Genomic DNA, 68855 nt, shown 5'->3' on the forward strand with positions numbered 1-68855 from the left:
GCCCAAAGGCAACGAACCATATTAAGCCAATGAGGAACAGAGGAGCAGCCGTAAAACCTACAGACTGAAATCAAAAGCAAATTTTAGCGGTGTTGAGGTAGTATATTAACCAAAACAACTGAAATACAGACCAACCAACGCAGAAACCTTTTATCAGCTCGTTAAAATTATGCGAAACATCCATCAGGGAATTCATTGAGAAAAAGAATTGAAAATTTACATCCCAGAAAAAATAAGCCAAAAAAAAAACCAAATAAGAGAATTGCTTCATCATTCCAGAAGCTAATAGTCCAGTAGAAACAAGCAAGCACAAAACATAGTTAATTTCTTGATTGTAGAAATTAAGAACCCATTCAGGAAACAGCTGGAAAATTCAGAAAAGATAATCGATTCGGGAGTCGAGAAACTCACAGCCCAGTAATGTGTATTACTGATATTCCATCCTCCAGTATAACGCTTGTACCCATTGAGAGGGTCTCTCCTATATGTTCTCTGCTCAGCTAGTATAAGCACAGATGAGTTGGCCGTACCATTTTCCTCAATAACAGACCTCCTCGTCCCCCAAGGAATCAACCCAACTGATACCTCCTCATCAATCAACCCTGCAAAAAAAGATCGTGGAAGGCAAAAAAAAAGAAGGAAATGTGCCCATTTCAGAACTAAACCATTTCCCTTGAAATAACAACAATGCGCTATTTCGACCCAAAAACAACAACAACAACAATGCGCTACAGTGAAAACCAACTCCCCCATACCAAACAGCTACCAAAAGAGATAAAAGAACAAACGAAAGAGCACCTGAAACAGTTCTTTTCCGAAGAAGGTGATGGTGAGAAACTCCATCAGGAGAGAATGAGAAGGAGGTTGTGGAAATGAAGATTAAGGTAAGTAGAAAAATAAGAGCCTGAAATCTTAAACATGAAATCATGCTTCTTCCTCTGTCACGTTCTTCCTGGTTCTTTTCTGGTCCAACTCTTCACCGCTTCTGTAACTTCCGTTGTTGGAGAAGATTTCAGCCGTCGAGAACCTTCAGTTTCTTAGACAAATTTGAGAAAGAGAGTGATTTCGGTTTATATCAAAAAAAAAAAGAGAGTGATTTCGGCGGTTTGATCCGGTGGGGGGAGGGGGGTTGGGAGTTGGTATGTGGTGAAGTGAAGATTGGCATTTTGAAATTGAGGGCCCCTATGGAATTTTGAAATTTATATTTCGAAAGTACCCTCTGGAAATAGAGTCGGCAATCGGCATAGGCTTTTCAATTTTGACCAGTCGAAATGACCGAAATACCCTTCGTAGTTCTGTCCTGTTAGAGCAAAATATCTAACCTTAAGTGGGGCCTTTAAAAGCCCTTCTCAGATATCTCCGACAAGAATAATTATATGACGTCTGACCATCTGATGCCATATGACCTCCACTGATTCTACACTGAGTGGACACGATGGATTAATACCAAACTACATATAGGATCTTGGTATTAAGTTACTGCACCCTTGGATCTAGAATTAAATTGGTGTAGTACGAGATCTGACGGTGAGAAAATCATCCTTGGATCAGCCTTTTCAACGTGAGAGAGGATGTAGGGACTAGGGATGTTGGATTAAGGGTAGTTTTGTCAAACTGAGCCCTACTCCTATGAGTTCGGCTGCCCCGTGACCGTGAAAGGACGAATGGGTAAAAATGGTAAGACATGTGTGGGTCCCAAAAATCTACCAGGGTCCAGGGATGGAAAGATGGAAAGAATTGTTGGTAAAGATGGTTGTGGTGGGGCCCACAATGAGTTGGTCGAAACTGGGGGGAAATGAGAAAGGCGTGGTTGGTGGGTTACCAGTTACTAAACTACGCTTAGGAACAGCCGCGTCTCGTGTCGTGTTGTGTGGGCCCCACTTTAACAAATGTGTCAGATTTCTGAGTATCTCTAATTCATTAGTGAGTCCCATCTATTTATTAATGATTAATCCACATCTTTTTGTTGCGTTCTGTATCGCCGAACGGCCAAAGATAATATAAAAAAAAAAGAGGAAGAGGGATTGCGAGTTGCGACAGTTGGCGGTCTTTGCATTCTTTTACGATGAGACGAGAGGGACACGTGTGTGGTGTGTATAGTGCGGCAAAGGCTTTCTTTTAAATTTCAAAATGCTTGATTTACTATGTCTCTTCTCTTCGGAGACATCCGATAAAATGCTTTTCCTTATTCCCATTAGATTCTGAAATTTGTTTGGACACTGAGCTTAGCTGGAACTGGCCCGGACTGAGTTTGATATCCCAGAATCGTCTTTAATAGGTGGGGTTGGGTTGTCGGACTTATTTTGACAGAGCCCTGTCTAAAAATAACTGGTGTCGATCTTTCTTTCAACCATTTTGGGCTGTGTCATGTCACATGTGTGAGGAATGAGGACCAACACATGATAAGGTATGGGATAATCGTGGAAAGCTTCTTTAGTGCCATATTTATAAGAGAGAAAGATTCACCACTGGTTTGCCACTTTGTGGAAAGAGTTTTTTGATGCCATGTTTAAAGAAAATTTTTTTTTGATAAGAAGTTTGAAGAAAGATTCTTCACATAATAATTTGCCTATTTTAATCACGCAGAGAGGTTTTAAATTATGAATGGATGGATTTGTATTTTCTTCGTTAAATTATTGGCCATCTTTAATAATTCAAAGGGGGGCGGCGGGGTTGTTTCCGGGCCAACTGGTGTCAATCGGTCGGTTCGGGTTAGGCCATTTTCAGTCGGATTTAATTGAGTTTGATCATTTTGAAGCCCTGCATTTTACCTAGCTGTTTATTTAATCGGGTTTATATTGGACAGGCATGTATGGTTTATATTTTGTCGATTGGACCCAAGCTTTAATCAAACTTTAACCGGATTAAATGCATGTTTAACTACAAACAGATTATGACTAAAAACATGTCTTAAAATATTTTTATGTAACAAATCGTCTAACCCCCAACCATTTGGCCGAAGACAAGGTTCGATTAACCACATGATACTTCAGTAATGCCCAATTTCAATGGACATGTTATATTATTCATATCAGCACTCATCACTCATCACATAATTATGTATTATATTTTTTATTTTATTTTTTTGCAATTATAATGTTATGAAATTTGTATGAAAAAAAAAAAAAATAGAACATTTTGAATGACGTATACTATTAAAAAATAAAGATTAAAACTCCTTGATGATGGATCATACAATTCATATTTAGCACCACATTTGGCATGTAGCACATACATTTGCTCCCAACCCATCCAATAGTTGGAGTACCAAATGATCTTGTACACATCCTCTCCACCCTAGAAATAAGCATATTGGAAAAATTATTAAAAATAACATGTAGGATTAATTGTAGGAATGGTTTTCCTATTTCAAAGAGGACTGTCAAATTATCAATAAATTTTATTAATATGGACAAAAGCTTCCTGCATGGACAATGTAAAATTTTCTCACTGAGAATTTGTTATGCAAGACTGGCAAGTGAGTTATTTTGATTATTAGATAAATGGATTAGGGGGTCAAAATCTAGTCCAAACTAGTAAAAATGGTCCACATCGAATCGATAGTTATAATATTATGAAGCGATGTCCAAGAATTCAGAAAAGGTATAATTACTATATGTATACGAGTTGTGGCTAATACTCTATACACCGAATCAAATCGATAGTTATAATATTATGAAGCGAGGTCCAAGAATCCATAAAAAGCTAGAATTATTGTATGTATACAAGTTGTGGCTAATATTCTATAGACTGAATCGAATTTTTTCGAACCAATCCTTATTGAATCGGCCTTGGGTTGGGGTATTGCACACCTGAAACCAAACTAAAACTGACTTTATCCAAAATAAAGATGTAATTAGATCGAATTCAGTCAAATAGTGGTATTATCATATTCGTATTCAATTATATTCAGACGAATTCAAATAGTTTTTGGATAGTAATTTTTTTCATACAAATTCTCTTAAAATATATATGAATGTGGATCAAATACGAATTTTCGACTATTCGTTGACATCTTTATTGTTTTGTTGATGAGGGTTAAGGTTGTGACTTGAGAGACCAGCAACTACTTTTTCTTCTACTCTTCTTAGTTTTTGATTTTTTTATGTTTTTTACTTCAAATTTTATCTTGTATTTATTTTAATAGATATGCGATTCCATGTATTACAGTGCATAAACAATATATATAAATCAATAGAAAATCTAGAAAAATAATTACATTATCTTAACTTATAAAATTATATATGATAAACCCAGAATCACACCGGCCAATCGAGAGCCGCCACGTGTCCCAGCCCAAGGGGGTGGGCCGTCCCAGGCCCGGTGGAGAACCAGCTCAAACATGAACCGCAAGCGCGACCATGGGCGTAGATCAGATAGGCGCAGCCATGGGCATGGACCGACCACAGGCGCTGCCTCAAGCAAGACCACGGGCGCGGTCCTCGGGCACAAACCGGACCTCGGGCGTAGACCAGGCCTGGAGACATGACCGCTACCAAGATCCAAGTACGAGTACTACAAGTTACTACCACCGCCATCAATAAGACATACACCACCTCAAGGACAGTAGGCCACCGCCTACCAGCCACATAGTCCCAGAAGGACTCAAACACCAGGGACCTTATCCAACACGTATAAGTGTCTATCTATTAAGAACATCAACCCTACTGGGACACTATCCCCCGTAGGGAGACAACCAACCAAGGAAGAACCCTGCTACCCAGGGACTCTATCAACTACGATGACTACTCGTCATCGACTGGGAATCTCCACACCGCCACACTCCACTATAAATGCGAATGTATTCTATCCCATCAACCCATCTTGAATTCTATCATTTATCTGTTTGCTCAGAGAGATCTAAATTATGCATCGGAAAGTCCTAGGCTGGAACCACACCGGTTTTCCTTTGTCACCCAGGTCCTTTTGCAAGTTACTGCACTCGAAGGGGCCACCGGACGATTTCTTGACGCAACAATACAAAATAAGAAAACCAAATCCAATAAGGTAACTTAATTGGATAAACAGACACAAAGATATGTTTCAGACATTTTTATTACTGTTGAATTGCTAAATGAATCGAATAATAATCGGTTGGATAGGGGGATTATCATATTCGTATCCGATTAGTTTTCAAAATGATTCAAATCTCCTAAACGGATACAAATGAGGATCGAATACGGATTTTCGAATATCTGTTGGCATCCTTAATCCGAAAACAAAATTGAATGAAAAAATCAGACTGAAATCGAAACCAAAACCAAACTAATACAACCTAATACTCGGAAGAAAAAAAAAAACATAATAAGATTATGAATTTAAGATGCTCAATGGGAATTGGATCTTATGCAGCCGTGGCGGGAGCTGCACCTGTGCAGCACCGCTAAACGACAGAAAAATTAGGGGTAAGGTAGTCATTTCACAGGTGGGTCCCACCTGGGCCCCACATGTGAAATGACCACCCTCCCCCTGTATTTAGAGTGGTTTTTGGTGCTGCACAGTGCAGCTCCCGCCACAGCTGCACAAGATCCAAGTCCTGCTCAATGTAGGTAGTATCAACTGAAATTTGCCTGCACTCCTGTGTATGGTTCTTTACATCTATCGAATATCCTTTCTTGTCAAAGCTTAACAGAATGTTTTTTTTAAAACTATTCTATCTATTTGTCTCTCAGGTGGGAGAGAGCATAGAGGACACTGAAGGTGGAGATACTGTTCAAAAATCTCTGAAGGTGATTGTAGATCATTGAAACCCACTTGCAATAGTTTTCTGCTCGTAGCCATGAGTGAGTGCACAATTAAGGCCTTGAACTTTGGTGTCTCACTTAGCTTCTTTTTTTCGGTTACAAAATCCGGTAAAACGTGACCGATCCGGATCGGTATCAGATCGGTGTCGGCTTACTGACAACGATACCGATTACTAAAACCCTGCTTCTGCCACAAAACAGGTTTACTGAATCTAAGGTTTCTGCTATACAGATTTCAACTTAATTCATGGAGACTTCTCTACGGTTTCAGCAGGAAAAAGATGGGGAAGATCACAAGTCCTGCAGTTACAAGCTGGTTCCATGGTTAAGTTGGGATGAATGGAACTTCGTCAGAGAATCTCTATTATCGTCTTCTCCAGACTCGATTGCCGCGGCTCTTAGAAGAGTAATGCACAAAACCCTAAATTAAGAAAAGACATAATTTTGAATTTGAATTCTGAACACTAATTTGTGTGTGGTTTCAGATATACACGTGGCGAAGCAGAGGTTGTCTTCCCGTTGTGATTGATGTGACGGCCTCTATACTTGAAATTCAGCAGAAAGATCCTTTTTTTGGGTGCCCATCTTCTATTATATCTAATTCTCTGTTCTTCTAATTTTCATGGTAACTATAATGTTGGTTTGTTACTCTTTTTCTATGTATCTTTATGCTCTCTTTTATTATCGTGAAAACAGCACGAATGAAAAGTTTGGATAGTCATTGTGGATACAATTGGCATTATCAACATTTGTTTGAATTTTCTGGCGTTCTTTCTTACAACAAATATGGGTTTTTTTTTTAATAATCTTCTAGATATGTCTTTGGGTGATGATGGGAGTGTTTAATGCTTTTATAAAGAAAAAATAATTCTTTACCTAACGTGATGATGATAGTCCTAATTGGTTGCTGCCTGATTGCTTTTTTTCATCTGTGTCTGGTTGGTTGCAGGGAGGGTCACACTAATGATGCTTTAGAATCAGAGGAAATGCTTGCTATGCTATATTGCATGGCTATCATGAGGTTAGATATTTCTGGTGAAAATCATTCCTGAATACCTTTATGGGTGTTTTGTTACTTACATATGTACAATATTTTGTCTCTGAATTATTATCCTTACATGTCCTGATAAGGATGACATTGTCTATATTAATGATGAACAAGTGATGAAATTGAAAAGTTTTATGACTTGAATAAAAATGTTAGAGCCTTACCAACAAGATACAGTTCAAAGCTGAATTTCGTACAATTTTTTGATTTACTTGACTTTCACAATATGTTTGACGCTAATATGGTATTACTAGAATGACTGTTTTCCTATATATAGAGGTCACATTGACTATAATTGCCAGTTTGCTTGTATTAAGTATGCCTATGGGGATGGCCATATGTTATGATAATGAAGAACTTGAATACTCGATAGAAAGATTACACTTAGGCATATGCCCTCTTACGTGTCTTCCCCCCCCCCCCCCCCAAGGCTTGTGAATGGTGTCATTGAGAAAACACGTAAAAGAACAGAGGTTTCAATTGCTGAAGCAGCTGATGCACTTGGTATACCAAGTATGCTTATCGACATTCGCCATGGTCAGTAGATGTACTTATGTACTTTTTCTTATACTTTCTCACTCCAAGTGTGTGTGTGTGTGTGTTTTGGGTTTTCGATGATTTTTCATTACCTTGGCCTGAGTGCTACTACTATTGATATATTCTTTGATTTCATTTGAATTTTTGTAGAGGGTTCTCATCGTGATCTCCCCTCACTTCAGCTGGTTCGTCTTGCCTCTATGAAGGTTAACCATGTTATTTGGTGTTCAGTTCTATTTGCTTGAGTTTTTTCTACTTCTTTATATTTGTGCCTACTACGAAGAAGTAAGTTGCAAACCACTGAACATCTCTGTGATGCACTATCACAGACATACTTAAAGTCCAAAAGCAGTGTTTTTAAAATTAAGTCAGAGGCTCCTTAAACTTCAGTCTCTCTCTAGTCCTTGTTTGAACTTTTGAGAGGCTTATTAGCAAGGACAGAGTTCTGCTTTGCATCTACTTAGTTTGTGTCAGAGTGTGAGAGTGAGTAGGAGTTATTTTATGAGTCCGTTAAGGAAACATGGTGACTTGTGATGGCTCCCTTCCTAGGTGATTGTTTTTCTCTTCTATTTCTTCTTCTAGTCTGGTTCCTCCATAGCTTGGTGATATCTTTCCACGAATTTTGTTCTTATTCCTCTTCTCTTGATGTTATGATATTATTTTTCTTCTTCTCTGGCCCAAAATCGATACTATAGTTCTGGTATTTCTTGCTGTTTATTATATCTAAACTGCAAATCTGAGTTTCTAAGGTCTGCTAGAATTAGGGCTGCAACAGGGTCGGGTTGGGCCGGGCTTTATAGAACCCTAGCCCAACCCTAAGTCCCCTTAGCTGGGCCCAGGCCCGACCCGACCCTGACTCAGGGCCAGAAAAATTCAACCCTGACCCGCCCTCAGGGTCGGGTCGGGCCGACCCTAATTGGCCCTGATCATGGGGAGGGGGAAAGAAATGCATGGGTTGGAATGGGCTGGGAAAAACATTATTAATTTTACATAAAATAGCAATATAATAAATTATATTATAACACTTATTGTCTTCATATATAATATATTATATAAAGAAATGTGAGTGAAATTTAAAGTTTATAATGTATAAATTTTGTCAATATATATTTTATAGTATAACTTAAATTAGGGTTGGGCCGGGCCGGGCCGGGCCGGGCCAAGCTTAGCTCGAGGCCTCAACCCTAACCCGACCCGACCCTAACTCAGGGCCAGAAATTTCTAGCCCTGACCCGCCCTCAGGGCCAAATATCTCAGCCCAAACCCTGTTCGGGCTCAGGGCGGGCCAGGGCGGGTTCGGGCCAACAGGGCCAAACTTGCACCCCTAGCTAGAATCATTCTAGATCAGAATCTGAGGTATGATCATCTATATGTCTTATTTTCTTAGATCTTGAATCTAGCTTGAAAACCCTATTGATGGAGTCTTGGTACGTATCGTGATTGGCCATGTTGATACAATACAGTACAGATCCATTAAAAAATTTATGTATGAACCTGTGTCGAACTGATACGGACTGATTCACTCAATACACAGGCTGCCAAAACACAAAAATCCTAGTTTTTGAAAGAAAATTTCTTCCTAATCTGATTTTTTGGTTAAAACCTAAGTGGATTCCATATACACAAAAACTACCTAGGAAGAGTGATTAAACAAGCAAAAATTTGCACTAACCAATGAATATTTGTGTCACATATATTTTTCTTTTTCAAATCTTCTTGCTTCATTGCTTCTTAATACTTATTAGTAGGTTTGATATTGCTCTTGCCAATGAAGATTTGAATCACATTAATGCCGCAAGCCAGCTTTCCGATATGCTGCCCAATACCAATTCTTGACATCTGGGCTTCATCTAATTTAGACCTCCATTTTCAAGACCAATATATCTTGTCATAGCTCTCAATTGTTACTACACTTAACCTGAATTTCTGGCTGATCTGACCATTGGATTGAAAGATATCTAATTTTCTCTTATTGCTATCCCTTCAGTCCCTGCTCTCTTCTACCGATTCTCTCAAAGATCCTGGTTATAATCTTTGTTCTTGCTTCTCGATTCTTTCTAGAACCCTTAACGGCATGAGCTTGGAGCTAATGAGATAAGATTTTAGGTTGGGCTGTTGATGGGGTTTATAACTTATATTGTCCAAGATACTTTTTACGATGATATAACTTGTGATCAGAAAATACTCATTAGGATTGATGTTGACGGCAACATGATTATGAGTATATATTTATAAGTCTATATTGTCCAAGATCCTTATATGATGATAGATAACATGATTATGATTATAGGTCTTGAAATCTTGCAAATTAACACAAGTACCTCCTATCATTCAAGACCTTTTTTGAATCCTTGAGAATGGCATACCTCCAAGATTGAAGTTCAGTTTCGATTAGGATTTCGACCCTGGTCGAAATCGAAATATACTGTTGAAATCTGTGAAATGGGCTCGAATTTGATCCATTTCACAATTCAACTCGAAATGGCCATTTCAGTGGCCAAAGGATGGAATTTTTTCCTGAAACTTCTTGTAATGCCAATTTAAGCATGTTTACACATGTTTGATCATTAGATTGGAAAAACCTCTCAAGTGGTAGTTTGGCTTTGTAGCCGAGGTTACTAGTGTAAGTTGTAGCTGAATGTATTCTTTCCCTTATACTGTGTTTGTTGAATCTCTAGATTAGCTTTTTACCTAAGGAAATAGGATGCCCATAGGTATGGGGCCACCTCTTTTCTTTATTATCTCAACAATTTGTCTTAAATGCTTTCATAAACTCTTTAAGTTCTCAGATTTTTCTATGTTGTGGAGTAAGGTAACTTAATATCACTATTAATGTAGATTCTTTTATCTTGACAATTTCAGGCACTTGATTGGTTGCAATCTTTTTATTGGGAACCTCAAAAAAGGGTAATTCCATTTCAAAAGGATGGGGTTGGTAATATTAGAAAAGAGATCATGTTTCGACTGCGTGACTGTATCTTTATTCGAAAGACTAGGCAGTCTCTGCATTCAATCAAGGGGAAACGTGAGTATCGAAGGTTTTCTTTATAAAGTTTAAGCTGTAAATATATACCGAGAGTTATTTTCTATATATCTTGTTATAACCATGGTATAAAATCTCGCGAAATTTCGGCGATATATCGCCACATTTCGTATATCTCGACATGTCCGAGATACGGAACACATCCGAAACCAAAAAATACAATATCTCGTCGATATATCGTGAGATATCGACGAAATATCGTGGATCTCACGATATATCGCGAGATATTGAAAAAGTGACAAATAGTGTGACACTAGGGGCCATTTTATACCATATTTCGCAGCTCTTGGTCGATATTTCGACCGAGAGCTGCTGAAACTCTATTTTTCTCTCTTTTTCTTCATTTTTTGCTCTTCTTCCTCCCTTCCAAGCCTCATCCAAGCATTGTTGAAGCTCCTTGTCGCCGGGAAGACGTCGGAGGGTCATCGAAGCTCATCATCCAAGCCTATTTTCATTATTTAAGGTAAATTCTATTTCTCTAAAACTATTTTTTTAAAAAATACTTTGTACAAATGTTGTTGGATGTTGATGATATTAATATATGTTAGACGCCGGAGGCCGATCTACAGCCTCACGGTGTCGAAATTTTTTTCCTATATGTATTTTTTTTTATTTTTTTCTGGTTTTAAAAATTCATTTTCCTACAACTAAAATAGGAAATAATTAGGGGTAATATGACTTAGATGGTAATGAATTAAATATATGTTAGACACCAATGGCCAATCTACGGCTTCACAGTGTAGGATTTATTTTTCTGCTCTTAAATAATTATTTTAATTTTCGGAAATTAAGAAAAATATATAAAAAATTAAAAAACAGAAATAAATAAGGAAAAATATGAGTTTTAAGTTTAAAAAATAATGAAAAAATATGAAAGTTATTTCTATATGTTTTGAGATGCATTACATGTATATTATGTTTACTAATTTTTGGTTTTGTTGTGTTAGGTCAATACTTATATTAACATTATATATAAAAAATTGGTTTTAATTATGTGAAAAATATAAGGGTTAGGGAAAAAATATTAAATAACTATACAAGTGTATTAGTAATCTAAAAGTGTCAATTGAAGTGCATCTACATTAAGTTTTTTAATTATTTGTGGTACTTACATTGCAGTAAACAAGTATCATTATGGCGGATCGTGATAAACAACGTGCGAAGGGCAAGCAAAAGGTGGGGGAAAGTAGTCAACAAAGGGGGCGGAGGGAACAAAGAGAACAGAGGGAACAAGAGAGACCAGCCACCCGGCCAAGCATAGGGTGACATTGCATGGTTACATGGTACTCCCATTGATGGGGATAAGAGAAAATCTATATGTAACTATTGTCACATGCAATTTATAGGAGGTGGGTCCAGTAGATTTACACAACATCTGACTAGAGGATCTAAAGATGTTGTAGGTTGTCATATGGTCCCTACTGAAGTAGCCAGGGAGATTGGTGATAGTTTGAGGGGAAGAAAGAAGAGGAAGGCTGACAAGCAAAGGATAAGAGAACAACTTGAGGATACAGTGAGGAGTTCGATGGGAGGAGGAAGACGATACAATGATGATGATGATGATGATGATGACTCCTCGATGGTGATGACATTGCGATGCACGATGACATACAAAAGCAGAGGAGGCTAGGGATTTTAGGCGGATTGTTTAGGAGTAGAGTAAGTTTTCAAGATGATCAGCAGAGACAAAGAGTAGGGGGTAGTGGAGGAGCGGGCAGTTGGAGGTCCTAGAACTTTGAATCCTTTTAAAAGATCACAAAGTGTGAGGGCAGCCCCAACACCTCTCGCGATGCAGTCACCATCAACATCGATCCTAAATTGCATAAGAAGAAAGGAAGCGTTAACCCGAATCAAAGGAGCATGGAAGGGGATGAAGGGATTGGTTAAAGAATTAATAGCTAAGTGGATGCTATACCATACCATCCCAAAGAAACACTGCACAAGGCCCCCATTATGATACCATGATAGATACCATTGCAGAGGCTGGCCCAGGATTCAAGGGTCCCACCCTATATGAGGTAATGAATGTTTATCTACCTCAACAAAAGAGTGAGATTGATGAGTACATTAGTGAGATGAGGAATATGTGGGAGACATATGGGGTGACTATAATGGCGAGATGGATGGGTGGGCCTACAAGAAAGTCCATCATCAATTTCATGGTTTATTGTAATGGGAGGGACGCAGTGTTCCTCAAATCGTGGATGCATCCAAAAAGATAAAGGATGCAAAATATATTTACAGATTGTTAAAGGAAGTAGTGGAAAAAGATGTGGGTATTGAGAATGTTGTCTAGATTGTAACGGACAATGGAAGTAACTTCAAGCTGGCCGGTGAGAAGATGATGAACAATAGTAAGTACTGGCTCTTCTGGACTCCTTGTGCAGCCCATTGCATTGACTTAATGCTAAAAGATATGGGAAAGTTAAAGTTGGTGAAGACTGTGGTTGAAAGTGCAAGACAAGTCACCAACTTTGTATACAATCACTCCTATGCACTCAATCTATTGAGGAAAAAATGTGGGGGTGACTTGGTTAGGCCTGACATCACAAGATTTGCCACCAACTACATTGCCCTCAAAAGCATTAAGACAAAGAAGGCCGGGCTAAGAAGCATGTTTGCTTCTGAGGAGTAGTTTGAATGGAAGGGTTTCAAGACTGCAAATGGGAGGGAAGCACAAGCAACGATGTCATCTGAGGACTTCTGGACCAAACTAAGCAAAGTGGTGAAAGTTTTGGAGCCAGTAGTTAAAGTTCTACATGTTGCTGACTCCGCTCTGAAGGGCCCAACCATGCCAGTCCTATATGCTGCAATAGACTTGATGAAAGATAGTGTCTATAGTGTGGCTCCTCGCGATAGCAAACACTTCTTAGATATCATAAATGCTCATTGGGAGAATTAACTTATGCATCCACTGCATAAGGTGGTGAGTAAATTTGTTTTATGTTTACTAATTCATAGTATTATTATTTACTAATTACCTATGCATTTGACAATACCTCTATTCTATGTGTCATATTTCAGCATACTACTTGAACCCTAAGTATCAATATAACAATAGGCTTGGGTTGGAAACTCAACTTATTGATCTTTGTGAAACAAGTAGAGAAGAAGTTGGAGCGGATGGTGCGCTACAAGCAATTTGCAACAATGAGGTGAGTTCATTTGGAAACTCAACTTATTGATGCTTTTAAATAAGTAGTGAAGAAGTACTTACTAATTTTTCACATGGGTATAGATCAAGGTATTTAGGGATGCATTGGGAAGTTTTGGAACCGAGGTCGCGATCTGAGGCGAGCACGTGGTGATCTTGGTAATTCTTTTAAGTTTTAAATTACATATGTATTGAAATTTGAAAGTTGAAAGTTGAAACAACATTTGACACATGTCTTTTTGTTGTAAACTTGTAATGCAATTGAATGGTGGGTGTTGTATGGGAATCGTGAAAACTTAAGAAGAATAGCAATTAAAATCCTTGCCCAAACATGTTACGCATCTGGTTGTGAGAAGAACTGAGTACCTTTGCACTCATCCACTCCAAGAGGCGCAAGCAGATTGGGGTCTCAACGTTTATCCGACATGGTGTATGTGCTACAACTTGAGGTGAAACTCGCAACACATACGCATGGGCATGAGGGACAGAGGGGCACCATTGATCTAGCCGACATCTTTCAAGTTGACTCGGGCGATGAGGACCCTATTGTGGATTGGGTGAGGGATAGAGGTGAGCCGGTGTTGGATGAGGAGGGAGGTAGGCCCGACCCCATGATACCGAGATTGGTCGATGTGGGCGAGTATATGGGCGACGAGGGTCGGATACATGCGAGGAAGCCTCACCCATACTATTCCAGCCCATTGGTGGCAATGTTGCTAATGATGAAGACTGGTCTAAGTCCTCAAATGATGATGATGGTGATGATGATGATGCTGGTGGTGGTGATGGTGATGCTGGTGGTGGTAATGCTGGTGGTGGTGATGTTGGTGGTGGTGATGCTGGTGAAGAATTTGATGGCATGCGAGAGCGTTATGTCGTAGGCCAGGAGGCCCAGGATACGGCACCTGTAGAGCCACTCCGATTCACTGGAGAGACACAGTTTGATCATGCCACACAAGATACGGACCACGGAGCACATGCCCCGCACCCCCACCCTCAAGAGGCCCCCTACATACATACAACAGGAAGCGTAGGGGTCGACAAACACAGTTGCAACCTGATCACATGGACATTGATAACCTATCTAGCTCTGTTGGTGGTTTGAGTATGGGTGATAGGGAGGGAGGACCGACTGGACATTGGCGTGCCCCATTTTTTGACGCATATACCACTCCATTGGCATCGGATTATGGTGCATCACAACCTTACGGTGGATATGGATATGGATCATCATTATATGGGCAGTTTAGTGGGGTAGGGGACTATGACTACGACCCTCCAGGACACATCTTGGATCATCTTTCGTAGATAACATCTTTGCATACCCTAGCGGACCTAGCTACCAACCTCACCACCATACATGCGGCCAATGCCATCGCCTCTTGCGCGGCGCCAACATCATATCACGGTGGATCATCTTCTTCACGGACTGGATCGATTGGTAACCCTAGTTTATATCCTAGGATAGGTTACCTACAGTATGTTGATGATTCCATTTACGTGACACTTGTGGATGACTACACTCGTTTCTTCTCTGATTCTATACCGTGGTCCACATATGTCCTTCAAACAGAGAGCAATGGACGTCGACTCTAGCGAGGCATAAGTGGGATTGATCCAAGGAGGCACAACAACTACTATTAGCAGTTTAGCACTTATAATTTGTAACTTAAGTTGTGATTTCATTGATCTATGAACTTGTGAGTTGTGACTTGTGAGTTGCGAGTCTTGTGACTTACTAACTTTGACACTTAGTGTATCGCCTTTAAGGCTTTAAGCGAGTTATTGAATATTATGGAGTTTATGAGAATCATGGTACTCATCAATGTGTATTGGTTTTAACTTGATATGTGATGAAGTTAAATACTATTATTAAATATTAGAGTAAATTACTCCCCCCTCCCCTCGATTATGCTCTAATGACAAACCCCTCCCCTGGGTTTTGAGTAATGACTCTCCCCTCCCCGCATTCCCAAGATTCTATCAACCGTACCCATTCCGTTAAAAGGAGTATTAAGTGATGACATCATCTTAAATATATTCAATAAAACCCCAAAATGCCCATATATTTGTGATATTCCAATAATTCCCTCTAACCATATCAAAACCCTAAAAACATCTCTAGGAAACGCCGCCGCCACCACGGCGTATCCACCACCACTTTCACTTCCGTAGCCACCGCCACCATGAAAGAACCTTGCATAGGGTTAGGAAACGTCGGGCGTTGTTAATGAGAATGCCAACATCCGGACCTTCAATGGCTTCCCGACCGACGTATCTCCTCGGAAGGTCACCGGAGAAATAAACCACCACATTCTTGATCCGGTGTTCCTAACGAAGAAGAATTATGGTGAATTTGGACAAACAGAAGAGACCCAGAAAAGATAAGAAAGAAGAAACGATTAAGATCGTCCGAGTGGAGGTGAAGTGAAGTGAGGAAGATGGGTTTCATTTTTGGGAGTCTTGGAAAGGGAGTGGGTCACGGTGATGAGGTGAACGAGGAAGATAGTTTAAGTCACTCCAATCACAATCTGGAAGCTAAGCCCTACTTTATGTTACTCCAATATCATAACTCTCTCTCTCTCTTCCTTCGCAACCAGCGATTGAATTGCCTCTTTAATTAAGGATTCCGTTTCAGTATAATCTTGGTTTCGTTTGATATTCCACTAGTCTACTTCAAGGCTACTTCTTCAATTCTGATTTTTCTGAATCTGGTTTCAGTCATTGCTTTAATTGCACATATTATTGTTTAATCACTAGATCATTGTTTTGAGCCCTTAAATCACTGCTACCAATTTCTGTTTTCCATCCGGGTTTTCAAGTTTCCTAACTCCAACAGGAAACCTCAATATGTCTCAAATCAGCCACTGCATTGTAATCAAATTTTACTCTCCATATTATCCCCGGCATAGACCGTATCGACCAGGTTCAGCCCCAACCAGAGTTGTTCCGACTATCAACTTTCTCTAATCTGGTTCTAATTCCTAACCCGTGGTTCCGGAATTCTTCTATGCTGCCCTATGAAAGAGAATTCCATCTATAAAGACTACAGAGTGATCTCGCAATTGAGGAATAAATAAGAAAAAAAAGACCCTATAAAGAATCTAACGGGTTTGTTCGAATTAGATAGGATTTGTTGAGATTAGTAAAGATTTGACAAGAAACAGAGACGATAACATAAAATCCTCAATGGACATCGAAAGTAGGAAGAGGAGAGACGATGAGTTATGGATCGGTAGTGTTCCTTTTAAATGGGTAGGGATGATCAATTTATAATGAAAATTGATTTTATATCTTCTATTTTTGAATCAACCGATTGGGGGCAAAGTTGCGAGACGAGTTGCAGGAGGAAGAAGAAGAAGGGGTCGAGGGTAATATAGTCTTTCTATAACACTTAACAGCCCTTTTAACGGAATGGGTACAGTTGATAGAATCTAAGGAAGAGGGAGGGAGAGTCATTACCCAAAACCCGGGGAGGGGTTTGTCATTAGAGCATAATCGAGGGGAGGGGGAGTAATTTACTCTAAATATTAACTGCCTAATCTATGTGTATTTAACTATTTATACATTAGGGTCGGCGACCGTATGTCAATCAAGGGTGCAAGCCCAAAACACCAATTTGAATTCACATTTTTACAATTTTATGGTTTAAATGTGTTTATTAAGCTTAAATAAGGCTGACCATGAAGTTTTAGGCTTAGATATGGCCAAATACCCCCCGAGATGGACCCTCGAAATATTGCAGAAAAAATGCAATATTTCGGTCATATTTTGCGATATTTCGGGTATCTCGGATATCTCGGTAGGCCCGAGATACCGAAATATTAAACCTTGGTTATAACTATATGATAATATCCTTACTTTATGGCTAATGTGTCTTTCTTCCTCTCCCTCTTGTGCATGCATATAATTGTGTTACTCTTGATCGAGTATGGTGAAAAACAGTGAAGTAATGAGATGAAAAACCGAAGAGGGGTGTAAAAGAATTCAAATATTATGGAACTTCAGCTTCATTTTTTATAGGAGATTATTGCTGCTTGGAAAAGTAGATTCGATTATTTTTTGATAAGCAAATAGATTTGTTTATCTTATGCTTTGCTTTGTATTACCCAAATTTGGCATGCAAAGATATTTTATTATACCTTGTACATATTTCTTAACTATTGTTTGTTGAAAATTGCCATCTTGCTACAACTGGCACCAGTATATTAGATTTGAGTTAGTGTTACCCATGTTGACTACATAAGAAATCTTATATATACTTTTATTATATGATTTTAAAACGTATACCACCATTATCAAAACAAATAAACAATACAAAGTTGAAAGTGAAACATGCAAGCTCTTATATTTTCTCTCATTTTTGGTTATTAAACTAAGGTACAAACTGTAAGTGCATCAAATTTGAATTCCTTGGGGAAGTTTTGGGTGGATTAGGGTTTTTTTCCCTGAGGATATAGCTGAGCTGATGTGGCTTTGGCAGTGTGCTCCATTTAGCCCTAGTTTCTTTGTACCGCTACTTGCTTAGCAGTATCAATGGTGCTTATGGGAGGAGAGGAATGCAAGATCTCTAGAAGTTCAGAATCTCAAGTTCAGGTGGTCCCTCAAAACACTATGATAAGGGTGGCTTAGTAAGCAGTAGTGCACAGATATGTTTGGGATCCAATAGCCAGATCCACAACTAGACTAGGGAGTTTTGCTCTGTCCCCCACCCTGGGTGGGTGCTTCCCCTCCCCCCCCCCCTGGTGGGTGCTGTGAAGTTGAACTTGGGTGGGTGCTCTCTTCGTAACCGAGGTCCATCTGGATTGAAGGGGTGATAAAATTCTACATGGCAGAAATCCTTGGTGTGTATTGGGTCTTATATCATTGGAATTGGGGCTTCTTTCCTTGAGAGTCACTGTGTCTTATACGATCAGTGAAGGGTATCAGTAGGTCATGGTGGAGGTGTTTGCCTGTGGAAGTTTATACACACTGTGAAGTGTGAAGCACATAATTCATTTGGTCTTCACCTATATTCATGTGGATGATTGTCAATCCTTCGAGTTTGATACAACGTAGGGTTCTAAAACCCTGTTTTTGGGTCGCTATGGGCTCACCTGAGTGGTAGAAACTCAAATCTTAAGTGTTAACTGCAAAATATGTCAGCAATCCAAGGGCTGGATGAAGTGATAATACCACTTTACCATTGCAGCCAAAGGACATCAAAACAGGGGAACCACACATCTGTTAATCCTCACTTGATAACAATAAAAACCCTTTAATAATCAGAGAACAGCAACCAAAATCATCTGAAAACAAAGAGACCCACTGGTTTTGCAGGAAATAATGGAGGAGGAAGAAGATATAAGGGTAGGGATATGAGTCATATGACTTGACCTTCTCATTCAAGCCTGGATCAGCATCTCACCGACCATGCAGAACTGCATCACACATTCATAAAAATCTGAATCTCATAGATGTAGTAGGCCAAATCTGTGGTTATAAACTTCATCAAATCGTAGGGTAGTTCTCCTCCTTCCTTCTTATTTATAGCTTTAGGAAAAGAACAATGTCGGAGCCTTCCTTACATGGCCTAGAAGATCCTTTACAACCATGGACTATTAGGAAATAGAAACTCTTCCAAAATAGAAACTAGTAAGGCTTACTAAAGTCCAGCCTTTTAAAACAAACCATAAACACCAAAATAGAAACTAACTTGACAACTTAGAACAAGTAGTAATTTAGTAACAAAAAATAGAAACTAACTACTACCAATAACCCCCCACGCAAGGACGGATATGGACTGACTGAAACCTGGTCTAATACTTGGACCACAAAACAGAAACCGCAAGGCCCGACTAGGCTTCCATTGTAGGCTAACTTGATAGGCTTATTGTTGAAGTCCTTCTCTTCCTTTATGATGAGATCTGCATCACTACAGTCTCCTACGTTTCCTATATCCATAATATAATAAGATTAACCCCTGTTAACCCCTATTGGACCAGAATCCAAGTTTGGACTTGGTTCGTCTTGGTTTGGGTTTCCAGGTCAGGTCATGTCGGTCCAGCCACGCACATGCAACTGCATCAGAGTTGTTATGGGAACTCCATTGCATTGTGAGGTTTCAGTTTCTATTCTATTGTAGGCTTTGGCCATTTCTTAGTTTTCTTGCCTTTGTTTTTTTGTGAGGGCTCTCGCTCTTCCCTCTAGGGGGCTGTTGTTTCATTCTTTGAGCATCTCTCTCATTTCAATAAATCTTTGTTGCTTATTAAGAAAGGGAAAAAAAAAAAAAAAAAGAAAGCATAAATTTTAAGCTTCGAAATTTTGAATTTCATTAATAAATTTTGATATTTAGTTACACATATCCTAGTGGAATGGACAAATGGTATTTGCTTTTATGGAGGATTCCTACAATGAGAATAACATTTCCTTTACAGGATTTTCAGGACAGAGGAGGGAACTGGTTCTAAGATAATTATATTTTAGATAAGGCATGCTTATACTAATATGCCTCTTTAGTCTTTATACTCTGATTGGTTGAACATCTTAGTCCATATATTTCCAGCATCAGTTGGTGATTTTGCTTTTATTGATTTTGTTTTAATTTTCAGGTGTTAAACAGTCTGAACTATGGTGTGGGGGTACTAAGTTCTTCTCCCGTATGGCTGGAAAGCTCCAATCTCCAAAATCTCGAGGTTTGATCATCTAATCTGAATTCAATCTCTTTAGTTAACCCCGTCTATTGTAAACAACGTGAGACAGCTATTCCCTTACTCTCTGCTTGTGTTTCTGTGTGTGCTTGCTGTCATGATAATTATTATTTTTATACAATGAATGACAATGTCATCAGCCAACTAGAGCCAGCCAACCATCCAAGACTGGTGAGCCCGTATATGCATCCATAGATGCACTGACAAGGAGCAGTTACACAAGTTATCAACCATCCAGGTGCTCAAAGCATGCCTTGACCAATGTGTAGACTAAACCATACCAGGGGCGTCCTAGCCTGTTCCACAATCTTCAGGCACAATCTTTTGAGCCCACCAAGCTCCCTGATGTGATGATCTGTAGCTCACAATTGGGAAAAAGGCTGTCAAGTGGGCCATGAGTTGGTACCAAGTCCAAGACCTGAAATCATAGTTGTCATGGCGTTTAGGCAACCCAAGGCGTTGGCGGGGGCTTGGAAGCAAGGTGAAACCAACAAGGCGACCAAGGTGCCTGGACCTAGGGACGCTTTGACAACTATGCTGGAAATTGCCCTTTTACATGGCAAATTGCACTGCTGAATCCACTGAATGTGACATTGACTCATACACCGCCTCTTAGACAGATTCATCCATGCACCCTAGCCCTTAGGACAGCCCACTTGGTCCTTCTTGAGTCATTAGTGTTGCATAGTGCATGCTAATGTAAAGCATAGGCAATCCTCCAACATGGGCATCCCTGTGGTGCCAACCTATGGCTGATGCCTAGTACTTTCCCATGTCCCCAAGCATCCCCTTCTGGTCGGGGAAATTCTGGACACCCCTCCAAGTGACCTTAAGTCCATCCCAAGTCCATTTTAGATGATTCCCACAAATGGCGAATAGAGAGCCACATGATGGGAGGCTGGGGTCTAAACACACACACACACACCTATCCTTAGGAGGGTTTTGTGCCTTTGTTGTTTTATTTCAAATGGAAATGCTGAGGGCACCATCCCTTAAAAGCAGTCTGCAAAAGTACCTGTGCTATTTTGGAATCAAGGGCAACTAAAAGAAGCTCTAAGGCTGCCTTATATGTGTTATATTTGTCTTGATTCCAAAAAAAGTGGGTGTTCCCTTAGCTTCACTGTATTTTAAACGAAAGCAGTAACCTGCTTGGAAATTATACTAGGCTTTTTGGGGCAAAAAACACCAGATGAGCTCTCTGAACCAGTGTTCTCCTTATGATTTCAAGTTTCTACGTATGCATCCAAAACTGGCACTCAATGGAATCTCACATCTTTCTTTTCTGGCCTCACATCATCTGTGGGCGACCATGGTGATCCAGAATGGCACTTAGTATTGCAGCATGGTGCCACAGGCCACTGGATAGGTTGGACATCCATACAAGGTTGGAACATTCTCAAATTACAAGGACCGGTCATACAATATGCCCATGACTCCACACAGCCTTGACCACAGTCAATGCTGCAGCTTATGCGAAAGATCCTCATCTGTGTGTATTGAAGTGTCCAAGGTCCCAGAGTTGTTGATGTAGAACTATTCCCAACACTCCCTGTCATTTGTTGCCCCTCTTTTGGGTGGCAGTACATGTGGCACGTGTGGTCCCTCTTTTAGGTGGGCCATACACAAGTTTATTGTTATTGTGATGGGCCTGGTGGGTCTGATTCTGTTGAATTATCCAACCCAAAAGCTTATGCTATTAGGTAGAGAGGCCCAATTGGTATGTAAGTCCACTAGGGACCCAGAGCTAGTTGATGTGGGATTATTCCCTGCAATCCCGTCACTGTGTTACCACTCTTTTGGATGACGGTATACATGGGCATGTGTGGCCCCTATTTTGGGTTGCTGTACATGGATGTATCACTATCATAATGAGCCTGGTGGCTCTGATACCATATTGAAGTGTCCAAGGTCCCAGAGTTAGTTGATGTGGGACTATTCCCAATAGTGTATGTGTTTCCACATCATGTCCACCATAAACATTTCTAGCTTTTGTCGTCTAGTTTCCTTAATTGCTGATGGATGTAGAATCTGATTTCAGGTCCTAAAAGACAGATTTCCAAGATTCTGCAAAATCTTGTTCAGTTATATTCTTTGTTCCCCTCAGAAGTAGTTTCGGTGTTATTGGAGTTCCTACTGAAGGTATCAGATTCCTCTCATCATTTGCTAGCGGACTACTTTTCTGCGAATTCAAAAATCCTCACAGGCACAATTGATGACTGGAAGTACGTAATAATGCGGCTGTCAAGTAAGGAACCAGAATTGCTGCTCACCATTCTCAAGGCAGTTCTTGAAATAATCAAGACTCAGGAAGCTATGAAATCTGAAATTGGTAAATTTTCTACTCCTTACTTGGGTATTAGTGTGTTTACCTCGAGAATTATGCAGGTTTATGTGGGATTGACCTTTTATGGGGATGTCTCTAAAGTGTTGTGAGAAACAGGAGTTTTTGAGATTGTTCATTAAGGATTCTTGGACATGTTGGTCACTGTGACAATATGATTGACATCGTCTCTCCAAAGCGACGTTTTACCACTCACATATTTTTTTTGCCTGACATATCAAGTGATTGAAGTTCAAGCCAAATTCACTTCTTAATCATAAAAGATTTAAATTTCTCTCGTCTGGTTTTTAACCTTCTATTGTTCATGAATTGGTTATTGAATAATAGGAAATCATATGATGTCTGCATACAGCTTTGTCAAGTTACGTTTGCTTAAAAAAAATAAAAATAGAAATGGTTTATTTTATGGCTGGTCCATGTTTGTAGTCCAATACAAACAACTGCGTATTTTGACACTGTTTCACTTTCTCTTCCCTAGGTTTCCCATTATATTCCTCTGCTCTTTCCTTTAGGAGCTTGATTCATGAGAACAGTTGCATCTTTTTTATGTGCTATAGGTATTACGTTATCCTTAAATCAATGATAGTCCTTGTTCAAGTTGGGCATGAAATGCAGTGGCTCGGACCTGAGATCTAAATCAATCCATTTCTAATCTAACCAGGTTAAGTCAGACTTATTGTTGAAATTTGTTCTGGAGCTGGTTTGGATAATTTAGATTATGATCTTGGAAACTTGACATAAATTATTCCCCCACCCTCACCCTCCACCCCCTAAAAGATGAAATGGGGGAAAAAGAAAGAGAGATCCAATGTTTTTGGATTTTTCCCCCTAATCCATTTTGATGTGGAGTTGGATATAGATACACAGGAAGTGGATCCAAGTTGTGGATAAACTAACGCATGTTGGATCTGGATACGGGTTTGCTCAGATCTTGTAATGATATCTCTTTTGGATTCATGCTGTTGCTCAAGTAAACATTTTTATAAAACCTACATTCTGGCTCTTTTTGGTTATTTTTTTTCATGTTTCTATGGCAGGACATCACTGCATATCATCAAAGCATAAGGCTGAGATTCTTCAATTTGAACATCTTTCGTCACTTGTTCCATGGCTCCTTGTGAATCTTAACGAAGTAAAACAACATAGACACACAGGATGTTTGGCTGAAACCAATGTTTCTGTGGTAGAAACAAATGTTATATCAAGAGCAACTTTAAAAGAACTCCTACGGAAATGTCTTTTAATAATAGCTCTGGGCAACAAACGACTCACTGGTTCTACACTGCTTCTTGCCCAAATGACAGGAAACAGTTCTCTGGTAGATAGGCTCAAGAAACTGGCTGCAGTTAGCCTTCCAGATCATGATATTACCATTGACAGCTCTTCGGGTATCAGTATTGGAGACACCCTTCTCGAACAGGAGAATTACATAAAACAGGCAGCGGAAAAGTTGGAGTCTCTTAAACGGCATCTGATGAAGGGTGAAATGGTCAATATAGTGCCAACAAGATGAGGGAACAGAGAAAAACATGTGGTCTGTAGCCAAGTCATGGAACCCATGCCCAATTGGTATGTTGCCTCGTGCTCTAGGTTCTTCAGGCATTCTTCCTATTCTTGACAGAACAGTTGACCACCCAAAGGTACACCATCAAAAGGTTGAAGAATTCTCTGAGGCTAATGAGCACTGGGAGCTGAATCATTATTGTGGAAAGAGAGAAGCGACTGCGACTTCTGATATTGATGATTTTGGAGGGCTCAACTGCCACTAAGAAATGGAGGGAAACAGCAGATGGTGGTCTCTTGGACAGTTGGGATGGTTCATCACTGAAAGCCGACGAAGGTCTACTGATGATTGGTGGGATTTGGAAGAAGGTTGCAACCCAGGAATTGCTAGCCATTGGATCTGCTGTAAGGATTTTGGTATGACAACTTGCTAGGTTGTGAAGGTTACAATCAACATAATAATGTTGCAAGCTAGGCAGTTGAATCCAGTCTTACATGGATGTGAATAACAGTTATGGCAATTATGCGATTCTTCTAAGTCTTTTTTCTATACTATTTTTTTATGAGAGAAGAAAAAAAAAATCTATAGATTAAGAAAGTAGAGTAACTACAAAGTTAATGTCTTGATTAAACCTTACCTAAACTTAATATATGACTCTTAGCTTTCCTAGTTTTTTTTTTTTTTGGTAAAGTCCTAGCTTTCCTAGTTAAAACATTAATAAAAGTCATAGTACCATTATTACAGACCTTAATGTTCCATTTTTGAAACCTGAGACTACAGAAATGTATCTCAAGTGATGTTTTAAATCATCCCAATGGCCATCTCAACAATTCAAACTTCGGAAACAAAGCCTCCATTGTTGACATGGTTATCGGTTTTGCTAGTCACTGATACCGTGTTGATACCGTATCAGTAGCATGGTACAGACAAGGGGTAAAATAGTTAGAAAACTTATTTTTTAAGAAATTTCAGGGGGTAATTTTGTCCAATTCAACTGATCTAGGCCGATACCGTATCACTATTGTATCAGTTTTGCATGTCGCTGATACCCGTTCTGATATCGTGTTGTTGAAGAACTTGTTCATATCTCTACTTCTCTGTATCCCTTTGCACATCTGCTTGGATCCCCATGAGCAAGCCCCTGCTTTCGGTTTCGACCTCATCTCCTACCATTTCATAGCCAAGTCCTATAAGAATTAATCTGTGAAAATAAAAAATAACTGAAGCCCAAGTGGCTTCTTTAGAGGAAGATTTAAAATTACTAGCAAACAAGATTAGGGGGTGATTCATGGGTGGAATTTCAAATGTATTCAAAGGATCCATTGTTCAACATTACACTAAATAGCCACAAGATTGGCTGATTTCTGTGGCTAACCTAATATGTACTATCATAATAGGAGAATCCAAATCAAGAAGGGATAGGTACCCATTGGGATTCCATCCAGATTGCCACGTGTCAATCAGATATCACATTCATAATACAATATTTATCAATATGTACGCAACCGAATAAGAGTAATCAATAACTCCCAATTTAAGTAGGTAATGTATCTCATGATAGATTATAAGACATGCGTTTATTTATTATCAAAACCCCAATGTATCGAATACGATCAAACGCTATGAATCTAGTACATTGATATATAATAATGGAAACATCAATCATTAATGCAGAAAAACTCACAAGGCATAATTGTATTGATAAGAACAAGAACACCTTAGGAATTTCATTTCATATAGATTGACAGCAGTGCACATGTAGAAGACTCGTATGATCCGATTCATTATACACATTGTATGTACATTCACACGTGTCCTGAAATCTCCATTCTATAAACACACAGTGCAATGACCATCAGACCATATAAATGGGGTGTCCTATCTCATTCCTAGTCGTGTACAATTTTAGGTTAAAACCAAGGACTACCAAGACCCGTATTAAACTATTATTAGTAATTACATATATTAAATAATTGGATCTAATGTTCATACTTTCAACAAAAATCTTTTTTAGACCATGTGATTAAACTTTTAGATCATCATTATACTCCCACCCCTTATTGATGAAGTCAAAATTACCCTTTTTTTTATATAATTCGCCGATACCAACAGGAGTGGATGTGAAGATTCCTCTTCACCAATGATGCAGAGAGTTGTTCTTTTTTTTGTTTTTTTTAAAATCATAGATAGTTATCGTAGTGCTTTTGTAACAAGATAGAATTTTATCTTTTTCGTAGGTTATAAGTGTCTTTTTACTTTCTTGGCATCCAAAGTATGTTTTGTGTATTTCTATTCACTAGATCTCCTGTGACTAAAAAAAAATAAAAATAACTAGATCTCCCGGGGGGGGGGGGGGGGAGAGACAAAAAGAGGAAGATAAAAGAAAGCTAAATTTTAAAGTAATTGTTGCACCAGTTATCAGTGGTAAGCGTGGGAGAATTTTGACTGGTCAAGGATTTTAAGTTATAACCCCAATTTTAAAGTCTTCTCGAGGTATGCAGCGAGTGGAGCTGTCTCTAACAGTCAAAGTCAAAGGAAACTCCTTCTCTCTATCAAGAAATTACCTTTTAGTACGCCCATCATGAGGGTGACAAAGATTTTAGAATTTTAAATTCTACTTAAGAACCTAGGTTTTGATCTTATGTCCATTTATTTCTTAGACTTTAAGACATTATAATAAAGGGTACACGAGTGCACCTCACAAGCTTTCCACCCTTCTTCTTTATGAATTCTATTTCAAACTATGGAAAAATGTTTCCTACACGGACAGTGTAGAGTTATTCCCATTGACACTTTGTTTTGTCACATGGTCAGATGATTTGATCATTTCAATTGTTAGGTAAATTATGAACGCACATTCTTTGTTTGGGAGCACATCTGAGTGCAAGCTGCGCCGAACCACATGAGCCAAGACATGAGCTGGGTTTGGGTCATCAAGGGTCATTTTGCCCAATCCCCATGCATTTGGGCGCATCCTACACCCCCAGTGCATAGAACTTTATTCTGTAAATTGTATATCAAATTTGATGATCAATCGCAATTATATGACCCAATGAAATGTTGGCATAATTCATTCCATTAGATTTAACTTGCAACTGTCAAGTGGATTATTTTTTATTATTATTTTAAATTTCATAAAAATATTGGAAAAAAAATATTAAAATTGTTTTTAGTCGGTGATTCCAAGACAAACGGTGCATAGTGTCTAATGGCCGTTAAAATTGTAAGAGTTGTGACATGTGAGAAGCTATTGAATAGAATATACCGTCGTGGAACCCCTTGCGCCGTACAAAATAGTTTAAATCATAAATGGTCGTGACACACTTTGTCTTCTAATCCCAATACTTCCCTTAGATAATCTTAACCATCCAATTATGCTGACTCGCATTACGAATTCCATTTGATATTTAGATTATTTCTTCGAGGATTAATTTAGGTAAAACTTTTCTGTTAAAGAGTATGGGAGAAAAGAAAAAATTAAGAAAAAAGTATGTATAGCGTTAGTTATTTGTCTTTTTTCATCAAAAAAAGAAAAAAAGAAAAAATTAAGATGGTAAATTAGCCACATAAATTAACCCATACTTAACACCCATAATTAACTTTATTTCGCATTAATCTACTTTGCACAAACCTGACAATTACAAAGGGATTGCACGTGCAATTCCCTCTCCAATATGTGCAAGATGACTATAACAGTACTACTGCAGGTTCTCTATTTTTATATTGGGATAATTTCCATTCTCCATCTTTCTCTTTTGTGAATGAAATGAAGGAGCTATAGTGTCTTCACTACTTTTGGTATGATTTCTATTTCAATTTCATGGGATGATTTTAATTTCAGAAATTATTTGATTTGAGTTTTATACTTTATTTCAATGAAATATAAATTAAATTCTATTGAGATTCTGAAACAGATGAGAAACCTTTTTAATTTTGAAATTGAAATTGCATTCACTCGATCTTACTTTTTAATTCATATAAAATTTGATTAACATTCAACCATGTAACCCCAATTTTATAAAGTTGAGGTCATGCATTATGATTGCGGGTTCTTATATTGCATTATTCACTAATTACATGCCTCAAGGTACATAGTTTCGTAAATATACAAGTGGTTTGCCTGTTTTAGTATAGAAGCCATAGTAATTAATCAGATAAATAAATTTTCTTTCTTTAATTTTTGGAAATTCTTTAATAAGAAAAAAACCTCAAACAACAATTAAATTAGAAATCCTATAAAAAGATTTAGACTGCTAGAGTAAATGCTCAGGTTTGAGTCTTGAGAGTGGCTACTTTGTACAAAAAAAATATCAAAGATTAGGATCGTCTTCAATTTTGTCCCTCCCAAACCCTGCATAGGGGGACCAATAGTGGGTGTTGATCCTTTTTATATGGTCCTCACGAGAAATGACTGAAGTTTTATTCATCATCACCAAAGAAAAAGAAGATAGGTAATAGAAATAAGCTAGCACAACTTATTACTTTTTAAGAAGAGAGTTCATTGAGCTGATGCGGTGGGGGAGCCAGTCAATTACGGGAATTGTGGAATACGATTCTTCACTAGTCGAGTGTAGCAGAGAGAGAAATTTGAGATTGATCCATTTTGAAGAATCTTATTGTAGCCTAAGTAGCGAACTAAGAAATTGTAAATTTCTTGTAATTGTCTTTTATCTTATTCTTAAAAATATTTAATGTAAAAAAAAATAAATTAACTCGATCATTTGACTGATTCTTCCGGGGATTGGTTTTTTGAAACTATACATCCCGGTAGATTTCAAGGAGGATTTGAGATTCAAATAAGTATCTGATTTTTTTTTTTCTTATTAGAGAAATAAACAAAATGGTCCCAAAATAAATATATAGAAAATTCCTTCTCTAGTATCGTGGTTATGATTAATTTCCATCATTATCTAAAGCTGAAACCAGAGAGAGAGAGAGAGAGAGAGATAAATCTTGAATTTCTTAAGAACCAAAGTAAAAAATCCTTCGAAAAATGTAAAAATGATAATCTTGGAATTGGGAACCACGTGAAACCATTAAGACAAAGCCCCCCCGACCGATTGATTAACCTAATTAAATTATAACAATCTAAAACTAAAAGAGAGTGAGAGAGAGAGAGAGAGGAAACTTTGAACTTGGAACTTGGAATTGGAAGAAGAGAAACAAATTAAAGACAATTGAATTAAGTTAAGAAGAACATAATTAAAATAAATACTTCAAACTAAGAAACTAAAATTTGGGTTAACAGAGTGGAGATCTATGAGGTATCCCTTTTCTTCTACTCATCATGCTTGTAGCCATCATCATCATGTCTTGATCATCTGATGAAACTGATGATGTTGTATTAGCTAATAACCTCGCACAAACGTACACTCCACCACTACTCCTCTTCTTTCGAACAAACTCACTACAAACCATTCTCATGCTCATGCTCATGCTCTCGCCACCACACCCTAACGATCCTGAAGATGATGAGCTCATTGGTTCTTCACTGTCCACCACTGTTGAATTGGGTGTTTCATCGTTTGTGATCATCATCATCTCCTCCTCCTCCTCCTCCTCCTCTCCTGTACTCATGTCTTGAGGTATCAAAAAGTCTGGACTAAGTTGTAATGTTTTGCAATTTCTCAAGTAAGGGGACAGGTCCTTCATCTGCTTCAATACGAACTCCACCTGATGATGATGATCATATATATATAATAATCAGTAACAAAATTAATTAAGAAGAACTCATCCTTAAAAGTTAGCCGTTAAAGAGAGGGTGGCCAAGTACAAGTACATACTTATAATTCGATCAGTCGCGAAACCCCCCCCCCCCCCCCAACAATTTAATATAATATTATTAGTTAGTTACCTTGCACCCTAGAGAGCAATGAATGTAAGGTTCTTGAAGGCTTCTATCACATGAAGTGCAGTAGTTACCAGAGCCCTTAAACTGTCTACTTTGTGGTCTTTTCTTGATGAACACCACTTTAGCACTATTAATGGTGTAGGGCTGTAAGATAAAGACCGACGAAATTCAGTTGGAAATGGCAGTAATTAAATAAGAAGATCGACAATATTATAGGAACGAGGTAGGTAGAGATCGAACTGAATTAATTACTTGAACATTAGAGCAGTCTATAAGCTTGTCAAGGTCTTCCAATCGAACGACGTCGTGATATACGTAACGACGAATCTGAAGAAGACGATGAAACCTGTGTGATGGTAAACAATGAGGGCAAATACTGGTGCAACAATCTAAACAGAAAATGTTCTTTTCATTCTTCTTTGATGTCTCATGGGTTGAACATCCAACAAAGAACTTCTGTGCATAAAGTGCTTCCAACCACGCAGGCTTCTGAAATCCCTACACATACACACATCATCACATCAAACCACCTAGCTAGCAATGGAAGAGATGATCGATCATAATAATTAAACACCAAAACAATAAGAATACCCACTCTCACCATGATCACATGACACAGTGATAACTAGCTAGGATCACAGATCGAAGAGAATGAAGGTAGCAGAGAATTGAAAGATCGAGCTACCTACCTCTCTCCTATTGCCTTAGTTATTTACTAACTAAGAACAAAATAGAGATGTACCAAGAGAGAGAGAGAGAGAGAGAGAGAGGGATTAGGTATGGAGATAGAAGAGAGTATTTATGGAGTATCACAAGAGAAGTTGTGGTATATATTTATTCCTTGGTGAGATACACAACATTTTGTCAAGAGGTTAGGAGTGAAACAATTAATAAAGAATGGGGGAGTAGTGATATTATGATATGAGGAGAACGTGGGCGCTGTTTCCGTGTCTCCCATTCCCTATTACCCTTTTAATAAAAACTATTCTACTTCAAATTCATCTCTCTCTCTCTCTCTCTCTAGCTTTTTATTATAAATCCATTTGAGGCAAGGCACTTAATTAATTACTCTAGGATATGATATATATGATACCTTTTTAATTAATTCTCTCCCAAGTACTATTACCTCTAAGGTCCTGTTTGGTTGCACTTCGCGGTGAGTGTTTCTGATGTCCTTGTGTGTACTGTCGGCATGAATTGGAAATGGAATCCTGTTTGGTAAATCCGGTTTGTTCTTCTATTTCCGCAGAATAAATACCGCAAGATAGAATAGTTTTGGAACACAAATGATAGAACACACAAATTGGTGACAATGATCATCAGATCATCAAATTACTAACAGTCTACCCCGTAAGGTCCACCCCCCATTTTAGAGGCACTAAGAAATTGGGTCGGGCAAGGAACTGAGAAGATAATTTTCCATTGAGGTGGATACATTTGTGACCTAATTAAGAAGAGGGGATGAAAAATCTTAAGTGGAACCCAAGGGAGAATATAATGGGGATCCAGATCTTCTACGGCACAACTGCCTGTCCAGCCTATGTTGTGTAGACACATGGCCACGTGCAATGACCACCTTACCCCCGTTTAGCCAAGGCACTCGGACTGGGGTAAGGTAGTCATTGCGTGCAGTCCTATATCTGCGCAGCACAAGCTGAACCGGGCAGCGCACTGTAGAGGATCTGTACGCATAGAATGGGACCCATGATCCGAGGGATGCAAGCCACTCACTAACAAGTGGTTGCTGGAAAAGCAAGGCAAAAACATGTACGAGGAAGCCCGGTTTTGGGATATCAACCATGGCAACATTCAACCACTCCACTTCCTATAAATATGCTTAATAATGGTGTTTAATTTGTTATTAGCTAATAATAATTAAGGTGTCAAATAGTAAGAAAACTACCACAGCCAAAGAAGAAGGAAAAAACAAAAATTAAAGACTAATTAAACACATCATCTTCATTTCTTTGGACTTAATGCTTTAATTTATTAGGCTCGTGATGCTAGTCTCCTGGAGGCCTTGGAAATACCCCTCTCTATAGGCTGTAACCAAGCAAGAGCCTAATCTCGAGAGTTGAAACTTAATTAGTAGGTTAAAGTAAAAAAAAAAGAAGACTAAAATTGATTTACCAAGATACGCCTTGTTTCTTTCTTTTAATGTATAAGTACGTACCTTAATTAATTAATTAATCATCTCTAGCAAGTAGAAACTTCAATTTGTGTGTGATTGCTTTCGATTTCATTAAATCTATGGGCTTGCAGCCTTGCGGTGATCCAGTATTTACTATTTACCAGAATTTTTTCATGATCTTGAGAGTTGTTGACATTTTTATACTCTACGCTCTACAGTACTTATCATATATATGGTTATTAAAAGTGGAAATTAGTGGGTCCTAGTAAGGAAAATTATCCTTTTCAGTTCGTTAAAGTGTGGCAGTGCGGCAGTGCTAGGTGGAGATGTTGACACCTGGCAGCTGCTGCTTGATACGGACCGTTGGATGCGACAGTGCTAGGTTCAGATAACAAAACTGAACACCCTAAGACCCTCTTTGGTATGAATGTCAATTTCAATTTCTGAGGCGGTTTAGCATATATGATTTTGCCCCCTATTTCTATTAAATAGAAATCAGTTTAAATAGAAATCTAGATATAGATGAGGAGTTGTTTCAATTTCAAGCCTATTTTCCAATGGCTCAACACATGATGTAATTTCATTTAAAAACTCAAATGACATTGCCTTCTCGCCTGATGGAGAAGAGACACATACCATATCCGACCTTTGGAAAACCTCATGTACACCTTCCTCCTCCATTTCTCCCCCTCTCTCCTCTTTTGTACCTCTCCGATGACCTTTGTCACCTCCGGCTCTCATTCTCTTTGTATCTCTATGAAATCTCTCTTGAGTTCGAGGTTTTCAACATGTGCATTGGTCTTATCTCGTCATTGCTAACCAAGTAACTTGCCTAAAAAATTCCAAGACCCTTGGAGATGTGATGGAGGCAACTAATTGAGTTGAATCCACCAAAACCTTAGTCTTGGTTGTATGGAGTACGTCTACCTTCATTTTTAGCTAAAAACTCTCCTTAGGATCAAGGAACTCTCTAAGAGTCTGGATAAAGAACACCCCTGTTGATGTGGGGAACATCCTAAGCGATAAATGAAAGGTCCTTTAAACGTTGTGGATCCATCTTTTGGCACCTACCGAAAGTCCCTAAGAGAGAAATAGAGAGAGTCTCCTCTTTGTCTACATGTCCCTTGCAATTGTGCAGACTTGGCCTCCTCCAAACCTGAGCCTAGTGGCCCTAGTCTACTCCAATGACCCTACACTCTTCACTAGTTTTGAAACTAGGTGAGTCTTCTTTATTTCCTAAAAAAGCAAAGTGATGATGGAGAAAGGACACTTGATTTTTCCTTAACGAAGCTTGTCTAGTTGCTCATAGGATTAGTTTTTCATGGTTTAAAAAATTAAGATGGAGTCAGGGAGAATAAGCATGTATTATGAACATTGCAAACATATTTTCTCATTTAGAACTTAAGTCCAATTTTTCAAAATGTCAACAAAAGACTAATTAATACGTAAAGTCAAACTAATTAGAAAATACACTTTAATGTCGAAGAAGAACATGATTCATTTACTTAGAAGAAAAAATATAAGCAAGTGATCTGATAATTTTATGTAAAATATTTTGTTCTTGGGTTTCACTAGAAAAATAGGATGGAACAACCTTAAACAGCCAAGAAAAATGTTCTACGAGTTGAAAAATATAAAAAGGAAAAAAAAAAACTCTGTCTGCGAGTGTGGCCTACGCCAGCACTCCCATGAGTCTATATATCTCTCTCCTCATATGAAAAGACACCTCTGCCCCCTTGTTTTGAGCTCTTTGAATAGTTTTTTAAAACTTTTGTAGCACTTTCTTGAGCTTGTTCATCTTTTTTCATATGGGAAGCAGTTTTCTGTCCGAGAGTATGGTCTACGCCAGCCCCCCAAATACCCATCATCCAAGTTGGGTGTCCTACCAAATTTTTACCTCCTTTTTAATTTTGAAAAAGTAAACATTTGTTCCTGAATATTAGGGGCACTTGACTCTCTTTAAAGGCCACAGACACACAAAATATGGTGAGTATATAAGAAAAAATTGAGGGTCTAGGACACTATAGGAAGGTGGGACAGAATGCCAATAAGGAAGGAAGGGTGGCCGATGCCCTATTTTCCAACAGCTAAATGCCAGAGTCTGCTTAGGAATCTACACCTTTGAATCATATGATTAAGCCATGATTTCAGGCATGCATTCATCAGAACATGCCTAGATGAGCTCAATAATATCATTCTCAAAAACACTATGACTTGAAATTCCCGAAATAACCACAAAATTGATTCACACCTGATCTGGTTCTCCATGCACACAGAATTAATTTCACAAAAATAAGGCAAATCGAGAGAATCTATTCTTTGTTTTACTTACCATAATCGAGGATTCAGTAATAAATCTTTATATGAACATAGTAAATGGACCTCTTGGATTTAACTGATTGACCTGACCGCCCATATTTAATGCATCAATTCACATAGAACCGATAAGAATTGAGGTGAAATCCAATCAAAGTGACTTGAAATCACTCGAACCTATGAATTACTAACAGTGAATTGAGTGCAAATCAAGTCAAATCTTTCACCTCTATCAATTACTATTAAGGACCACAAGTGAAACAAAAACACCTCCCCCCAATCCCTTTTGTTTTCTATAAGGCATTGTGGTCCTAAAGAACAAACATTAAAACCGGTTAGAAGGTTCAGCACAGGTACCACTAGGCTTTACAAACTAATTGCCTCATTGGCTGTTCATTGAGCCCTTAGACTTTAGACTCTCCCACATCTCTCACCCACTTGCATTTTCTTCTTTTTTTCTTTTTAATAATTTTCAACTAATCTGTTCAATTTGCTACTCTCTAATTTGTATGGCTAACAGCCCAATAAATTACGGATCCAAACCTTTCAACTATTGGGCTGCAGTTTTTGGGCAGAGCCCAGTACACCAGAAGCTTACATTCTAAAAATTCAAATCAATTCAAGAAATGAAGTTCTTTATTTTTTTTTTTGGGGGGGGGGGGTTGTTCTGTGAAGGACCACATAAAACTATATGGTCGGTGGTGAGCCTTCAAGTCCAAATGAAGCATCTTTAGAGTAAATGTAGTTTGGCTGGACTAGTGTTTTTTTGTTTTGAAGACTACTGGTTAGCTTCTTATTGAACAGTTGAAATTACCAATCAGAATATCCAATATATACTCATAAGAGGACAGAAAACAAATACAAACTCACATACATACAAGTAATTTATGGAACCAAACGTATGTTGTACAGTATAAAGTAACAATACATCTGTGGAAATAGTTAATCTATCGAGATTTCCCATTGGATGATCAGGGTATCTGAGCATCGTAAATCGTGCGTTTTGTACGTGTACATGTGATAAACAAAAATACATGACAGAGGGCAAGAGGAGATGTGCACGTGGTAGGGTGACTTTTTCTTTTTCCCTTTGATAGGAAAGTGAAGTCATATTATAGTGAATCAATCTCATGTGCAAGAAGGAAATAAGGATCTGAGTCTCAATTCAGTCTGAAGTGGGTGCTTTCTTTGAGTTCTTCAGCTCAAAACTACCCCTAGCCTTATGCTTTGTTTAGAAGAAGAGCTTCTGGTCTGGTATTATGGTCAAAGGTCAAAAATATCCACTGCACAAGGGAGGGAAAAAGGAAAGTCTGATGAACACCCAGTTATTACAGAGATCCACTTTGCTGTGTCAAAAGTTTCGGCTAAGCTTCACATGATATTCAATTGATTAGCATTTTAAAGGAAAGAGGCCATGTGTTTGGTTTTTGGACTGTTTATCGATCAGTCTAGAAATATTGTTCCCACATGAACCCAGGGTTGTTAAATAGCCCAGTTTGGACCTGGGTCTGCATTGGCCTCTGTGCCCTGGATCCTTCTATATATATTCGATCTCCAGTTTCAGCCTGGCTAAGTCTTGTTTAGTCCAAGGCCAGAGAGAGACCTGTCAATGAAAGGACCATCTAAGTATCAATCTAGGTGTAAATTCCAAACCAAATTACAAATTATTATTATTTTTTTTTTGAATGAGGTCGTGTACTCAAAAATATGCAAGACAATGATAACTCTTGAGAATGACATAATGTTAGAATCACTTTCTAAATTAGTTTGAAAACCTATGGTTACAACAAGATGTACCCATTTGTAATTCCCCTAGCTATTTCATTCCTTAGTCTCTCTTTCATTACAAGCAATCTCTCCTTCAGTCTTATATAATAATAACCTGTAAGCTTTTTACCCAACAAAATTTGGTTGAACTTTGAATAATAAATCCATCATTATACATAGGCACAATCATACTTATCCTCCGTCCATCTGTAAATTCAATCTTAAGCAATGAAGAGGATAAGTACTTAATTGCCTTCTACATGATTCCATTTCTCATTTACACTATCACATTCTTCTCAAGACATTTCCGTCTTCACTCTCAAAGATCCTACAGCTTCATCTGCCTTAATTAATCTATAAACACCATAGTCATCTAGTAATTAATCTTGAAAAATAGCCCCATCAGTTTTCTTTAAATATTTCCCCATCTTTCAGAAGGCCCTGTCCTCACTTATTATGCATCGCCATAGCCTTAATTATCTCTAAATTCTCCTCATCCTTGGGATCTTCTATGCATGTCTCTGGCCTAGAAAAAACTCATGTCTTTGCCTCACTTTGTATCTTCTACCTAATGGTATATTAGCACTAAGTATCCATAATATCAGATCAAATACGTTATCACAGGAAACTATCAAAAACAAACTGATCACAGGGATACGTGTACAAAAATAAATTTGAAAAATTAGCAATGAATAGCTTTTTGTTTTGGGGCACGGGGGGACTCCTCATAATGTCCATATGTATAAACGGTAAATTCCATTTTAAGAATCTTTAGGAATATTTAGAACCGGTCTTTTATGCCCTTTCCACCGAGATTTACTTCCATTACTCACTCACAAGTCACAAGTCACAAGTCACAACAGAAGTCAAACCGGTCTTATATGCCCTTTAAACAAATGTTGCAGATGGTTCAGACTTCAGACTTCAGAGTAGCCGTGAAATGGGTGCAGGTTTTTAAATCCCACCCCAGCCCTAAGTCCTCTTAACTCAGCCCAAGCCCAATCAGGCCCTGAGGTTGGGCTGAGAGACAACCCAGTCGGGCTCAGCCCAACCTTGGTCAGGCCGGGTGGGTTGGCATTAATTCACCCTGATTTTTGTCAAGATCGGGCTGGCCTTGATTGATCCAAACTGACACCTTTTTTCTTTTGCCACATGTATCCTTATATGCACTAAAAATAAAAAATAAGGCATCATCAACATCAATCATTCTTAAAAACTAATCCTAAAGGCTTACAGCCTTAAACAGAATATGTAATAATTAATAAGGAGAAAGAATGCTAACCAGTGCTCTGTGTGGGTGTATACCTGTGCCTAGACATAGTTCGACCTGAAAAGATCGCCACACCCCCTCTAAAAAGGTGGAAAGGTCTGCACCGGTATTTTCATGCCAAACTGTATCTGGATTTTGGACGCAGATACACATCCACACACAGCACTGGTTAACGTTCCATTTTCTTAATTAATATATAATTATATAAAATCAAGGTTAGGCTGGGTCGGGCAAATCTCAGCCTGGCCTTGGACATGAAAATCCCAGCCTAGGCCCACAAGCTGAATATCCTAACTACATGGCCTGTCCAGGTTCAGGACAGGCTTGGGTTCATAAGGCCAAGCTTATACCTATAGCTTAATGGAGTCTGATGGGAGAACGAAGAAAGAATGATCCAACAGAGAAGGACAAAACTGTAAACAAAAAGAAAGAAAAGGGTATTTCGGGAAGACAACGAAACTGGAGAAGGAATGGTTTTCCCCTCCAATTCACTGTCCCCTCTAATTTCTTCAATTCATCACATGGGGGCGAGGTTGGATCCATTCTCTCAATTAGAGGAATTGGAGATGCCCGCGAGTTGAAGGTGATAATTATTCAAATGGCGGTGCCACCTAATTGCAGTTTATTGCGGTCTTTCCCCTTCTCCTCTGTCCTTCACTAACACTGTTACTGCAAGTCTGCAATCTTATATGTAGAAGTGGAAATGACGCAGAATCGAAGACCATTACAATCAGGGTTTCAAATCTCGGAATCACTAATCGAATCGGCCGGAAACAGACAGGAATCAGCAAGAATCGATGTGAATCGTCGATCAGTCTCAATTCCGAAATGAATCGACTGATTCGACCCATCTGATTCCGATTTTTGAAACAACGATTACCATCCTCAAAAACCAGTGTAGTTGTTGTGGACACGAAGCAGATACTATGGAGGAGGATCGATAAGTCCACATTGTTGGATAAATTGTGACCGTTCGATTGACCATAAAACAATTAGAAATAGATGTCTCTGTAGCCTATGATAAAGGATATTTTAATCAATTGGGAGCGACGAGGAAAACGGGAGAAATTGAATTCAGGGCCATAAACTACCTGAACCGAGATAAACTGAAAAGTAGAGTTGCTTGGTACTTCTCAATGGCTGCCACCCAAACCTTCTTTCCACTTCTTCCTTCTTTGAAACAGAACTTCCCCTCCCTTACTCCATGGTTTTCCTGCAAACCCATTTCGAGTTCAATCACTTGTCTTCCATCTTCTCACTTGGGTCGACGGCAGGAAGTTGTGGTCTCTGTTGCATTCAATCCATCTGGGAATTTCGACCTGTCCCTCCATGATGATGATGAAGATGGTACGAAAGTCTACTTTCCTTCTTGACATTTTCTTTTTCAGTTTCTTGTTAAATATTTTTCTCTGTAGTTTTACATTTACTTCAGTTTTCCCAGATGTTTGGTTTTATTTCTGTAATCTCAATTAGTAAGAAATTAACAAGAAATTGATTCAATTTGGAGCAAAGGCTAAAAATCTGAGTCTCCAATATAGGCCTGCAGGGGTTAATGATTAGTTGGTGAAGACGGAGTAGGATGAACTGTGAAATTTTTTTTGCCTGATCATCTATAATAATAATAATAATAATCGGTTTTGCTGTTATTTGCCTAATGGTGCTTGATCTAGTGTATGGATGCTAGATTGGGTTAGCCTATTATGTGATAGGTTAAAGGGCTTGATTTAATGCGTTCCATCAGCTATGGAGCTTTTGGTGTATTGGTCAAGTACCTAACATTTGTTATTAGAGCTGAGCACCTAGGAGGGCTACCTGGAGTAGAGTGAAAGCTGTTAAGAAAGTGCTACGTGCTGCCAAAAAGAAACCCTGTGAAACTGTGGTGGTCTGTAAACTAGCTCGGGTCAGCCTGGTATAGGATAGCTTAAAAGGCTTGATTTAACGCGCTCCATCAGCTGTGGAACTTTTGGTGCATCGGTCAAGTACCTAACATTTGTTATTAGAGCTGAGCACCTAGGAGGGCTACCTGGAGTAGAGTGAAAGCTGTCAAGAAAGTGTTACGTGCTGCCAAACAGAAACCCTGCGAAACCGTGGTGGTCTGTAAACTAGCTTGGGTCAGCCTAGTATAGGATAGCTTAAAAGGCTTGATTTAACGCGCTCCATCAGCTGTGGAACTTTTGGTGCATCGGTCAAGTATCTGACAGGCTAAGCTGGAATAGGCCTCCTAAATGTTTCCTAGTTTCTTTTTGAGAATAATTGGTTCAACAACTGATATGCTTTGAAAACCATTGTTCTAAATTAGAATATCCACCTTGCAGTTCATACCTTTTTGTGTTTTTTTATGCAAGTAGCAGGTTTAAATGGATGAATTTTGATTGACAGATACCCCTACAGTTCCACCTCCAATTCCCCCAACAGAAGGGCGATTGGAGATAGTTGTCGATAATGATATCATTCGACGCCTTGATTTATCACCCATTCACACAGCTGATGAAATTATTTCAATTTCATCAGGTAAGTAAGCCTTCATTTCTCAAAAATCTGAGGGGGAGTAACTGAACTTCCAATTCCTTGAGAACCTGTTTACATGTGTCAATTTTTTCTGAATGCCAATGATATATTTCTGCACATGGTGCCTTAACAGAGCCAAAAGTGCTTCTTGAGCGAACTGTCGGTTTTACCATAAACTATACAAGAGAAGATCCTCATGATCTTCGAGAACTATCTGAAATTCCAGATATAAGACTATGGTTCTTGAGGCTTGATGCTGCCTACCCATGGCTACCTGTTGTATTGGACTGGCGTGCTGGAGAGCTTGCTCGTTATGCAGCTATGTTGGTTCCTCACCAGGTATTAGTTGCAAGTTAGAGAGAGAGAGATAGGGGGGATGGGATGCCTTCAGCTCTAATATCCGAACTTTTTTCGTTGGACAGATAAGCATGAAAATGGGTATTGTGTTCAATCCAGAGGCCTTGGAATTGTTTGTCATGAAGAAAGTATTTGTTGTGTACTCTTGGTTGAAGCAAAATAAAGTTTCAAGACCCAAGTTGAAGACAACCGACATGGCTAGAATGCTTGGATTTGGTATAGGAGATGAACTATTTGATTTGATAGACTCACACCCTATACAATTATAAAAAGAGGATGCGTACAACTCTTAGGCTTGAAGCCAAATTTCTGATAGCTCCCAAGCATCACCTTTGAAAAGGAATATTTGAATTAACACCCTGAAGGCCTGCCTGCAGAGTGCAGAATATGGAGGCTAAGCAGAGCAGGTAGAAACAAAATTTTATTCAGCAAGGAGGAGAGTTGTTATTGGAAGATCTGAATAAACTCTTCCAAGAGAAAAATAGATTTCTGTTTGGCAATGAATGTGAAGCCTCCACCTGATCTCTTATTAGGAGCTTGTGGAACCATGCTGACAGTTAATTCAATTTTAACTTGCATTCTGTTGAAGAACAGGTTACCTTTTCAGAAGGGAAATTATGTAAGTTTATTTTTTCTATAATTACATACATGTCTCTTTTCTGTTGGTTTTTTTTGGAACACAATACAATATATATTGCTGGTTTACATTAGTAAAAGACTATATTATTGGGTTTAAGGTAGTCAGACCAGTGCAATGGCATATAGGGCAGAGGTTTTTTTGCATCTTAGCCATTGCTTGATACACAGCAGTATGGAAGCTATGGCCACAATCTAGAACTCCCAGCTCATACTACTACTCCTCTCATTAAAGGCAGTGTAGGCATGTCTTGTCACTCACATTTTCTACAAGGACCTGTGAGAAAGTTCAAAACCTTGATTGAAATAATTGAAAAGTGAGAAGATATGGATACCTGACAAATACTGCTGGGTTCCTTCAGAGAGAGTTCTGTTCTGAGGATAAAAAACATTTTCGAAGTTTTAGATATTCGATCTTTAATTCTTCAGATATCTTTGTGCTGACATTCCCTATATGATCTTCGAAAGCCAATAACTTCTTAGGAAGGTAAGAGATAAAATATGACAAAATGGATAAAGTAGATCACACTTTCATATAAAAGGATTCATGGACATACCTCATTGACATTTTACTTCAGATAAGATTTGATTTTAGTTCTATAGGAGATGGGATTTGATTTTACTTCTATTTCAGTTTTGGAGTTGGGAAAGGGAAATTTATTTCTTTTTCACTTTATATTTGTAAGCAATCAAACATAATTAATTGAAGAATGAACTGGGTTTGTTTGTTTGTTTGTTTGTTTGGTTAAAGCCTGCGTGGCCTAGGCAGCTTGGCTGCCGTTCCCTTCTCTGCCCTCTCTTCTCCTTTTCCTTCTCATTTACGGTTAGTAACAATCTGTTTGTACGTTTTCCCAATCAACCCTTTCAGTATGATCTCACCATTAACTTCCTACATCCTTTGCAGTAAACAATTTTTTTTTTTTGGAAGGGAGGGGGGGGGTGTTTAAAGACTCTTTGTGTTGTAATTTGAAGTTCTTAATTTTGATTATCATCTATGTTGAAGTTTAAACGAACTCTAAACAGAAAAGCACCATCCATGGATGACTAAATAGATAGTGGACAATATAACCAATCCTAAGTTGGCAATCTATATATTATTGGCTAGGTATTATCGGAGCAATCCAAAAACTATTGTATAATTTATTAGCCCTTTTAAGTGTAATCATGGGAGAATATTGACAAGAACACTAGACAGCAAAAACCATTTATAAGAACAAATTTAATAATGTAAGTGAGCATGCCAGCAACTTTTTTAACTAATATTTTTAAGATTAGAAATCTAGTCCGAAGCTTCTAAAGTAAATCCTGAGAACCCAGCCCAGCCCAGCCCACCCTCGCCTGGAATCCAGCCATCTATGTATTGTAGACAGACAGCAAGGCATTAATGTAGCCCAAACAAGGAGTTCGGAACCCCATTTTAATTACTAATACAACTTCTTTGTCTGCCCACGTGTCTCCATGAATCCTACTTTGGATTATTCTAAACCATTGGTTTACAATGCTTAGGCTCCTGCTTTATTTATATGGGAACTAACTTATAATTAGAATTATTATTAGAAACTAGTTTAAGTGAGAGAGACTTGGAATTTGAGCTGTGATTTCAGTCTGTACTTAGTGTACTGTTGTGTGGTGGGTGTAGACAAAAGGGAACCATGGAAATGGGAAGTTTTGAGTTCTGACTCATCTCATCGACCATTGAGTGTAGCAATGGTTAATGAAAGTTGGGATCTGGGGCCCTTTTAATTTTAAACCCGATATCTCATTTCATGTCTCTGTCGGCCGATAACTTTTTATCCCCCACTCAGTTGTGTCTTTTATTCTTTTACATACTTGGAAACAGAACTTTGCCATATAGGCAGTTCTACGGTTCTTCGCATCTACCCAAAAAAAAAAAATTCTCAAGTAAACCCTAAACTAATACCACAATTCTTACTTCCGACACTACACCTAGTGTGCTAGAATTTGGGTATCCCAATCTTCGAGATACTTTCCATTTGAGAGGAATCATATTTCTTTTTAGGTTATATTTAGTGTAACCAAGCACTGCTTATACGGAGTTGTCACCGACAAATTAGAATGTTAGTTTGGTGTTTTAGTTTGATCTCTGTACAATAGAAAATAAGGTATTTTGAATAATCAAGATTTTTTTTTTTTTTATAGAAACAAATCTATTGTTCAACATGTGTAAGACACATGATTGTAAAAGACCGGTAATCAAGATGTTAGACTTATAACAATCTCAAGTCAGCATCATAATCTTGTTCTATTTTTCTATTATGAGATTTTGTTTTTTATTTGTTTTTTATTTATTTTTTCTATGTAATGTAGACGGTAACAACTCCTTGTAATCAGGTATACTTACACCAAAATTAACACTTTTGTGTGTGTATTTTTCATTATTTTTTGCCACGATTAAAGGTTTGTAAGTTATAAGCCGACAATTATAGGTTTAGAGGGCAAACTTCAGTGCAACGTTAAAATTGCTCCATTGTGATCGTAGGTTCGAGTCGAGAAACAATCTTTCTGTAAAACAGGGATAAGGTTGCGTACATTATGACCCTCCCCAGACCCCGTAGTGTGGAAGCCTTGTGCATTGAGTACACATTTTTTAACTTGTAAGCCCACCATCGAAGCAATTTAACAAACCATACCAGTACCCTTTTTTAAATTGTAAACCCACCATTGAAGCAATTAACAAACCTGACCACGTAATGATTCGATTTGATCTCAAAGCAATCAATACAACTCAGCTCAACTTAATTCAACCACCTTTTCCACTAAAGAGGGTCTGCTATATGGATTTTCATTTGTCAATCAACTCGATTCAAAGACATCCTTGCAATTAGTACTAAGTTGTGCATGTTTTTCTAAAAAATTCTCCCAGGGTCATTTTAAGTTACTCTTATAGTTCTTCTAATCTGAATCATATCATTTTTTTTATCCCCAGTAAAAAATTCGTATTATTGTTCTCTACTAGAACAGTCAAAGGCTTATGTTATACATATTTTGTGCCTCCTCAAAGGACATTCTCTCAACTTACCATGTATTGAAGCTATTCTTATTTAATGGTGATATCTTCATATTAACAATTTTTATTAAGTTCTAATATCTATCCTCATTTTGCCTATATTAAGTTTGTTTATATGTGTTTCTTTACTGTCAAACATTTAGCTCCATACATTATTATTGGTCATATGACTATCCTTTAAAGATTTTTTTTTTTTTTTTTACTTTTAAAGGAATATATCGATCATACAACACTCCAAAGGCACCTCTCTACTTTATCCATGATGCTCTAATTCTTTGTGTAACACCATTCTTTATTTTCTTCTTACTTATTTATGATTGAACCTAAGTACCTAAATAATCAATTTGTGGAATCTCCATATTATCAATTTTTATTATCGCACTTTCAATCAAATTATTACCAAAGTTACTTACCATATACTCTGCTTTTGTGTTGTCTATCTTACAACCTTTTGATTCTAAGTAGATCTCTATAATTCTAACTTGGTATTTCATCCCTAATTTTTGTTTCATCTGCCAAAATAATAACATCAACAAAAAACATATACCAATAGACATAATCATATACTTTGTTTTTGTTTTACTGATTTTAAAACCTTTTGATTCTAAAATAGACCTGTATAATTTCAACTTCACATTTTAACATAATATTTATTTCATATACTAAAACAATATCATCAACAAAAAACATTCGTTTCACCAACGATTATGATCTTCAATATCTATAGACAACCCTTCTATGATTAGTGCAAATGCATACATGCTCAAAGCGATCCATACAGTTCATTAAAAAAAGAAAGATTAACTTGTTAAACCGGCCAATCAAACTAGTTAAACTTTAAAGTGGGATCAGGGTTAAAATAATCGGTGAATCAGATCGGAATATTCACCTCAAGATTCCCAAATTTTTCCCTTCCAGGCCGATTCTGGGGTTAATCGGTAGGGACTGATCCGTCACTGATTCCTGATTTCCTGACCTTGTTGCAGCGCTAATAAAATTTTAGGGTAATTTACACATACCACCCCTGAGGTTTGACGAAAGGATGATTTTACCCCCCAATTTTGGAAAATTCTGCGTATCCCCCTGAGGTTTACAAACGGTAACAAATAAACCCATTCCGTCAGTCTATGCCTAACACTGTTAAAATCAAAAGGTAAAGTGACAAAAATGCCCTTTCAAGAAAAAAAAAAAAAACCTGCAACTCATCTTCCCCAAATCGATTGGGGAAGATGAGTTGCAGGCTATAGATAGAAGGTCTGTCCATTAGAACAGCAAGCCCAGCTTTGTCTCGACAAGGGAGCAACTTCAACCAGGGAGTTAGGTTCTCAGTAAAAACAACCTCCCATGGCAGAGCACCATACCTAAGGGTACCCAAGAATGGTCGAAAGCTCCAATGTGGAGAAGCATAAGCAGTAGATGATTCCAAGAAGTTAATCGAAGCACAGAAGAGACCCGAGAAGGTGTGGGTCAAATTTTTCCAGGTTGAATCGACCTGATTAGGGGGACATCGAAGACGGCCCACAACTCAACTCCGGGAGGTTTCGCATTTGCGCTCGATACAGGATCAAATCCACCCCATCATTCGTAGTTCTAGCGACCTTGCATGAATGACAACTCCATCTCACGAATCCGAAATTTTTTAACCTAATCAAAGCAGCATAAAATCCCATTATTTATTACTCTTTGAACTTAAACTGTAGTTTTGAAGACGGTAACAAATTTTATTTTATTTTTTGATAGAAAGACGGTAACAATTAACAAACCCTAGATTCTGAACAAAAATAAAGTTGATCATAGAGTTAATAGCAAAATCTAGAAACACATATACAAATGGGTTAAAACCTAAAGCAAATGGAAGAGGGAAAGGAAGGAGAGTGAATCAGGATCGGTTCCATGGTGTTCCCTACAAGGATACCTGCAACTTATCTTCCCCAAATCGATTTGGGGAAGATGAGTTACAAGTTTTATTTTTTTTCTTGAAGGGGCATTTTTGTCACTTTACCTTTTGATTTTAACAGTATTAGTCATAATCTGATGGAATAGGTTTATTTGTTACCGTTTGTAAACCTCAGGGGTATGTAGAATTTTTCAAAACTGAGGGATAAAATCATCTTTTCGTCAAACTTTAGGGTGGTACGTGTAAATTACCTTTTTTTATTACCAAAAAAAATCATGTTGGTGGAGTCAACCTGGTTAAGCCTCCAGATTGGATCAATCTCCGGTCCATGTGTTAGATGTCTTTTGTCCCCACGAGCCAAGATCATGGAAATGGCTAATGTACATAATCAATTTCGTGATTCCATAATCCAACACATCAGATTTTGTGATTGATGTTCATTGGACGGTCAGATGGTGCTGTTGATGCACATGGCACTGTATAATATAATGCTTCGAATGTTTTCACCGACAGATGATCACATTCGCCAAGTTGTCGGTGGCGGAGGGGATCGAGGAATTGAGTGATCAGAAGGCTAAGAATGCACGCCCACTAAAGTGGAGGATGGTTGTTGTCGTCACTTTAGTACCTCCCGACATCGGACGTCACCCGATGCTTCCCTGCACAACAAAGCAAAGACAGCCTGCGCGTGAAGATGACGGTGGTCACGTTACAACTCTTTGTGCCACGTCATTACGCTCTACACACTGAGATGGAATGTCCACGTTTGAGTGGGCCCGCACAGCGGGAAACTAAGGCTGTCTACATGACAAGTGTTACGGTGTCCATCTTCATATTGCAATGGCAGATATCATTATTATATTCCACCACTTCTGCTGATCTATGTCACTCATTCACTTATTCATTTAAATTTTGATCCTTTTCCTTTCATCAAATTTTTAGTCAAGGACAAAATTCTGCCTTAATTATTAAGCTGTATAATTTTAATCTCAAAAATTTATTGATTATTTGAAATAAGTTCATTTATATTGGTTAAGAAAAAATTTTATGAACAAAATATTCATTTGATCAAGCGTCCGAATCTCTCTCACACATTCTATCAAACACCTTCCGTGGATCTTCAAAAAGGAGTGCTCATCATAACTGGACACATTTCTCTTATCTATAATCATCGTAAAACAATAACAACAATTTCAACATAGCCTTATCCCAAATAAATGGGGTTAGCCAATTATTGCTCTCCAATCAACTGTATTCGATGTCATATATGGTACGAGGTCTAAACTATGCATGTCTTTTCTCACCACTTCTCTTATAGTTATTTTAAGTTTACCCGAGTTATTTTAGTAATTTCAATATTCTAAATCAAATCATTCCTCCGTACTAAAGCATCCGAAGACCTTCATTGAACATAGTCGTACTACCTCAAATGACTCTCACATACCTTATCATGAATCGGAATTACTCCTAAGTCAACTATATATAATATAGTAATTCCTTACTTTGTCCTTCCTAATCATGCCACACATTCATCTCAACATCATCATCTCTGCTACACTTAGTTTATCTATATGACACTTCTTAGTTGCTTAACATTCCGCACCATACAACATAGCTGGTCATATGTCGATCCTATATATAAAAATTTCCTTTAATCTTTAAAGGGATATTATAAACACACAACATTACATACGAGAAACCTATTCCCGCTCACCACCTACCCTTGCCATGGCCACACCTTTATTACAGAAAATGCTGCCTTTCATCCTCTCAGACCTCCCACTCCATTGCAGACACACACAAGAAGACTCCCCCAAAACCCTTTGCTCATTTCTTCTTGGACTTTTCCCTCTTAAGATCTCTAATTCGAATGACCAACTCTTGAATCTCACATTCACTTTTACATATGGTTGGCTTCTTCTGCTTCGTTCCATCGGGGAATGTTTCCCTTCTTTATGTTTTTAAAGGGAAATTACCATGGTAACTTTCATGTTTTGAGCATTGTCACAATGTGCTCATTAAAGTGGAGTGTGAAATAGACTTGAAACAAATTTCATTCTCAAAACCTATCCTCAACTATTTCACTATTTCTGGTGAGAAATAAAGTGCAAAAATCATACCATACATCCTAACTTAATTTTATTACCTCATAAAATATTTCTCAAAATCATACCAAGGAGAACCTAAATAACCCTCATGTGCTTATTTGTGTATTAGATTGTAATGGAAATGGAACCAATCGATCGACCAAATAAAGTGGGCATCTCCACTTTTCATAGACCCCCAAACTGAAATGGCTGGTTTTCACAGTTTATATATGCAGTTTGTGTGAGATTTTTTATTTCTACTCTTTTTAATTTAATTTTTTTTTGTGAGTTTTAATTAGGGTGCATCTTGTTGTAACCAAAGTAGTAAATTTGGAAATCATAAACATCTTCTGATTTCTCTTTGTTTTTTTCCAGTCCTTCAAATTATAGGTAAAAAAGAATTACAAAATAATTTATCATATCATTTTCAAGAGCTATCATTGTAGTACAGATTTTTCGAGTACACATATTCAATGACATGATTTTCTCTTAATTGCAAGAAGAAGTGTGTTATACTAAAGAAAGAGAAAAAAAAAATAAGGATACAACTTTTTTTTCCCCAACTTTAGTTACAACAAGATTTTCCCTTTAATTATCTTAGATATTGTTGTTGCCGAGATCTTCCCCAAGCGAGGCCTGCACACAAGAGAATCAGAGAGGGCAGAGTAGATGAAAGGCCCGGAATTGGTTGGAGGGGGGGGGGGAGGAACTCTCCGAGAATGCAGATCCTCTCCAACAACATTTAACCACCATAGTAGATCCCACACCATCCATTGAATATGGTCCCCACACCCCATGGATGATGTGAGATCGAGTTTGGTGGTTAAATGTCATTGGAGAGGAATTGGGCTCCTCTCTGATGCCTAAGTCAGATTTTAGAGTAAAACAACAATTAACGGGGGCCAAAGATGGAAAGTTGATATCAGAGCTAGAAGAACTAGGTTAAGTTCTCTCATCCCCCTTTCTTCAGAGGGTGGTTTCCTTATATATTTGATGGCGCCTCAAATGTCCTTCATGTTCTCAGAGTTACGTGTTGCTTAAGTTTGCTGGAGATCAGGGTGGGAATCGTCAACCGAATTTGTCAGTAACTGAGTTGGCGTTGTCAGTGATCGTGCTTTCTCTAGGCCACATGTAAAGTTCCTCACGCATGGTTCTAGCATGAAGTTACAGTTGAGGAGGGTTCAACCGGATTGTTTATTTAAAACCACCCAAGTTAATCTGGTTTATGCAGTTCTTGCCCTCAAGTACTGCATAAGTCCAAGAACACATATCCCATGGCAACAAACCAAACCGACAGAGCCAGCGTGGTTTAAACACTTTGCGGCCCCTCGAGAAATCTTAACGGGGATCCAAAGTCCATGAAAGAGGGACATAGTTTCATAAGAGACACATTTCAGTACGATCATATAAGAAAGCATTTCAACTTTTTTATCTCCATTATTCTTTAATTCTTTTTTTTTTTTAATTTCATATATTTCTTTCTTTTGTCTTTTCAAAACGAAAAAGAGGTACTATTTATCTCTCTATGCCATCATCAAATTGGGTCGCACTAGTCATCCAAGCCGGGCATTAATTGCACATCTCAAAGTTTTAAACTTCTAACAGTGAAAGAGAGAAACAAAGGAAACTCATCTCACTTTGGGAACTCCAAGTTTGTTATTTCTTTTCATTCTGCCCCTTCTTCTTCCTCTTTTCAGTTCATCCTTGCACATAAGCTTTTCTCAAATGAGGCCTGCTTTACTAGTCTCTGTCATGCTCTTTCTTCTTGTAGAGGCTCAAGGTATGTACCTTATCTCTCTTCAACATTAGGATTAGGGTTTTTGTTCTTTGAACCCACACTATTATTGTCTAATTTGTTTCTGTCTTAAATTTATTAGCTATTCGAGTACTGCAACAAGATATTTCATTAGCTGGTCATCAGAAATTCCATGTAGGTGTTTGAATTTTTATGTTGTTTGGATTCTCTGAACTGGGTTTCTCCAGTTCTCTTTTGTTTTGATTTTAATGGTGAAAAGGTATGGTGATGCAGGAAGAAAAGGAAAGTAGTTTAATGAAAGAAAGTGGTGGTATTGGTGCTGCTAGGGTTGGAGAGGCTGCTGCTGCTGTTCTTTGCAAAGATGGGCACTGTTCAGGTACCATGGAGAGAAGATTTTCTAGGGTAGCCAAGGAAGCCAACCATAGGAGACCAGTGTTCCATGAAGATTACTATGGTCCAAGAAGTCACAAACCTAGGCACCATTAAATCTATTTCTTGGGTTCTTCATCAATCTTTTGACCTGTTGTAGACAATTAATGTTGTTAACATCTGACATGAGAACTGGCCGGGTTTGAAAAGAAATATAATTAAACCCCTTAACCATGTAATCAATTAGAAAGCAATTTGTCCAAGCTTCTTCTAATATTATCACCTTAAGGTTTCTTCTTGGATATATAAATAGACAGCTTGACACGAGATTTTGACATTTTGTAGTAAGCTAGTCCACAAGATATGGTGTATAAAGAGATAGAAAACATGTTGTTTAGGTCTGAAATCAATTCTTATTAAGATGACCTACTCTATCTATTTGGTGCAGGAAGAAGTAGAAAACATATGACTACTGTGACCTCAAAGTCTGGTTTGCTTTGAAGGAAATCAAAACATAGTTCAGACCCTTCTCTCTCTCTCTCTCTCTTTTATAATTCTAAGGTCCATTTACAGAGTGTGAAGAACAGTGGAGGGACCAAAATCAAACCCAGATAGGAAGCTATGAAGGATTAATTCTCTCTCTCTCTCTAAATAATAGCTAGAACAGGCCTCGACCCAATTTGGTGACCAGTTCACCAGTTCAATCATTCCTATGAAACCTACTTGGTCAATGCTATATTTCGAGACAACAAATATGGGACTCCACTACTAAATAATATTAAGGGTGTAAATCGGCTTGGAACCAGATATTCGGTTCGGTTTGATTATAGGGAGTGTTAATTGGTGTGATTCGAAACCAGATCCAGTCCTGTTTTGCATCTAAAAATAGATACTCGTATCAAACCTGTTTGGTACGTTCCAGCTCTTATTATAATATATTAGTTTATTGGTACCTAAATTCTGTTTAGTTTCGGTTTAAAGTTCTAACTGTTTGGTTTCTATGTTGGGATCGAAAAGTAACCCAGTCTGGTCTGGGTTCTGTTTCCCAGTTCCGAATTGTAATTAAATTCTATTTGTTTTGGTTTCAATTATTTGATATGGATCCGGTTCCAAGTCCACACCCTTAGATTCCAGTATTCTTCTACCCGGTTCAGAGATTTTATACACCAACCAAACTGGTTCATCTGTGTACAACCTATAAACAGTTTCTATGCTGGGTCAGATTCCAATTAAAATAAACCTAAACTTTCAAATGAGCCAATTCCTAAGTTCATTTACATATTGTAGTCATGAGTTCAGAGGTGTTGGATCATTTATATACATTAAAAGATCAGGGAATAAGAAAGCATAAAAATGGATATCATAGAAGAGTTTGGGTATTCACTACAGTAGGTGGCATATGCATGTGACCAAACAAACCCCTGTTGTGTTTTTGAGGCCCGACAAGGTCCACTAGGAATTTCGAGATGGGCGGGGCCTGCCTTGTTTCCCATATATTTGTTTGCACTGGTGACTGGTGAGTGGTCAGATCGATAGGGTGGGCCGTGGGCCCATTTTCTTTGTTAGGACATGTAGCTGATGGTCTGGCTTACAAGACATTAGGACGCCTGGAATATGGATTAGGGTAATGCGGTATAGTTCGGGGTAGAGATGTCGACATTTGACAAACATGAAATCCAACGGTGTTAAACTTGAAAAGAAAAAAATAAAAAAATCGAGGCGGTGCAGATCGGACCATTGAATGTCGTGCCTGCCAATTTCGACCTCTCCACCTTAAACTGCACCACACTGCACCATGGAGGAATTGGAGAAGATTTTAATCTATTTCTTAATCCACATTGAGCACAAACTCGTTATGTAGTAAGTTTTTACTATTGTAGCTATAGAGGATCGACCTCAGTGCAACAATAAAGTTGTTCCATTGCATATTATAACTTTAGTTGCGGGACCCTCGTGCACTTGGTTCTCCATATCATACATATTTGGCAGAGAAACATCAAATTCCAAATCATAACATTAACAGATAAGATACCCAATGATAAGATGGATAGTCAATATACTAATAACATTTATCAAAAAACATATATATATATATATATATATATATATATATATATATGCTAATACCATAATATCAAATGTAGAGAAGTTAATAGATCAATCTAATTTGATATTCAATAAAAGCCCGAGTCTAGTGGTAATTTTGTAAATAATTTATAAAAATACTTAATATTTAATTATTTATTAATAATTATATATTAAAATAATTTTATAAAATTTTTATTTCTCATTAATGGTCGAGATTATCTGAATAAATTATTTCAATGAACTATGGTGGTGACAATAATTTATTCCATACCCTTAGATCCATTATAAAAATTATCAAGTGGAGAGGTTGAAATGTAATTAATTCTCTCTTTGAGGGATTATTAGTTATATCCAACATAGAGTGTACTATAAAAGGATAGGTTGGTGGCGGTTAAAGCCTGAAAAATCGAAACTGGACCAATCATGACCTATAATGGATCGATTTCGGTTTTAGTTTTGGTTTTGGTTCGAACCTGATGTTTCTGCGGTCATTTCTCAGCCCGACCAGATCGATCATTTGGCACCCCTAGATGGGATCACGAGAATACATGATGTTGAGGGTAAAATTGGGGAAAAAATTGCAATTCTCCCTCCACTAATATGTTCGCGGTAGATTAGGGTTTTGGAGCCTTTGGTTTGTCCTGGTTTAGGGTTTCTGCTGGGTGGTAGTGGTAGGTCTTCTCTGAGCTTAAGTGTATCTCTATTTCTTTGAGAGTCCTAGACCATGGCGGAACAGGTGATGATCTGAACTATCTCTGTTCTTCTGGTGCTTTGGGCAATTAAAGTTTGAATTATTTGGGTTTAATTTAACGTAGGTCTGTTTGTTTTTCAGACGGAGAAGGCATTTCTGAAGCAGCCGAAGGTGTTCTTATGGTAAGATAAACGCCTTGCTTTTCAAGCTTGGGTTTTGTTGCCGTGATTTATCTTATTTTGAAAATTGCAGCTCAAAGAAATCTGGGAAGGGCAAGAGGCCTGGAAAGGGCGGAAACCGCTACTGGAAGAACATTGGTTTGGGGTTCAAGACACCCCGAGAGGCGATTGAAGGTTTGTATGCTCTGATCTGATTGAGTTGGTTCAATAATCCTTCGTTTTGAATAATTTTAGCATTTTATGGGATTCCTGCCTTCCTGTTGGTGAATGCCGATGTTTGTCAGTTCACATTTTGAATGCCCATATATTATTCATCAATGACAGCGTAAGACCCACGGAAATTGTCCACTGTATGAATCTAATATCACTTGGCGATAAGAAGGCGGAGTTTATGCAGAGAAAGTGTTAGTCGTGGTTTAGGAGTAAAAAAAGAAAACTTTTTTTCTGAACTTGAACTCCTAATTTTTTGAAATCAAATCTCTGAACATTGCTTTCTAGCTTAGGAATAAAATTTCACCGTTCATGAAGAGTGATCAACTAATGGAGGCTTTCTTAACTTGAGATCTGCTAAAAAGTTGCCGAATGGTTGTTTACCAGTGGGTTTTGTTGTTTCATGGAACTTGAGAAATAGTGCTTTATTGAACTCTGATGATATGCCGTGAAGATTTGGTAGCCCATGATCTGTGGAACAATCATGATCAGAGTTGAGTTTTTCTATAGAATGTTCTCATGAGTATCAGGAAATACCTGTAGTGAGTGTAAAATTATGTCAAATTTGTATCTTTGATCGGCAATGAGAACTGTATTTAATAATCTTAGTTTATTGCCATCAGGATTATAATTGTTGTAGTGCACCCATTATACTATAGGCTTCCTTTCATGTTAGATTCAAAGTGAACTAATATTTTGAGTCTTCGTTATTGCTTTCAACTTACTGGATAAGTTTCTAGCTTTCTTTCGAAATTGAGCTGCCTTTCAAGAATGTGTGCCTTGTGCAGTTCCTTTTCCATTCCATTCTTTCCATCCTGTCCTTTGAGAAAATGAATCCATTGCAAAAATTTGGTAATCATCATGGAAGATACTGGATCCTACAATGTACTACTTATGCTTAGCAAAGTTAAACTGCAAATATCTTATTTGATATTTATACACGATGACTTATAGTGGAAGAAATACAGGAGGCAATGAGAGTTGTAAGATATCTTTTGCAATTGATTGTTATTGCATTTTTTCCCTCTGTTCTTTGGTGCCGTATTATGCTCGTAGTGATGTGATGCTTAAGAAAAGTATCTGAATCACATCGTGTGAAGATGCTCAGATCTAGATATGATCTGGTACATGTGTCCGTTTACCTGTCTGATAGAAACTGCTGTTTGGAGTTGAATATACATTCTCAATCATCTTTATTTTGTCCCTTTCAGCAAGGAGCGCTCCGTTTATTCATGTTTCAGTTCCAGTTGTACCTCTGACCTTTTATTTTCAACCTTATACTGGCATATAAACATTTGGAATTATATGATGTTTTGTGGGAGCATTTTTTTAGACCACCTGTATGGGTTCAGTTTGTGATCAAAGATTGCACCATTGACCATTGTTTTCTTGTTTGCAGGAACATATATTGATAAGAAATGCCCATTTACTGGGAATGTTTCAATCAGGGGCCGTATTCTATCAGGCACTTGCCACAGTGCTAAGATGGTGAGGACTATTATTGTCCGTCGAGACTACCTCCATTATGTCAAGAAGTACCAAAGGTTGGAGTCAAATAATATCTCCATCTATTTTCTCTGTCCACCTAATCGGAGGACCATAAATTATGCATTTCCTTATTTTTCAGATATGAGAAGAGACATTCAAACATTCCAGCACACATATCTCCTTGCTTCCGTGTGAAGGAAGGAGACCATGTTACGGTCGGCCAGTGCAGGTTCAATTCTTTCACTGAATATAATTCCCTTTTCCTGGCAGGACAGAAAAGTTGGTTTCACATTAATTAATAATTGAAAAAATTAAGTCACATTGTTCATTGATGTTAGGTACTGAATGATGTGTTTGTGCTTTACCTTCTTTCAGGCCATTGTCAAAGACGGTGAGGTTTAACGTTTTGAAAGTGACTTCTGCTGGATCATCTGGTGGAGTTGGGAAGAAGGCTTTTACTGGAATGTGATTTGAGGTTTCCCATTTTTCTCATAGAGCTAGATGCCATTGATAATGGGTTTTGACATATTTTTTTGTAGGACTAAGGAGTTTGCCATTTTGAAAGGCTGCAAAATTGTTTTGATTTATCAACTTTTTGTTTTGTTGAAATTAATTTCTTTGAGATGCCCAAAATCAAACGAAATATAAGTATATTAGTTGAGTCTGAGTCAGAATGGAGATCTGTGGATTTCTGTGAGTGGCATGAAAATGTTGGTGTGATTGGCTATCTTATTACTCGTTTTTTTTTATAGTATGCCAAGGAAAACTAGATTAAGACAGCTGAAATAAATCACATACATCGTCCATAAGTTATCATGTGTCTTCACTGTAGTTTACCTACTGATCTTACTCTGTATTAAGCATTTGGTTTCTAGTGCCTGATCTCCTGGGGCTAATGGGCAAACCATGGTTTCTAGTGTGGATGGATGACTTCAATAGGAAAGGACTGTACCCAAACAAAGATAGGTTCTGTTCAAGTGCTAATGAAATTGATCATTCGAATCCATCTAATAATCTGAAATTTCAAGATATTTTGTGATTAGTTGGAATGATCATCCTCTCTTTTTATTATTTTATTTGATTGGGGGTTGGGAGGGGGTTGTGGTGGGGTGGGTTTGGGATTTGAGGAGCTGTCTTGTATCAGAAACAAGCAATGATACCAAGGAAAATGAAGCTCTCTGTTGTCACTTGTAATTAGTGGTGTAAATGAATAGCCGAAATCCGTTTCTGTATCTGAGTCCATATCTGTTTAGTACTATCTGAATTCATTCGAAAGCTAAACGGATGCGGATAGGCTATAGTTATCCGAAAAATTATATTTACATATGAATGGATAAAATATTCGATTCATCAATGTCCGTTTCTGTTTAGCACTATTGAATCCATTCGATAGCTAATCGGATGCGGATGTGGATATAGCACTGTCCGAACCAAATCCGATCCGTTTACAGCCGTACTCTAGTATAAATATGAAAGCACATGGTATTTTTATTGTGCAAAATCCAAAACTTAATTCATGTGAGGGTTTATGATTTTAATGGATATTCTCTGTTTTTTTATGTAAAAAAATAATATTTAACAATTGATTGATAAGAGTTTTTGTAGTGGCAAAATTAGAGAATATCTTAGGTCTGGTATTTTTTATTTTTTTTTTGGGTAAACGGTCTGGTATCAGGTTTTGCCACATAAAAGGGTCATTTTATTAATTTTAGTAATATAGCTTATAATGTATCGGATTTCCTCCCAAATCAGCTTTGATAGGATTTTATTTTCTCTTTCCTAGTTAAAGAATGAGCTCGAATAGAGTTGATTAGAGGACAAGGATCCATGTAGTCAACCCCATTTAATTGGGATAAGGCTGAGTTGTTGTATAGATATTTTAAAAATGGTTTAGATTGATCTCGTCAAATTTAGATCCATCCATATATTCTCCTATAGTTTATGTATTGGCACATCTCTTTGTAGTTTTAGCTGTGTTTTATTTATTTTTTTTGAAGTTTTATTTTTAGTGATTTATTTTTCACTGAATTTTCAAAGTTTTATTTTATCACTTCACCTCGTCCTTTTAAGAGGCTTTGAAGTTTACCATCCATCGAATTTGCCATTGACAGATATTTGTGCTAGTCTAGAAACGTTCTCTAGATTTGTATATAAAAAAAAACTACTACCTAAATAATTTTCCCATTTGTCAGGATTTTCTGAAGTCCTACCTTCCTATCCAGCTTAGCCATTCCACGGAAAAGGACCAACCACTTCAACCACCTCACTCATTTGTGGTTCTTTCTTATCAAAAAAAAAAAAAAAGTGTGGTTCTTCACCTTGGTAGCCGGGGGTTTTAAACTAGAAAAAAGGACAAAAGAACGTTACCATGTGCAGTGTACTGCTCCTGCATGGAGCCACAGGGTTGCGCAAAACAATCAATACGCCTCATGGAAAGGTGGAAAATCCCAGGGGTGCGGAGATCATTTCGCGTGTCTGTGTCTAGACATAGGGGCAGTGCACCGTACCCACCCAGATAATGTTCTCTTTCCCTAAAAAAATAGAGAAAAGAGATTATTCTTTCTTGTACCCCAGACTCCTACAACAAAAATATAGCCAGCCCCAAAATTTGCATCACAAATACAAAGAGATTTGTAAAATGGACAGGGAAAGTTCAACGATGTTAATTAGAAGTTCATTGAAACCATATTACAATTAACAAAGAATAAACAGGAGGAATGGAACATATGAACTCCAAGAATCAAGGTCTATGAGTTTGAGAGCATGAAGAACAAGAATGGATACTGCAGCACCAATGGCTTCAGTAAGAGTTGGTCAACTACAATTTCTTTATCTAGTTTGAGGTTAATTATACCCTAATTTAGCATAAATCCTGGTCCAAAAGCCAAAGAGAATTCACTTTCAGGAGTTCTGGTTTTCTGCAAAATGAGAATGTGCAGTAACAGTGTTGCTGCTACAAAATAGCCCTGCTCCCACATCTCTTCACTTCTGCATCTTTCCTAGTAGTAGGGACTCGGGACATTTATTCAGTGTACCAACTCTTTTGATACATGGTCTGATCTAGGCAGCTTAAAGCAATCGGGAGGTTTATAAGTCGAAAACCAACAATTAGGTGCATCTATAACCTCAAAATCGATGAACCTGCAAACTCTTCTCCCAGATATGACAAGGCTTAAGCAACCACCTCTACAATTCTTTGAATTCTCTCATCCATGTCAACTCTTCTTTCACATTTGCACGTAATTTACCTGAAAGGTGGAACTCGAGATAATCCTAAGCTCGAAAATACCTCGTTAAAGACTCCACTTAATTTGCTTTATCTGCAACTATCCACTCCTTTCTGAAAACCCAATTACAAACAGCACTTTGTGGGCACTTCTGTAAGATACTTTAAGCTCATAAACCATCATAAAGGCTCGCTATCAGATCCTCCACCCAACGTCTTCGTGCCCAACTCTTTCCGTGGCTTAGCGGAGAGCCCTCTTTCCAACATCTCTTCATCATACTTCCGAGCTACGTCAATCATTCCTTTCTGCACCAGTGCATCAATCAGAGCATTGTAAGCAAATTCGTCTGGACTGCACCCAAGCTCCTTCATCTTGTCCCAAACAACAAAAACTGGTCGAAGAAAGCCCCATCTTCCAAATTTCCTCATAAGCATCACATAAGTATCCATTCTTGGACTCACTCCTCTCTCAATCATCACCTCAAACAGGTTAAGAATCTCTTTCGGCCTATTAAGGCATCCAAAAAAACAGTGATACGTAATCACATTGGGTACACAACCCCTCTGAGGCATTTGATCGAGCACTGAATAGGCTTGCCTCAATCTTCCAGATTGACACAGAAGTTTGATAATTGTGTTGTAAGTTACAATGTTTGGTTTGCAACCCAAGTCCCACATCTCACGATATAGTCTGATGGCAGAGTCCACGCCATCCAAGAGACCCATAGCTTGAACGACTGTGTTATATGCCACTACATCTAGTTGAAGTCCCTTATTCTTCATCTCTTTATACAATTTAACTGCTTTCCAAGGTTTCCCAGACTTGCAGAGGATATCCATGTAGATGGAGTAGGAATGAAGATCACGAGTAACACCCTTCCGTTCCATCTCTTCCCAGAATTCTCTGCACTTACTCCACCAACCCATCTTATACCAACCTCGAAGAACCATGTTGTACAACTTGGTGTTGATGGGATAAGGTGAATCTTTTCCCAAACACAGTTCTTCGGCTTCAATCACATGCTTGTACTCGCAGAGCGCGTCGATGAGATAGGAGAAGGAGGTTTCATCCTTCAAATCAAACTCCTCTGCCCGACCGTAAGCAGAGATTGCTTCTGCAACCATATGGGCTGACACATACCGCTTGAACATGATCCGGAAAGTTGTGTGATCGGGCAGGGAAGACCCATCTTTACTCCTTCGTTCGACCAAATTCCAGGCGAGATCGAACTCAAAGAATTTGCCCAGAACGTCAATCATTCGGTTGTAGGTATCAACAGTGTGTTGGAACTGGCAATCGTTCTCGACCCAGTTGAAGAATTCAAAGGCACGTTTCCAATCATTGCCGTAGCTGGAGATTGTCTCTGCAACCGTTTTCACATCAAAATCGATCGCGGAAGGCTTATTACTGTTTTTACCACGGAAAGCCTTAGAATCCTGTCTCATCGACCTCGAAGCGTCACCACCATAACGCGTTCTAGAATTTTGTATCAGGGTTTCCGTCGAAAATTGACTGTTTGGTGTGGAACAGTTGAAGTTCAGGAAGATTTGAATGCGAGAGAATAGTGAAGGAGAGAACAGAAAGGGATTAGGGAAACGCTTTGAGGGCAGAAAGAGCATTCTCTTCTGCTCATTAATCTTCTCTGAACTCGAAGATGAATCTCTTCTGTACTCGTTCTGTTTCAACTAGACTCGCCAAGTTGGAGAATTCTTCAACGTTGATTCGAACAAGAAGTAAAGAGAATTATCACTTATATGGGTTGTGACATGTTGGGCCTACCCAAGCCCACCCATTCCTTACACAGAGAACTAGTTTTTATTTTGACCTAAAAGTGAGTTTGGGCTGGCTTAAGACTCATTTGCCACTCTTTTTTACTTGTAGATACACCTCTATCTATGGAGTGTATATACCATGGAGCATGGTTTCATCATGTCATTTAGCCTTTAGGGCATTTCTCCCCTCCCCTACCCCCCCCCCCCCCAAAAAAAAATTGTAAGTAAAAATTCCCAAGAGGCTCCTAAGTTTGATCAAACGACTTTCTATTGATTTGGAGATGATAGTAAATCAACTGATCATATCATGGATTACATTATCCTTTTCTTTGCCTTTTGACTGGCTGATGAGAGGGTTTCATAAGATCAAGAAGGTCAATGTCAGCCCAAGTCATGCCTTAGGGACTTATTAGCTTATCCAATGCAACATGTTCAAAGCAATCTGAGTGGGATCACTCTGCTTTACATTGAGCTACTGACAAGATTAGCTACTTTGGATTGAGTCCAGGTTGATCTGGGCCAAACTTCTACTCTATATTCATCTCAAACATGTAGATATTAAAGTTAGGATGGTTTCACAATGGCATCTATTGTTGATCAGAGCACACACAAAGGTGGCAGAGAAAAACTTTTACTATTTGGTACTCAATTTTTAGTGGAAATTAACACATTTATATTTTGGCACTTCAGCAGTTCAGTGACAATTTCATTCTAGACGATAGGCAATCCTGTAGAGAGAAAGAGAGGAAGTAATCAGAGTGAAGAATCATCGTCCCTTGGCTGCATGCTCTTCTTTTTCTTAACATGGCAGTCATAGTCGTGAATGCTACAGCTGCAACCAAGCTTCCTCTTCAATTGTTTCCATAGGTTCTCCTTATCCTTCTTGAGTGCAGGACGTCCACCCACCTCAATCTCCCTTTTCATTCTATAGCATTCCTTCTCCAACTCCATCACCCTCCCATCCATCTCCTCCATCTCTATCCTCACCTCCTCTTCTTCCCCATCACCTACCACCACCACCTTCTCCTCATCCCTTCCCCACCGCTCCTCTAAATCTTGCATTTCATTGGAAACTATGTCCCTCAGATCCAATTGCTCTGCAAACAGCACTTGCACCATCACCCGCAGCGGCAGTCTCTGATTTTTTGCGGCATGTTCACGTGCTGCTGCTGACATCTTTTGGATATCCAGCATCCTGCAAACCTCCTCTTTCTCTGACTCTGTCAGGTACCCATGCTTCTCCAAGTAAATATCAATGCCTCTGTATATCCCATCAGAATTTCGTTGAGTCCCTTGTGATGCAGCAACCGACATCTCTGCTAACAATATAAATGTATCCTTTTGCATATCAATATCCCCAGCAACCTCTGCCAAGAACTCATCCATCAGCACTGCAACTGTGATGAGCCTAGATGGGTCATCTTTGGATGCGTAATTGCGATAGAAGTTCTTCAAAATTCTCTTGACGCACTCCTTGTCATACTGCATTTCCCTGGCGTAACTTTGGCAAGGTATTAATAAATCTTCTACTGTAGCTTCATCAAGTTGTTTCCCAATCCTAAGCTCCAACCCATTTATGCAGTCCGAGCTAGCTTCCAAGGTGAATGCTGCTCTAAGCATTTCAAAGAGTAATTTGCAAGGTATCAGGCTTCTTTTATCAGGCAACAGCCTTTGCACAACTTCAATGACTTCCCTCTGAGGGACCATCTTCATGTACATCACTACACCTGCCTCTCCACTTTCTGTGAAAGCCCACTTCTTTGCATACTGGAAAAGTGAACCAGCTATGTATTCTGATCGGACACCATGCTGAATAATGGACAACATGATGAGCTCATAAAGACAGAGAGGCAACGTGTTCAAATCTTCTGATTGACATTCGTGAACAAAAAGTCTCCTTGAAATCCTCCTCTGCTCATTTTTTCTGTTGCTGTTGTCATTAATGTCTTCTTGGATTGGATGCTGAATTGGTCCACCGAGAAGGTGGGGATCAGCTAGTGCCTTCTTGGTTATAGAATCCAAGCAGGCATTGATCAAACCAACAAAGGAAGATTCCTTAAGAAAATGCTCTGTGGATCGGAAGGCTTTGATGGATTCATTCCAGCTCGGAAGGACTCTTTCCTCGAAGAAGGCAAGAGTCTTTTTTAAGAGGTTATTGGGGCTGTGAGCTTCTGTCATAGCTAGATAGTAAGCAAGACAGGCAAGAGGGACAACATTACTGGCAGAGAGATTCAATTCACAACCATAGAAGAACCTTGCAACAAGCTCAAAAGTTTTCAAGTCCCCAGGGATGTCTGGGAGTGAAAGGGAAGGCTTCTCTTCATGTTGACTCTCTTTGAGTAAGATGGCTAGTTTAGCTGATTTTGAGACCACGAGTTCCTGCATTCATAGAAATGAGGAAAAAGAAGATGAGCAAGAAAGGGAAGTATGCAAGTAACAAATGGTTGTCGGGCTGTGTTTGAGGCTTTGTTCTTACTCTGTTTAGTCTGAAGATCCTACCATGTACATGAAGATGGAGGTCACATGGTGATGTAGACTCCAAATTACTAAACCCAACAATAAGAGAGATCCCAAATTCAGATTCCAATCAAGAACAATAAAGAAAGCATTAGTACATTAAAACTATTATATTGCGGAAAAAAAGAAAGAGACAGAAAGGAACCAACCCAGATGATTCTCTGGCCATTTTACTTGTCTTGCTTCTCCTGTGGTTTGTCGTCTTGGATTTGCAGTGAGGAAGAAACAGGGATCACACAACAAACAGACCCTGATTTCATTTCATCAGATAACTCTGTTACTGTTCTAGAACTACAATCTTTAACATCTGTTGCCAACTACTTTTTATGGATGACTGTCTGGTCATTTATTAGGAATTAGAGACAACATTAACAATGTAATTTCTAGTAGTGACCAATCAAACTAAAGGGATTGGTTTCCGACATGCCCATATATCGAATGATGCTTCTACCTACTTCACTAAGCAAATACTTGTGAAAATGGCTTTGCATTGTAAGGGCTCTTGTGTTAAGAGATGGCACTTAGCTTATCAATTTCTCAAATCCAGTTGGGGCTTCGGATCAGAGATTGGAAAACCATAGATTTTTAGAATTCAGTTAAAGTTTCCATTTATTTAAAATAAATCTAGATAAATGTTGAAGAGGGGGGAGGGGGGACTTACGAGAACTTAGTTAAGTAAGGTGAGACAGTTGGGTAATGTTCACTCATCAAACGGTTCTCAGATGTGTTGCAGAGAAAAAAATGATAGTAAGGAACTTCAATGTGGGTCAGAGCTTCTAGACTAAGAAATGATCACAACAAACCAAATAGACTTACGGAAGGCTGATGCCTGAGAAGAAAGATTGGCACTAAATATTTGAAGCTATATATGAGGTGGGTGCACAGTGTCAAGGTGTTTCTGGTCTAGGTGGGTTAGGTGGTCGCTTCAGAGATTACAGAATGATTCAATTATCTTCCAAGAACAGAGAAACCTAAAACAAATTGAAATAACCAATATTCACTGCTTATAAACTGATCACTTTGGTCGGACTTTCTGAAATATGAACCCAAAGCAAGAAGTTATCTTAGTCCTATTGCTCTTGATTCCTTCTCATCTTGCCCCTAACAAAATCGAATTCAGAAAATAATGTTTAACCATTAACAAATTCCTGGAGTCTAAAATTGAGGAGTTCAAGTCAATAACTGAGAGCTAGGGAAGGTGAAAGAAAGTCGTACCTTGTTTGCTTCTTACTAATTTATGTTGCACAGAGAGAGAGAGAGAGAGAGAGAGAGAGAGAGATTATGAGGTTTTAAGAGGAGGGTGGGTGAGAGTGAAAGTGATTTGATTGAAGACGTTAATGGAGAAAGATGAGTACGTTGGGGCTGGTTTGCTGAAGCTGTGAGAGTTTTTAGGACGTGAAGAGTGGGAGTTAGTTATGCAGAGAAAGTTAGACTGCTAGTGTGAGAGTGTGTGGGACCTATCTCAATTTCAAACTCTTCCCTTAAAACGTCGTTGAGAATAATTGAGACCGCCCAATAGCAAGTTGCCACTTGGAAGTAAAAAAGGAAGGAGAGGAGAGAGAGAGAGGACATGATGAAAAGAACTGGCACAGCCAGAGGGCATTTGTTCTGTCAGGCTAAGGGAGTCAGTTGGATCTGGGCCTATGCGGAGCCCAGACCAATCAAGTTAATGGGCCGAACTCAATAAAAGCTCATTCATAAATCAGGTGGGTTGTGACTAACCTTATTGCCATTGCGCCCTCTCTTGGGATTCGAAAAATAATACAAAACTGACCCCCATCCCCAAAGAAAACCTTTATTGATTTGTTATTAATGACTCATAAGCTATACACCATAATTGGAAAATATGGTTTTAACTAAGGTAGTCACTTAAGTCGAGTTAAAAACATGAAAATTGTCAAGAGTCATGAAGACTTGCCTAGGTTTTCTGGATTAAATAATACCCATGAAACTATTGATTTTTAAATGACAACTAAATCGAGTAAAAAACACATGAAAATTGTCCAAGAGTTATGAAGACTTGCCTAGGTTTAAGAAATGACAACTAAATCACGTCCGAGTCATTCCGAGTTTGCATTGATTCATTGTTTTTGCCCAAGTCATGTTAAACTCATTGATTTGGTTTTTTTTCTTCTCTCTCTTTTTTCTTTAATTGGCTCACATATTATTCCTAGACCATAGGTTTGGTCTATAACTAAACAAAATTTTAGAATTTTTATTTATTTTCTTCAATATTAGTCTTTTTTTTCTTTTCTTTTCTTTTCACTTGTGAAGCAACCATGGCCTCAATTCCTCTTCACTTGGTGAAGGAGAAAAAAATGAAGATATTACAAAAAAGAAAAGATAATACGATTGATATGGTGAGCTTTTAATTTGACCGAATCGAAAAACTGGTTTTCCAACTATGCTATAAACAAGAGATCATAGGGTGAGCTAATTAATTTGATCAGTCAAGTAAAACGTTCAATAAAAATCTGTAAATTGCGAGGTGTTACCATTACTTGTTTGCCAAATATTTCTTTATTGGCCATATTTATAACATAAAAGACAGAAATGATCGCCCACCTGATGTTTTCTTGCGCTCCTATTGGTCCCGCACATGTAGAAGCCACGCTCTCTCACACGAAACACTTCCCCATTATTCTATCCACCGGCAGGTCTTACTGACCATATGGCAAATGGGTTTTGCTAGTGCTAAGCCCTCTCATGACTCCTTGACAAGTGAAACTTCACTTCTACTGGTTGAGATTACACCACATCATCACCAACTAACACCCCTCATAACATGTGTCACGGGTCATTTTCCGGTCCAAACACAACTTTAAATGTTCAAACCAACATTGATGACATAAGAAAGACCTAGAAATGGACATAAAGGCTACTAAAATCCATTTGCATACGACAAATGATCAAACAAATAAGGACTAATTTTAAAGAAAAGTAAAAGGGAAGAAAGGAAATGTAATGTTAGACACATACTCCTTTTATACAAAGCAAAGCAAAGCAAAGCAAAATATCGAAGGACATTGGGCTTGCATCATCTTTTCCAATTGCCAATAATTGTAGTTTGACATTCACTTACTGCCCTTTCAACTGAAAGGAGAAGTATATATTACAAATTTGTATTCAAAAGATCCCAAATAGAAAAGTTTTTGTTTTTTTGATGGATTTAATTCGATGGGCCCTCATAAGTTCAACCCATGTGATGTGATTTTATTTTATTTGTATTTTCAAGAAAGAAAACGCTACCTGAGCACATGTGGTGCGCTACGCTGTTATTTCTGTGCCTAGACATAGGGGCATGTGTTATGACCATCGTGTTCTCAGGATTTTTCTCTTTCTAGGAGGTGCAGCGGTCATTTTTACACACCCCCTTAGGTTTGGGCACAGGGTAGTACATCACACATGTCCAAGTAGTGTTCTTTCTCCCTTAAATTTAATTGGGGATGTTAGGCAACAAAAGAACAATAATTAAAAGAGAGAAGATTCTCTGAGCAAGCAGCAAAGGAGAGTGTACCAATGAGGTGTGATTAATGGTATCACATATAGGAGGGTGGCGGGGTCATTTCATATAAGACGGAGAGAGACATAGAGGTGCTAGACATGGGTGTCAATTGGTTGGTTTGATCCTGTTGTAATTGGGCTAAATCAATTTCAGGATGGTAATAGGCTAAACCGAAATCAAATCATTGAGCTAAAAAGTCGGTCTGAATTGATTTTTATCGGTTTTAACTCAGGTTTTATATTGGTTTCAGTTTTTACCGGTTAAATAAAACCTAAACCCAAACCAAATCGATGTGTGTGTAATTTGTCTGAACTGGTCAATTTTGGTCAGCCCATCAATTCGGGTTGGAAATTGACATTCCTAGTGCTAGCATACCTTGCCCCTTCCTTGGCAGCTCAGAGAACCTATTATTAAACCCAAAAAAAAAAAAAAGAGAGAAAATGTTGGGTATGCTAGTAGTATACCGTAAGCTAGCACCCTATGCGTGTATCTCTTTCTTCCTCCCTTTGAGGGATAAAAGAATCATTTCAAAGTGGAAAAGAGAGAGATTAACACATAGGGTGCTAGCTTACGGTATACTGCTAGCATACCCATCCTTATCCCCCACCCCACGCCCCCTAAAAAAAATCTTAAAATCTTAATCTTAATAGATATTATTATAATACGTTGAATTATGGGCTAACTTGGACCACTTATGGTGCAATGCACGTCATGGATGACGTGGCCTTGACAATGATACATGTGTGTGTCTACGGTCATTATAAGGAGACAGGATTAAAGTGCCTACTCTGTTTGGTACTCTTATGGTATAAAAGATTGCCTTTAATAGTTTCTAAATCTTTCACAAATTTTTTTTGATTTGAATGGTTAATTCTAAACATTTGATATCTGGATTATTCTTTAAGACTCTTTGGTGGATTTGTATATAAATATAGCCATCAAAAGAAAAGAGGTCCAATAAATTAGGTAGGTGTCTGAAGTAAAATAAATGGGGTAAGTAAGGGTACATACATATTTGGACAGCATAGATAAAAAGGTATAAAGATGGGGAAAGGCTTTGCACATATGAATGACCTTGACTCCACTAGGACTAGGTGACCCATTTGTGACCTCTCCTTTTGGGCTCCACATTTAAACTACCACATGAAAGATTCCTTAACTCACAAATCCTTCCCCTAATTGCGCCCTAAAATAAATTGTTTTTTTTTTTTGTCCCATCTATAGTTAGATAAATTTTAGTGTTAAAATTATTGTGTGAGTGAGTGAGGGAGAGAGAGAGGTGCAGGTGTACCCTCCATTGGGGAATCAAAGAACATTTTCTTTATATTGAATTAGACTTTAAAAATTGACATGTGGCTGATCCAAAACATGATCTATCCATCTAATTGTCCAAATAGTCACGTAATCAGTCCATGTGACAATATTTGAAGTTGATATATACGAAACGTTCATATCACAAATGTGTAGGTAGAGGATTCCCTGAAAGGCAGCGTGGCCTTTGCGTCAATATGGGGTCAATGGAAACGTTCACGAAAGCATCAACAAGGGTGGTGTTTTCGCTTTTCATGGGGGCGGAGCAATTATTTTGTACCCCATATGTCTCCGTGTCGAAGGCACACTGTCTTTCAAAGTTTTTCTTTTTTGGGTCGTGGAAGGTGAGGTGAAATTTAAATATCAGCCCAATTATGCAGGCAGGATCTACTTGGGGATGCTAGTTGTGAAGTTGTGCCAAAGCTATGGAAACACGGAATTCATAAGACTTTGCTTCAACACAGGGCAGGCAGGCAGGCATGCATGCATACCAATGATATCTACCAAATAATTGGAAGAAGAAAGAAGATAAAAGAGAAAACCAACAAAATCAAAGATATGGAAAAGAAATTTAGAGATATATGCCAAAACTCCCCCACGTTCAGATATGATATGATGAAAGCATCGAATTCCAACTTTTTTTGACTTTTGTTGTCCTTGTCGGATTCTTTTATTCTAATTCTCAAAGTTTTATCATATTTTTTTAGATTCAAACTGGATGACAATGGAAGGAGTTTAGCCCGTCTTCAGGGAGCCCAACATGCTCAGGGTGCTGTCAGTCGTTGGATTGTGCCTCACACATCTTGACGCATGCCTCACACATTTCTAGGCATGCATCGAGATGTGTGCGACACAGCTCAACCACTGGATGCTCCCTGGCAGCACTTGGGCACTGGGCCCCTCAGAGACGATCCTGATCCCAATAGAAGATAGGTCAAATGGAGGTCCAACCGTCCAACCCTTCCTTGATATTGGCAACTTTTGTAAGATCTAGAGGTTTGTGAGTGTAGTTCGTTTCTCATTCGATTGATGAAGTGGCTCCTACAAAGAGTCGAGGGCATAGATGATAGAAATACAAGCATATAGTAGGACATGGAAAACAATAGGCATATAAAAATTGCAAACGTTGTCATTCAGCTACAATGGCCGTCAGTCTTGTATTCCCTTTATTCCACTCATTTTAAGTTTTAGACGTCGTACACTTAATGGGTTGTGTCGACCATATATATAGAGTGAGGGTAAGAATCAATCCTGCAAAAGGAATGTAAAGTTTTCCATTAAAAGAAATCTTAGTTAGGTCCATATTGTGTAATATTTTTATACAAATTAAGGTGTGCCAAATCTTAATCCTATATTTCATATGTGATTAATTTTATAAAAATTACTTAAATACTCATTTGGATGATTTTAGCTCTAACTTTAAAATTTGAAGAAAATTTTCTAAAACATCCACGAACCTATCTATCATCTCTCCCTATTTGTTGTATGGTTCAAGGAATTGATATTGGATCGATCGTATTGGTTGATTCGTATCGATATCAGTAGAGACTGATTTCAGCTCTAACTTTAAATTTGGAGAAAATTTTTTCAAAATACCCACGAATCTACCATCATCTCTCCTATTTGTTGCATGGTTCAAGGAATCGGTATTGAATCAACCATATATTTATTAATCCTATGTTCTACGTCATTTATAGAGACAGGTTGGTGGCATTAATATAATAACCTAAAGTTTTATGGCTGGTGGTAATGTTAGTCAACATTTCCTAATCTGAAGAACTAACTATGCAATTTCTGAGCTGACCTCCAAATCATTTTCTAGCAGTTGGTTGGT

At 38.2% G+C, this 68855-nt stretch overlaps 7 protein-coding genes and 1 long non-coding RNA gene across 9 annotated transcripts in view; 4 read left to right on the plus strand and 4 right to left on the minus strand.

The window, feature by feature from the left end:
- The window catches only part of LOC122668109, a 15007-nt gene extending 13965 nt beyond the window's left edge, over positions 1-1042 (minus strand). The window contains exons 1-3 of the mRNA XM_043864680.1: positions 799-1042; positions 412-602; positions 1-64 (exon numbers count right to left, since the gene is read on the minus strand). The exon at positions 1-64 is cut by the window's left edge and continues 118 nt beyond it. Of these exons, the coding sequence (XP_043720615.1) occupies positions 1-64; positions 412-602; positions 799-928 (385 nt within the window). The 5' untranslated portion in view covers positions 929-1042. The remainder of the gene's footprint in view (positions 65-411; positions 603-798) is intronic.
- A 4946-nt stretch (positions 1043-5988) lies between these two features.
- LOC122670057 lies at positions 5989-24480 on the plus strand. The gene is made up of 9 exons (XM_043867008.1): positions 5989-6150; positions 6230-6321; positions 6694-6765; positions 7223-7329; positions 7480-7535; positions 10192-10354; positions 20117-20200; positions 22254-22544; positions 23594-24480. Exons 1-9 carry the CDS (start codon positions 5992-5994, stop codon positions 24067-24069), a joined length of 1500 nt encoding a protein of 499 aa, XP_043722943.1. The 5' UTR covers positions 5989-5991; the 3' UTR covers positions 24070-24480.
- Positions 24481-29294: 4814 nt separating this feature from the next.
- LOC122670058 (protein RGF1 INDUCIBLE TRANSCRIPTION FACTOR 1-like) lies at positions 29295-30578 on the minus strand. The gene is made up of 4 exons (XM_043867009.1): positions 30513-30578; positions 30164-30409; positions 29915-30055; positions 29295-29733 (listed from the first exon to the last, which is right to left on the minus strand). The coding sequence occupies exons 1-4, from the start codon at positions 30513-30515 to the stop codon at positions 29302-29304; spliced, it is 822 nt and encodes a 273-aa protein (XP_043722944.1). The 5' UTR covers positions 30516-30578; the 3' UTR covers positions 29295-29301.
- A 7931-nt stretch (positions 30579-38509) lies between these two features.
- On the plus strand, positions 38510-40529 carry LOC122670059 (protein CHLORORESPIRATORY REDUCTION 6, chloroplastic-like). The gene is made up of 4 exons (XM_043867010.1): positions 38510-38742; positions 39775-39906; positions 40037-40242; positions 40326-40529. The coding sequence occupies exons 1-4, from the start codon at positions 38532-38534 to the stop codon at positions 40527-40529; spliced, it is 753 nt and encodes a 250-aa protein (XP_043722945.1). The 5' UTR covers positions 38510-38531.
- A 9047-nt stretch (positions 40530-49576) lies between these two features.
- On the plus strand, positions 49577-49839 carry LOC122666929. The gene is made up of 2 exons (XR_006333726.1): positions 49577-49688; positions 49786-49839. It is a non-coding gene; the product is annotated as an uncharacterized LOC122666929 (long non-coding RNA).
- A 2926-nt stretch (positions 49840-52765) lies between these two features.
- On the plus strand, positions 52766-55273 carry LOC122669026 (40S ribosomal protein S11-2-like). The gene is made up of 6 exons (XM_043865639.1): positions 52766-52857; positions 52954-52994; positions 53065-53165; positions 54601-54745; positions 54829-54918; positions 55065-55273. The coding sequence occupies exons 1-6, from the start codon at positions 52846-52848 to the stop codon at positions 55156-55158; spliced, it is 483 nt and encodes a 160-aa protein (XP_043721574.1). The 5' UTR covers positions 52766-52845; the 3' UTR covers positions 55159-55273.
- Positions 55274-57416: 2143 nt separating this feature from the next.
- On the minus strand, positions 57417-59550 carry LOC122666918 (pentatricopeptide repeat-containing protein At1g80550, mitochondrial). Its single transcript, XM_043863030.1, has one exon. It carries the CDS (start codon positions 59533-59535, stop codon positions 58096-58098), a length of 1440 nt encoding a protein of 479 aa, XP_043718965.1. The 5' UTR covers positions 59536-59550; the 3' UTR covers positions 57417-58095.
- Positions 59551-60304: 754 nt separating this feature from the next.
- LOC122667140 (BTB/POZ domain-containing protein At5g17580-like) lies at positions 60305-63301 on the minus strand. 2 transcript variants are annotated; one of them, XM_043863343.1, is made up of 4 exons: positions 63207-63301; positions 62355-62455; positions 62165-62234; positions 60305-62067 (listed from the first exon to the last, which is right to left on the minus strand). In XM_043863343.1, the coding sequence occupies exons 2-4, from the start codon at positions 62372-62374 to the stop codon at positions 60442-60444; spliced, it is 1716 nt and encodes a 571-aa protein (XP_043719278.1). In that variant the 5' UTR covers positions 62375-62455; positions 63207-63301; the 3' UTR covers positions 60305-60441. The 2 variants fall into 2 exon arrangements, with proteins under 2 accessions (XP_043719278.1, XP_043719277.1); XM_043863342.1 differs by lacking the exon at positions 63207-63301 and having other exon boundaries at positions 62355-62598.
- Between the last annotated feature and the right edge of the window lie 5554 nt (positions 63302-68855).

This window comes from Telopea speciosissima, chromosome 7, assembly GCF_018873765.1.
Source record: "Telopea speciosissima isolate NSW1024214 ecotype Mountain lineage chromosome 7, Tspe_v1, whole genome shotgun sequence".
In the NCBI taxonomy this organism is placed as follows: Eukaryota; Viridiplantae; Streptophyta; class Magnoliopsida; order Proteales; family Proteaceae; genus Telopea; species Telopea speciosissima.

Excerpts from the sequence above, each read along its gene's own strand:
- LOC122666918 (XM_043863030.1), bottom strand. The coding sequence starts at position 59,535 with ATGCTCTTTCTGCCCTCAAAGCGTTTCCCTAATCCCTTTCTGTTCTCT.
- LOC122670057 (XM_043867008.1), top strand. The coding sequence starts at position 5,992 with ATGGAGACTTCTCTACGGTTTCAGCAGGAAAAAGATGGGGAAGATCAC. Across the intron at positions 10,355-20,116 it reads GCATTCAATCAAGGGGAAAC|GTGTTAAACAGTCTGAACTA; the intron begins GTGAGTATCGAA and ends TTTAATTTTCAG. Across the intron at positions 20,201-22,253 it reads CCAATCTCCAAAATCTCGAG|GTCCTAAAAGACAGATTTCC; the intron begins GTTTGATCATCT and ends ATCTGATTTCAG.
- LOC122670058 (XM_043867009.1), bottom strand. Across the intron at positions 30,056-30,163 it reads TAGACTGCTCTAATGTTCAA|CCCTACACCATTAATAGTGC; the intron begins GTAATTAATTCA and ends TTTATCTTACAG. Across the intron at positions 29,734-29,914 it reads ATTGCTCTCTAGGGTGCAAG|GTGGAGTTCGTATTGAAGCA; the intron begins GTAACTAACTAA and ends CATCATCATCAG.
- LOC122667140 (XM_043863343.1), bottom strand. The coding sequence starts at position 62,374 with ATGGCCAGAGAATCATCTGG. Across the intron at positions 62,235-62,354 it reads ATGGCCAGAGAATCATCTGG|TAATTTGGAGTCTACATCAC; the intron begins GTTGGTTCCTTT and ends TGTTGGGTTTAG. Across the intron at positions 62,068-62,164 it reads GGATCTTCAGACTAAACAGA|GAACTCGTGGTCTCAAAATC; the intron begins GTAAGAACAAAG and ends CTATGAATGCAG.
- LOC122670059 (XM_043867010.1), top strand. The coding sequence starts at position 38,532 with ATGGCTGCCACCCAAACCTTCTTTCCACTTCTTCCTTCTTTGAAACAG. Across the intron at positions 38,743-39,774 it reads CCATGATGATGATGAAGATG|ATACCCCTACAGTTCCACCT; the intron begins GTACGAAAGTCT and ends TTTGATTGACAG. Across the intron at positions 40,243-40,325 it reads CTATGTTGGTTCCTCACCAG|ATAAGCATGAAAATGGGTAT; the intron begins GTATTAGTTGCA and ends TTCGTTGGACAG.
- LOC122669026 (XM_043865639.1), top strand. Across the intron at positions 54,746-54,828 it reads TATGTCAAGAAGTACCAAAG|ATATGAGAAGAGACATTCAA; the intron begins GTTGGAGTCAAA and ends CTTATTTTTCAG. Across the intron at positions 54,919-55,064 it reads GTTACGGTCGGCCAGTGCAG|GCCATTGTCAAAGACGGTGA; the intron begins GTTCAATTCTTT and ends ACCTTCTTTCAG.